The sequence below is a fragment of the Notamacropus eugenii genome, chromosome 3 (assembly GCF_028372415.1).
Source record: "Notamacropus eugenii isolate mMacEug1 chromosome 3, mMacEug1.pri_v2, whole genome shotgun sequence".
Taxonomy (NCBI): Eukaryota; Metazoa; Chordata; class Mammalia; order Diprotodontia; family Macropodidae; genus Notamacropus; species Notamacropus eugenii.
In genome coordinates, this window is record NC_092874.1 from 288,596,644 (window position 1) to 288,668,732 (window position 72,089).

At 42.1% G+C, this 72,089-nt stretch overlaps 1 protein-coding gene across 1 annotated transcript; it reads right to left on the reverse strand.

Annotated features, from left to right (window-relative positions):
- Nucleotides 1–11,413: 11,413 nt before the first annotated feature.
- Nucleotides 11,414–30,917, reverse strand: CKAP4 (cytoskeleton associated protein 4). The gene is made up of 2 exons (XM_072655813.1): nt 29,151–30,917; nt 11,414–13,925 (listed from the first exon to the last, which is right to left on the reverse strand). The coding sequence occupies exons 1-2, from the start codon at nt 30,531–30,533 to the stop codon at nt 12,612–12,614; spliced, it is 2,697 nt and encodes an 898-aa protein (XP_072511914.1). The 5' UTR covers nt 30,534–30,917; the 3' UTR covers nt 11,414–12,611.
- Between the last annotated feature and the right edge of the window lie 41,172 nt (nt 30,918–72,089).

A 72,089-nucleotide genomic window follows, 5' to 3' on the forward strand; every position in this document is an offset into this window, starting at 1 on the left:
AAGGAAACTGAGGCAACAGTTAAGTGACAGAGTTTAAGGTGAGATTTGAACTCAGGCTTTCCTGAATCCAAGTATCGGACTAAATTCATTGCATCTTACCAGATAAACTGTTTAACAGGTAAACTGTTTTTACCCTGGTAAACTCAGGATAAATTAAATATCAGGTACACCTTTGAAGGTGAAAAGAGGGCATGAAAGGTCACTTGAGAGGCTAGGGGTCACAGCCCAGTAGAGTGGGCAGCAGGGGAGGAACTCAGGAGCCAGGGCTATGGCAGAAACCACACCTGGCAGGGAATCTCTCAAGGTGCTCCATCAGAAAGCTGGACAGAGAAACCAGGGAATTTGAAAAGCTGAGATAGCAGAACCCAGGTACATGCAGACACAGGCAGAAGATGTCACCAAATTGGATAGGAAGTCAGGTCAAGACAGTGTGCATTTGTTAAGCATTGCTTATGTCCCAGGCACCATAATAAGCAATGAGAATACAAAAAAGCAAAAATCATCCCTACTCTCAAGGGACTTGCCCTCTAACAGTTATAGGATACAAAATATATTCAGGATAACTTAGAGATGACGTTAGTAGAGGGAAAGATGGCACCTATCTCAAAGGGTCAGTATGACAAAAATGTTTTATAAATCTTGGAGGACTATCTAAACATGAGTTTTTAGTGTTGTTATTACAGTTGTAAGATCTGCATTTGTGATTTCACTGGTTAGGGAATTCCCATCAAGGAAATTCTCTCTGCTAAGGTATTATTATATTATATTATATTATATTTATTGTATTATATATTATATTATATTTATTATATTATATTATATTTATTATATTATATTATATATTATGTTATATTATATATCATATATATCATATATCATAATATATATGATACAATGTGATATATGATACTATATTATATCATATATGATATATTTTTATATCATATCACATTATATCATGTTACATCATGTTACATTTGTCATATCATATATCATATCATATCAATCATGTTATATTGTTTAACATTATGTTATATCATGTCATATCATATATGTTATGTTATGTTATGCCATGTTATGCCATGTTATAGCCTTAGTGTTGACTGGGTCACTGAGAGATAAAGGGATCTGTCCAGGGTCACCAAGAGAATAAGCCAGCCCACTCTTCCCTAAGAGAGCCTGCCTCCTCATTCTCTTTTTCTCCTTCCCTTTCTTTGTCCTTTTCTGAGGAAGACTGAAGCCTCAGAGACCATCTAATCTAACTCCCTCACATTACAGTAGAGAACAGAGAGGCTCAGGGTCACACAATGAGTCCAGAGGCAGGGCTGTTTTACCTTTTTCCCCCACATTGACTTTCCACTGCTATTTTTTAAAGACTAGACCTCAACGGTGAAAACAAACAAAAAACAAGCAAAAAAGACTGGATCTTTAGAAGTACAAGGGCTCCTGGGGGGCCCATTCTGATCGAGCATCCTGGGAGCTTTGACTTGCTCCTTTTCAGATCCGAGTTAGTTTGTGCCTCCTTAGGAAATCTGGTCCTTCCCCTGAACCCCTACCTCCAATCCTAGAGACTTATATTAATGCCTAACCCACTGCATCTCAGAACTTCCAAGCTCAAAAGATGCACTAGCTTTAGTCTTCTTATAGTTAGGATAACGCCTGGTCTCATTTGTTGTTATTAATTAATATTAATTATAGTATATTGTTTATTCTATTAATATGTTGTCATTATAATACTTCTTATATTAATGGCATCATGACATAATAATATTGACATTATTAGTGAGTTGGGCCTGGAGTTAGGAAGATCTGAGTTCAGATTTGGTCTCTGATGCTCACTAGCTGAGTGACCCTGGACAAGTCACTTGACCTCGGTTTGCCTCAGTTTCTCCATCTATAAGATGAAGACAGTAATAGCATCTGCTTCCTAAGGTTGTTGTGAGGATCAAAGGAGATAATAATTGTAGAACTCAGCATAGAGTAAGCACTAGATAAGTATTGGCTGTCACCGTAATCACCATAATGATATTCATTATTATCATCCGCAGAATCATAATGAAAGACATTGGTGTCAAACTCAGATAGAACCAGATTCCAGTTGGTCACATATGGACTTTAAAAACTACACATTGACATCATCTATGCTGTATTTCTGGTTTTTTACTTTGTTAAACATTTCCCAATTACATTTTAATCTGGTTCCTCCAGGCAACTGCACTCAGGAATTAGAGGACCTGCCTAAGTTTAACACCTCTGGTGTAATAGATAGAAAACTGGCCTCCAGGTCAAGAAGATCTGTGTGACCCTGAACAAGTTATTTGACTTTTCAATGCCCAAGGCATTTCTCTAAGACTCTCAGTTGCAAAGGAGGTGCTGACCTGCATCAGGAGAGAGAGTTTCCTCACCTGGGAGTTACCTATATCATTGGAATCATAACTGTAGCCCCTGTCCCTTGTCCACATGGCCCAGGATAGAGTGGGTTAGCCTTGTGGTCAAGCAAGCTGTGTGACCCTGGTCAACTCGGAGGACTTGACAATCCATATCTGCAGAGAGCATCTGCCACACCAGGAGTTCCCTAACACCAATAAAGTACCACCACTTTCAGGATCATTAAAAATGGAAGTAATTCGGTCCAATGCATGAATGATGTTTGCACTGGAAACAGAACCAAAATGCCCGATAAACAACTAAGAACCAAGAGAAGTCAGGAAATCCCAAGGGTGCACCTAGCTGCCCTCCATGAATTCCATTCACCTGGCCCAGATGAACTCTACCCAGAAGACCTAAAAGAACTGGCTGGCAGGTGTGATTGCTGAGTCACCAGCACTGACATCTGAAAGAGTAGGAAGAAGGGGGTTGAGGGAAGAGGTACAGTAGGACTGGACAAGGGAAAATGGACTCCAGATTTTCTATGAAAAAAAGGGAAGAAAATAGTCTGGAAACTATAGGCCAGCTGTATTAACTATTAACTAATTAACTATATTAACAAGCATTCATTAAGCACCTCCTATGTGCAGTAACTATGTTAGACGCTCGAAATACAAAGATCAGAATGCAACAGTCCTTCCCTCCCCTTAAGAAGTTTATATCCTATCAGGGGAAACCACGTACAAGTAACTTTCAAATATATACAAGGAAAATTCCATTTCCGTAACTGATCATTAAAGTCTTGGTTAATGATACCTAGAAAGGAAATGGTGACAACCAAAAGCCCCAGTATCACTTTTCATTGAGTCATGCCTGACTAACTTTATTTCTTTTTGGACAGAGTTATTAAAATGACAGATAAAAGGAATTCTGTTTATTTGGTTTGCCTAAATTTTCAGGAAGCATTATTTACAATAATTATATTTATAATATAATGATATAATATTTATAATAATTAATTATAAATTATTAATAAGATGGAAAGATATGACTGGGTTGGCAATATAGTTAAATGGATCCATGACTATTTGAATGACTAGACTCAAAAGTAGTCCTCCCCATGCCATGCATTTTCACTAGCCATCATCCATATCAGGCATTCTCTCCCTCCTCACCTCAGCCTCCTGGCTTCCTTCAAGTACCAGTTAGAATTCCACCTTTGATGAGAAGCCTCTCTCCTCCCTATTAATGTTAGTGTCTTCCCTCTCCAGTGGTTGATTATTTCCAATTTATCATGTCAGTATCTCAGTTGTGCCTAACTGTTTTCACGTAGTCTCCTTTATTAGATTGTGAACTCCCAAAGGGTAGGCACAATCATTTACCTTTCTTTGTATCTCCATCACTTAGTACCAATGCCTAGTATATTATAGGTATTTATAAGGACTTGCCAACTTGACTAGTCATCAGTGGTTCAATGTCTGTAGCTTGAATTCTCTAGTGGAGTGCCAAAGGATCTCTGCTTACTCCCTATTTAATATATTATCAATAATTTGGGCAAAACATAGACAGCATGCTCATCAAATTGGCAGATGACACAAAGGTAGAAAGGATCACTAACAAACTGGAACAGTCAGGATTCATAAGGATCTTGATGAGGTAGGGCAGTGACTCTCACATTTTTTGGTCTTAAGAACCCTTTGCACTCTTAAAAAGTGTTGGGGATCCCATAATGTAAGATGGATGGATGGATAGATGATAGATAGATAGATGGATAGATAGATAGATAGATAGATAGATAGATAGATAGATAGATAGATAGATTAGATAGATAGACAGATGGATAGATGGATGGACAGATGGACAGATGGATGGATGGATGATTGTTGTCCTTCATTCTCGAAGAGGACTAAAATGATGTCACCATGATAAAGTCAAGTTTCAGTGTGTCCAACTGTGTCTCATCAGACCAATATGAGCTCAGAATGCTCTACCACAGATTAGGCACAGAGAGTGTGGGATGGATACTTCAAATTTGTGCATCCTATGTTTACTTTGAGCTGTTTCAATTCTGCTTCGCTCATAGAGCACAGCACCTTTTCTGATGTGGGCACGCCATGCTTAGTGGTCTTGTGCCAGCATCTCCCATGTCCCACAATCAGATCCAAAGTTCTTGAGAGAGATCTTGAGAGTGTCCTTGTATTGCTTCTTCTGACCACCATGTGATCGGCTGTCCCATGTGAGTTCTCCATAAAATAGTCTTTTTGGTTAGCATACATTTTGCATTCAAACAATGTGGCCAGCCCATTGGAGTTGTACTCTTTGAAGCACAGTTTGAATACTTGACAGTTCACCTCTAGCAAGGACTTCAGTGTCTGGTACCTTATCCTGCCAGGTGATCCTCAGAATCTTCCTAAGACAGTTCAAATGGAAGCAATTCAGTTTCCTGGCATGGAGTAGACTGTCCATGTTTCACAGGCATACAACAATGAAGTCAACACAACAGCCCTGTGGACCTTCAGTATGGTAGTCAGCCTAATACCTCTTCTCTCCCATACTATTCTTTAAAGCCTCCCAAACACTGAGCTAGCTCTGACAATGCATGCATCAACCTCATTGTCAATGTGTACATCCTTGGAAAGTACACTATCAAGGTAAGAGAAATAATCCACAGCATTCAAAACTTCTCTATTTGTTGTAACCAATGGTTCCACATATGGATGATGGAGCACCTGTGTTTTCTTGTGTTAATTATTAGGCCAAAATTAGCACAGGCAGCAGAGAACTGATCCATACTTTGTTGCATCTCAGCTTCAGAGGCTGCATTGAGCGCACAATCATCTGCAAACAGAAAATCATGTACCAACACTCCCTCCCCTTTGGTCTTGGCTTGGAGCCTTTTCAAATTGAAGAATTTACCAACAGTATGCCGTGTTCATCATCACTGAAAGCATTTGACAACATGGCTGAAAACATCATGCTAAAGAGCAGGAAAGGAGCAAGCACACAGCCCTGTTTCACTCTCTTAGTGACTGGGAAGGCACAAGAGCATTGTCCACTATTCAGAAACCAGGCAAACATGCCATCATGAAATTGATGTACAAGACTGATGAACTTCTCTGGATGGATGGATGGATGGATGGATGGATGGATGGATGGATGGATGGATAGATGGATGGATAGGTAGACAGATGGATGGACAGATGGATATAGATATAGAGAGAGACAAGAACACAGAGAGACAGACAGAGAGATTTACTATTAAAACATCTTAGTATTATTATGAAAGTAGTTTTGACCTTGAAGGCCCCTGAAAGCCTTTCAGGGTTCCCCAGGAGTCCCTGGACCACACTTTGAGAACCAGAGCATTGGCTGAATCTAATATAATGAAATTCAGTAGGGATAAATGATGTTTTACAATTAGATTCAAGAAACCATCTTTACAAATACAAGAAGAGGAAGACATAAGTAGACAACAGCTTATCAGAAAAAAAGACCTCATGATTTTAGTTTAGTGGACTGAAATCTAATTACGAATTATTATGAATATGTTTATTATGAATGATTAGGAATGAAGGATGACAATCAAAAATGCTAATGTAATTGTGGGCAGCGTTGAGAGGCATTGAAGCAAGAATAAGGTGATTGTGTCTCTACAGTCTACCACAGTCAGACCATTTGGGAAATATGTGTTCATTTCTGGATGTCGCCATTAGGGAAGGACATTGATAAACTGGCCAAGTATTCAGAAGTGGGTAGCTCTAATGGTGAAGGACCTTGAGTCCACTTCAGAAAAGGAATAGTCAAAGGAAATGGGGGTGTTTAGACTAGAGAAGAGAGGACATAACAGTTGTATTCGAGCATTTGAACGACTTGGGTGTGGTGTATCATTAGATTTCTTCTGGTTGGGCCCTGAAGGGTAGAACCAGAAACTATGGATGGGAAATCCAAAAAGACAAATTATTGTTTTATGTCAGGAAAATCTTTGTGGAAATGAGAGCTGTCCAAGAGTGGGTAGCCTTTCTTGAGAGACCCCCCTTCTTGGCAATCTTCAAAGAGAGGCTGAAGAACACTTTGGCATATGTGCTCCAGTGGGGATTCCTTCTTGACCATTGAGGTCCCATCATGATTTTGAGATGTCTATAGAATGTCCACAAGGAGACATCCAGCAGGCAACTGACTGGAATTAAGGTGGGAGACTGAGGCTGAATATTTAGATTTGAGGGAGTCATCTGCCTAGATATATTTGAAAGCCTAAGAAAGAGCAGTAAGTCTGGAGTCAGAGGCCCTGGGCTCAGGTCCAGAGCTCTGAGTTCCTCTGATACCTCATACATAAGGGACCATGACCAAATCAATAGTGTCTTCATCAGTAAAATTAATAGATTACATTGGATGACCTCTAATGTCACATCCAACTTTAAATCTGTGATCCTACGATTCCCAGTAATGAGATTTCCAGAAAGATACTGATCTCCCTGATTTCCTTTAAGTCCCAACTAAAAGCCCACCTTCTACAGAAAGCCTTCCCTAATTCCTCTTAATTCCAATACCTTCCCTCTCTTATTTCCTGTTTATACTGCATATAGCTTGTCTGTGTATGTTGGGTGGCATGTTGGATCCCCACTGCATAGTAAGCTCCTTGAGGGTAGGGTCTGTCTTTTGCCTTTTTTTTCCCCCAGTGCTTAGCACAGTGCCTGGTATATGGTAGGTGCTTAATAAATGTTGACTTAATGATCCAAGGATAGAATAGAAAGAAGACAGATCCCTAACAGAGATACTCACACTAAGCTAATGATATAGGAAATGAACAAGGATTCAGAAGTGGGGGGGTAGGGAAAGGGCTTCCTCAGATCTGTTCCACCATGTCCGACTTTCCATGACCCCATCTGGAGTTTTCTTGGCAAAGATTCTGGAATCGTTTGCCACTTACTTCTCCAGATCATTTTATGTATGAAGAAACTGAGACAAACAGGGTTAAGTGATTGGCTCAGGGTCACACAGCTAATAAGTGTCTGAAGCCAGATTTGAACTCAGAAAGATGAATCTTCCTGATTTCAGGCTCAGTGTTCTATCTACTGCACCCCCTAGCTGTCCAAAATTCATTTTAGGTTTGAAAAAAGCAAGGGGCCTCCAGATGTAAACAGTCTATGCTTCTAGAGAGGGAAGTCCCCTGAAATGACACTGAAAAGAATACAACTCAGTTATCAGAAATTAAGTGGAAGTTTTAAGTACTGTAGCTCTAGAGAGTGGCTGGGACAGAAACACTGAATCTGATGAATAGAAAGGAGAATTCAAAAAGCAAACTGTCAGCTTCTGGAGCTCTTTAACTGGCTTTGACTCTAAGTGCTATGGTTCACAGTTTCCCACCACCTAGAGGAGAGAAAAGAAAAGAGTGACCATGCTCTCCTTGGGCCTCAGTTCCCTCATCTGAAAAATGAATGGATTGGATTAGATGGTTGCTAAGGTCGTTTCCAGTTCTAAATCTAAGATCCCATCATCCTCAGTGATATCCAGAAGAACAGAATGAGAAAAGTTAAAGTTAGAGAAGAATGAGCAAATTTCTGAACTTGCTTCATCTATAAAACAAGAGCATTGGCTTCTACTGTGTTTGATTACAGAGGCCCTTATTCTTTTTTTGCATCCTGGCCCCTTTTGGCAGTCAGTGAAGGCTATGGACTCCTTCTCAGAATCATGTTTTAAAATAATTAGAGAAAAGGTCACACTTCAGTTAGAGGTTCATGAAAATAAAGATGTGAGCTTTTTTTTTTCATTGTTGTGTTTTGTTTTTCCCATCCAATGTACCAATAGATGTACCAATAGATTCCTTGGGGAATCATTAGGGACAAGCCATTGTTCTAGGATCCCCTTCCAGCTCTGAAACTCTCTAACTCTAGGGGGAATGTGGAATAACTCCTATCTTCTCACATACTTCTCAAGACCCCCGAAGGATCACACATTTAGGGATGGGAGTCCCCAAGAGCTCGTTACAGTCCAACTCCAATCCCTTTATTTTTACGGATGAGGAAACTCCTTAAGGACAAAGAAAGTTGTGAATTTTAGGGTTGAGAGATTATAGACTAGAAAGAAACTTAGAGATGATCTAGTCCAACCACCATTTTACAGATGGGGAACATGAATCCCAGAGAAATAAAGTGACATATACATAAGCAAAAGTCAATGAACTAGGACTTGAACCCAGGTCACTTGACTCTATACTCAAACTTTCTTAATAATACACTCCTTACAGGGCAGCTAGGTGGTGCAGTGAATAGAGCAAAGGCCCTGGAGTCAGGAAGACCTGAGTTTGAATCTGGCCTCAGACTCTTTTGTATGACCCTGGGCAAGTCACTTAACCCAAATTTCCTTAATAATAATATACTCCATACCTTAGTGTTATGAGAATCACATGATCTCACATGTAAAACATGTTTGCTATTATGGTAGAGAGTCTATGCTACTGCATGACAATTTGCGAGATTGGTATGCTCATTCAGCAAGTATTTCTCTTGTGCCTTCTGTGTTCCTAGCACTGTAGTCAGACACTGAGGGGGTCAGGGAAAAGGAGAAATTGTGGTCCCTGTCCCTGAGCTTCCTACAAGCATGATTAAGATAAGGCAAATGTTAACATACATGTAAATATATGCATATATGTGTAAAGAAATACATAGCATACATTGCGCATATTTATAAAATGTTGTGTATGTATATATAAACATAATATGCGTGTTATCTATAATGTATTTACACAGTATGTTTACATGCATATGTATGTATGTGTACATATATGTATGTGTGTATACATATATATACACATATAAGCTTAAAACTAAGACTTTTAGGATGCTACATATGTCCACACTGTCTCTCTCAAGTTGATCTGTGTGTTTGCCTGATCTTCCTCCCCACTCCACCCCATTCCGACCCCCTTAGTTGTGTCCAAGTCTTTGTGACCCCTTTTGGGGGTTTTCTTGGCAAAGATACTAGAGTGGTTTGCCATTTCCTTCTCCAACTCATTTTACAGATGAGGAAACTGAGGCAAACAGGGTTAGGTGACTTGCTGGGGGTCACAAGCTAAGAAGTGTCTGAAGTCACATTAGAATCCAGGTCCTCCTGACTCTAGGGCCAGTACTATATCCAGTGCACCACCTAGCTACCCTCTGGTCCTCCTAATAGCTCAAGCACAAGGACCATATTTTCCATTTTGCTCTACCCCAATGCCTACCACAAGTGACATGAACACAGTAGGCATATAACAGATGTGAATGCATTCAAGTCAATTCAAACAAATACTTCAAGAAGCAACCTGGTGTGGTGGATAGAGCCACCTTGGGTTCAAAGTCTCACTTCTGACACACTGGTTGAGGAACCCTGGTGAGCTAGGGCATGGGACAGTCAGGAAGATCTGAGTTCATATCTGGCCTTACACAGCTATGACCTTGGGCAAATCACTTAAGCTGCTTGCCTCAGTTTCCTTATTTGTAAAATGGGGATAAAGCACCTTCCTCCCAGGGTTGTTGTGAGGATCAAAGGAGATAACTGGAAAGCACTTGGCACACTATATAAATGTCAAATATTATTAACCATTCAGTGCCCAAGCAAATTCTAAGGCTTTAATGAAAGAAAGGTACATTGGTGAAGAATTTCCTCACATGCGATTCCCCTAAACCAGTGAAATCACAAGTCTCATCTAGAGCCCTACTGTATGAGGAACAGGCAAGGAAAATACAAAGAGTAGTACCAAAATGGTCCCTGTTCTTAGAGTTTACATTCTCTTCTAAGTTGCAGACTATAGAACAGTTTACCAGGAAGTCTGAGAAGGAAGGGAACCCTACCAGGAGAATCCAAGGAAACTGTAGAAACCTTGTAGGAAGCTAAGGATCCTCAGAGTTGGATATGAGGAAGGAATGCAGAAGGCAGGGGGCTTCAGATACCTGGCTAAGGAGTTTGTGTGTTTGAGGAAGTGTGTGAACAACATTGGGTTCAGAGTCTGGCTCAGCTCCCATCTCAGTCTCAGCTTTCCCATCTGTAAAATAGGTAGGTTGGACACGATGACCTCTAAGAATCCTCGCGGCTCTAAATCTATGATCCTCAGCGAGAGCACTGGAGATAGGGATCAGACCTGTGATTTAATTGATACAGGGAGATTCCCAGGAAAGGAAACTCCTTCTACCAGTACAGACTGGCAGCTACTCAAATTATGATCTTAGCTCAGGGATTCTTAAATGTTTTTGTGTATGTCATGGACCCTTTTGAGACTCTGGTGGAAGCTTTGGACCCTCTTTCAGAATGCTTTTAAAAGAATAAAATAGGATACATAGCATTACAAAAGAAACCAATTTTGGTGAATTATAATAATTTAAATGGAGCAGCTTAGGTAGTGCAGTGAATAGAGCCCTGGGTCTGGAATCAGAAAGATCCAAGTTCAAATCTGGCCTCAGATGCTTACAAACTGTGTGACCCTGGGCAAGTCACTTAAAACTGTTTGCTTCAGTTTCCTCATCTGTAAAATGAACTGGAGAAGGTAATGGCAAATCATGTCAGTATCATTGCCAAGAAAACCTCAAATGGAGTCACAAAAAAATCAGAAATGATCAAAACGACTCATCAACAATTATCAAAGTATTAAGGGGGAAAAAGATGCACAGAAACCAGTATAAAACCCAGTGTCCTGGATGTCTAGGACACTGAAAGGTTAAGCTGACTTAGCCAGGGTCAGGTAAGTGTCATAAATGAGACTTGGAAGGCAAGTCTACTACATTCCAGGCCCTGTTCTAATGGCTTTCCAAGTATGTCCTTTGATCCCAAATCCTCCCATGTTTAAGGCCAGATCTCTACTCAGTACACCATGCTTCCTCTCTGTGTAACAAAAGAACAAATAAATGGCAGGATCCCAGACAGTCCCCCGTGAAGTGGCTGAAGGCTCAGTGGACTAATGGGCCTCCAAGGACTGCCACCTCCACCTTGAGTCACTTATCTCTGAAAGGCGATTTTGGCCATACCATCAAAGCCTGCTCCTCAAGCAAATAAAAACTCCTATCACACCCATGAGTACAAAGCTCCAAAGTGTTTATTAAGAATTAAAAATACTGTAAAGAAGCCATACAGTTCATTTCACAGTCAACTAAACGAACGTCTGAAATTACTCCACATGGAGGAAAAACAAAATGGCTTTAAAGGACAGAACAGGACAGGACAGACCATCAGGAACAGGGCAGCTTGGGGACAGAGCAAACAATGACATGAAATGCAGTGCATACTTTTTCCCACTGACAGACAGGAATCTACTGTTAGTGGATCCCCATGAGTATCATTTTTTAAAAAAAAAACAAAAAAAAAATAGGTTATAGACATTTGGTCTGCATACCTGAGGGGACGCCCCATTCCGCTGTGCTGCTCCTGGGATATGATTCAAGAATATTATCAGACCCCTGTTCTGGGCTGCTAAGTCTAAGAGTTATCTGATGACCCAACTACAAGATTTGGCACAGATGGGCTCAAGATTACTCAGTGTGGATGCCCCATCTTGGCATTCGGAGCCTTCTGAGTCTTGCATAGTTACCTTGGATATCACTAGAGGATGTATAGAATGGGGATGGAAAGAATAGGGATGAAAGAGAAACTATAAGAAAGCACCTATGGGAGGGACTATGGTAAAGTAGTTAAAAAAAAACAAACTAGGAATTGGTATATTTTTCCCCTAAATTGTGCTGATGTTTCTGGTTTCCAGCCAGGTTAAGAGTGGAAGACTAAATGACTGACATCTCATGGAAAACTTGGGCCCTCCCCACTCCCATCAAAAAACAAAAAACAAAACAAAAAAACCAAATGTATTTTCCTTACGGATAATTTTAATTAGCTTTTTTTTTTTATTACTTGAGTAAAAAATGGCGGCCAAGGTGGCTCTTTGAGGCTAATAATGCTAATCGATTCCTGTTTATTGTCACCTGAAATCATTCTCGCCCTTCTGCGATGTTCAAAACATCTTTTTAGAAGGAACCTTAGATTCCTGGAGATGGGGGCCCTTCAGGAAAGTCAACACAAAATAATGAAGCAACCATAGCCCTGTTCTCACAGGTATAGCCTAACAATGGCAAATAAATTAACTGGGTAGGCAAGGGGGCATCAGAGGATGCCCAAGAGCTTCCATGAGTGTCTATTGCTCGTTATAAAGAGGGATGATTTTTTTTTGGCCATGAGAAACGGGGTGGGGGGGACTTTGAAATTCCACACCAGCATCGATAACTCGTTTAGACTCTTTCATAAATTTTCTCAACTTCCACAAACAGTCGATTCAGCTCTCTCCTCAGGGCATCTAAATCATTCTTATTGGTTTCAATTTTCACTGCGTAGGGGACCAGATTATTATCCACAGCAGTCCTAACCATTTTTAGGTCTGATTCCAGTTGGCTTAAGGAGGATTTTAAGTCGTCCACGGACGCCAGTTTTTCTAGATAGTTAGGAGGAAGAGAAGCGTCCCCCTGGGCATTTTCAAGCAGAGTGCGCACCTGTTTCTGCACCTTCTCCAGGGAGTCCACGGCACTGGGAAGCTCGCTCACACTTCTCTTCAGTTCCTCCACGTCATTGTAGAGGGAGAGCTGAGACTCCCCCAGGCTTCTCATGGTACTCTTGAGGCCCTCTTTATCCTCACCCAACAACCCATGGGAAGCCGTGATACTTTCGAGGTGCTCCTGGAGGGTGGCCAGCTGATGTTCATGCTCCTCATTCTTGGAAAGAATGGATTCCAGAGTTTTCATCTGCTGAGACGATGTCGTCTGGATGGCCTGGAGGTTGCCTTCCAGGTCCTCCAACCTGGAATCAAAATCATCGCTCCTCCTCTGAAGAGAGTCTAAGGCTTTTGTGTTCTTGAAAATGTCATTCTCATCTTGTTGGTTGGAGTTTGCTTTAACCTGGCGCACATCTTCTTCCAATCTCTTTATCTCATTGGGGAGATGGGACAATGAAGCCTCAGCCTGAAGAATCTTCTCCCTCAGGGATTGCAATGTGAGATGTTCATTGTCAGCAGCTTCCTTGAACTTTTCCTGCTCCTGTTTCAAGCTGACTAATTCTTTGACTTCGGTATAGACATCAGACTCCATGGTCTCCAGGGAACTTTTCAAGGACTCAATATCCTTTTCTCTGGATTTCACTGAGGTCTGAAGTCCATCCACTACATCCCTCAGTGCTTTCAAGTCATCTTTGTACCAATCTGTCTCCTCCAATGAAGAGATCTTGGCTTTTACCTCGTTGATTTCTTTCTGGCTCCTCTTCTGGACATCAGTGAATATGGCGATGTTCTCATTGATGGACTTGGTGAGCTCTGTGAGTCTCTCTTCCACAGTGTGCTCCAGGGAGTTGAAATCCTTTTCCCTAGCATCCTTGACCACATGGATGCCATCTGAAAGGTCCTTCAGGATCTCATTCTGCAATTTTTGCAGCACTTCGCTGATACGATTGATCTCATTCTCCCCCTGCTTGATTGCTTTCTCTGTCAGTTCTTGCTTATGTTGGGAGTTTTTCAAGATGGACTCAAAACTCACAAACGTAGACTGTAGAGACTGCACCTAAAAGAAGAAGCCAGATATTAATCCCCAGGAGAAGCAGATGGATTTGAATGAGGGGAATTTACATCCATAGCAACCTGGTAACCTATCACATCTACATTGGCTATTGCTAAATCAACTAGAATTTCTAAAGCTCTATAATGTACCAGGCTGATGATGCCAGAATCTAGGATGGGGTAGGTTGGTCTTGGGACCTATGAAAATAGGTTAAGACACAGAAGTATGGAATGAAATTTGTCATTAGTGACATAGCAAAGATATATACCGTGCCTCTCCCTATGTCCCCAACAACATGGCAGAGAGGTCTGGTTCTAGAATCAGTTCTAAGCCTCTAGTCCTAATTCAAGTCAATAAGCATAACTGACACCTGACAGAGAATGATTAAAGCAGGGATCCCTGCTTTTGTCTGTGTCATGGATTTCCTGGGCAACCAGTCCCATGAAGCCCATGGACCCCTTCTCAGCATCATGGTTTTGGATGTATAAAATCCATAGGATTACAAAGAAAACAAATCATATTATAATATGGGAATCAAAATATATTTTTCAAAAAGTTTAGAGACCCCAGGTTGAAGACCCTTGCACTAAAGGTTTTTTGATCAAGAAAATGATCAACTAGTTAGGTCTATAGCTACTAATATTATGGCAATCCTCTATGTAGATTTTTGTAAAGCATTTCACAGTCTCTCCTGCTGGTTCAGAATCTCCAAAGATCTGACCCAAGGAGTAGTCATTAACAGCCCAGTGTCAACTTGGAAGTAATTATCTGTTAACAGTGTCCTAGGGTCTGTGATAGTTAAGGTTTTTGCTCAGAGGTTTAGATAAAGGTTGGCATATTTATCAAATCTGGAGATGACACAAAACTGGGAAGGCTAGAGAGAGAACATAATGGATGATCAAGTCTGGATCCAAAAAGTTCTACAGTCCCAACACTTCTTAAACTGTGAATCACAACCCCACAACTTAAGAAGCACTGATGTGGTGGAGAGTGGAAAAAGTTTAAGAAGCCCTGGTCTAGACTAGTTCAAATGAATCTAGATAGGGAAATATCATGAGTATGGGGAACTCCAGGTGAGGAAAACTCCCTCCACCAATGCAGGTCAGTACCTTCTCAGCAACTTATGTCTGGAAGAGTTGCCTAGGGTAAATGAGAAGCATTTGCCCATGCAGCCAATATGTCAAACACAGGCTTGAAGCCAGGCCTTTCCAACTCTCTATCCACTACATAACACACCTCCCAACAACCTAATAAGGTGAAATTGTTTAGCTCTGTTAAGAGATAAATGTAAAGTCCTACACTTTGGTTCAAAGAATCATCTTCATACGTACAAGAGTGGCAGGACATGACCAGATAGATTTTAATATTATAAAAAAAGGTATGAGGATTTGAGTTGACTCCAAACTCAAGGAACATCAACAGAACTAAGCCAAAAAATAAAAAATCTAATGAGATCATCAATGAGATGCCCATTATCCAAGAGTAGGGAGATGGCAGGTCCACTGAACTCTGTCCCAAGATTGCAAGTACCAGATATTCAAAAAGTCTTTGTGCAGTTTTACGTTATTAGCTTAAATAATAGGCTTTAAACTAATAGTATAAAATTGCACTAAGCTATTAAGCTATTAGCTTGACACCCATTATTTAAGCTAATAATGTAAAACTGCATTAACACTTTGGGGGACATGAGGTATTGCATGCTACTATGGGCAGGGGTGAACTGAAGGTCAGCTTGAACCTGAGCCAATTTTAAATTTTTAGCATAAGAATTTTTTGTACATCCTTCATTTTGACCAATGACATCAGGAGGGTGATGTCTTGACTTGTATATGAATTAGATTTAAGTGAGGCAGAGCTGCACAGTCATTGACCTCACTCTCCTCCACAGTCATCAGAGTGCAGATCTCAGAAATCAGGAAATGCTCTAAATTAAGGCTTGATTCATTGTCTTATCGATTGTCTAGACTTAAGAAAGTCCAGGCATCAATTTAGAAATGGACATTCACTTTAGAAATCACCAATGATTACACTTAAAGTGACTGCATTTTCCTTAATAATGTGAATTAAACTGAAAAGTGTATTACATGTACTTTTTTTTTCTTAGAAAATCAGTTTTTAAACATTTACCAGCACATGCTTGGTTATGGGCCCCACATTTTAGAAAGGACTTTGATGAACTTGGCAATGTCCAAAGAAGGGCAACCAGAATTTCAAAGGGCCTCAGTAGCATGCTGTATAAGAATCAGTTGAAGGAAATAGGGGTATAAATTATCCTGTAGTAAAGAAAATTTGGGGTGTAGGGAGAGATGATGTCAAGTCTTCAAATATCTAAAGAGAATTTCCAGGACAAGGAATGATTAGCATGGTTCTACTTGATCCCATGGGACAACATATGGAATAGATGGGTAGAGGTTGCTGAGACATTTCCTGACAGCACTGTTGGGTTATAGAGGTCTGGAAGAAATGACTGGATGACTACTTAATGGGAGCGTCAAAAGGGATTTTGCATCCTGTTCAGGTTAGACTAGATCACCTCTGAGGGACCTTCCATCTCAGACTCTTTGAATTCCAGCTGTGTGATCTCAAGCAAGTCATGGTGCTTCAACGTCCTCATCAGTAAAATGGGAATACCCAAAGGACAAACCACAAATGATTGTTATGAGAATCAAATAAGATAATGGATAGAAAATGCTTTGAAAACTGTAAAATATGTTGTTGATTCATTTTCAGTCGTGTCTGACTCTGTGACTCCATTTGTGGTTTTCTCAGCAAAGATACTGGAGTGGTTTGCCATTTTCTTCTCCAGCTCACTTTACAGATGAGGAAACTGAGGCAAATAGGGTTAAGTGACACGCCCAGGGTCACATAAATAAGTATCTGAGGCTGGATTTGAACTCAGGGAAATGAGTCTTGCTGGCTCCAGGCATGGTGTCCTATCCATTGTACCACCTAACTGTCCCAAAATGCCATATAAGCAGCTATTTTTATTATCATATGAGGAAATGGAGACCCAACGGTCACAGCGGCAGGATGGGAACCCAGGTTCTTTGGACTTCTGGTCTCCCACTACCCTAATAATCTCCCCTTGAGATGCAGAACCCTACAGCATCCAAGACAACTATTAATGATACCCTACATCCTCTCTTCCCTTTTCCCATCTCTTCCATTCATGCCTCAGACTGCAATAAATCAGGCACTACCAAGCCCCATCAGAGCCAAAGATGTCTGACTTCAACTTCATGAGTGGTCCCTAAACTTGACTGATACACAGAGGGGAGAAAGAAAAAAAAGGATAAAAAAATCTTCTGGTTGAAGCTGATTAGGGGGTTAGGTCAGATGTTCTCTTAAGGTCCCTTTCCTAAATTTATGATCCCATGACCTGGGTTCAAATCTTGGGGCTGTTACTACCACTTGTAATGCCTGGTTAGTTCAGTTAATTGAAACATCATGACTCCAAAGGAGAAATATAAAAATATGACTCCTTCCCTTTTTTTTGCACAGGTGGGGAACTCTGGGTATGGAACACTCCATTTAATGTCAGACTTTTTCCATATGTTGGTTAGTTTGACTGAAATGCTTTTTTTTTAAATTTTGTTTCATAAGGAATAGCTGCTGAGAGCAGCAGGAGGGGGAGGAATGCTATATTGGGAAGTGAGCGTGATATAAGAACAAAAGTTAGCAATATTTTTTTTTAAGGAATACTATGGTGGAGTAGAAAGAATGGTAGTTTTGGAGTCAGGTAGCCTGAGTTCAAATCCTGAGGCTAAGCTGCCTATATAACCTGCACCAAGACAATTTCTTGGTGTGGGTCTTGATTTTTCTCATTAGTAAAATAAGGAGGTTGGATAAGATGAGCTCTCAGGTCTCAGAATGGATGGAGGGATCAGGGCCAGACTGCTCCTACTACAAGCTTTAAGTAAGCATGGGCCTTCCCAATCAGAGATTAAGGGAGATTAAGATGCCAAAAGTAAGTTACTACATTATGAAAGCATTAATAGATTGCCTAAATACTGAACCATACAGAGAAACACGGTGAGGAAATTGCAAAAGAACTGGATTTGTAATTCATGGGCTTGAGTTTGAATTCAGTCTTTGACACTTACTAGACGTGACCTTAGGCAAGTCACGTCATCATTCTGGGGCTCAGTTTTCTCAATCAATAAAACAAGGGGAGGGGGGAAGGAGGGGTTGAGTCCTTTCCAGTTCTAAGTCTATGATCCCATGACGTGGGCTTAAATACTGAGCCTACTACTTACTACCTGTGTGATAGTGAACAAGTTACCTCCCTTATCAGTTTCTCACTCTGTAAAAGAGAGAAGGCAGTATGATATATAGTGCATAGAGTTCTGGACTTGTAGTCAGAAAAATCTGAGTTTAAATTCAGTCTTTGGCATTTATCATGGGCCACTTAGCCTCTCTCAGTCTCAGTTTTTTCATCTGTAAAATAGGAATGATCATAATAGCACCTACCTCCCAGGATTATCAAGGAAACACTCTGGAAATTGTAAAGTGTGTGAGTAGGTGTGTGGGTGTTGGTGGGGGGACAACATGGGGATAATTCCTGTAGCTCTAACCTCACGGGGTTCATACTATCATAGCCTTAGAGCTAGGAGGGCCCCCTACATGTCATTTAGTATAACCCTCTCATTTAACAGATGAGGAAACTGAGGCCCATTGACTATCCTAGGGTCAGAGATCTAATGCTGCAAGAGGTGATAAGTCCAACCCCTTCATCTTACAGATGAGGAGCCTGAAGCCAAGACAGTTTAAGTAGGAGAGTGAGAGGCAGAAGGGAGATTCAACCCCAAGTCTACTGACTTCAAAATTCAGTGTCCTTCCCCTATACCCACACGACCTCACCAAAGGGTCTCATATAAGGACATGGCTCTTGAGCAGAGCTCTGAAAGAAGTCACCTTGTTGGTATCAATCAACATTTATTAAATTGCCTACTACACGCCAGGCACTGTGCTAAGCAATGGATCGTCAGAAGCATCCTCCTCTCCAAACTCAGAAGTTATGTGTCCCATCCACCGATTTAGGCTCTGAACTCCATAAAGTAGGGACTATCCCATATTATTATCCTAATTCACATTCCAATAACTTCTTTTTTCTAATTGTTGTTGATTGTTGAGTCATTTCAGTCCTGTCTGACTCTTTGTGACCCCCATTTGGGATTTTCTTGGGAAAGACACTGAAGGGGTTTGCCGTTTCTTTCTCCAGTTCATATTGGAGATGAGGAAACTGAGGTAAATAGGGTTAATGACTTGCCCAGAGTCACACATCTACTAAGTGTCTGAGACCAGATTTGAACTCAGGAAGATGGGTCTTCCTGACTCCAAGCCTGGCACTTTGTGCACTATGGCAGCCCCAGCTGTCTCATTAGCTAAGTATTATAATCCCCATTTTACAGATGAGGTTTAAAGATCACTAGATCAGGATCACCTGTACAACTAAAGCCAGAGCAAAAGTTGAGAACCAAGATTCTCTGGTTCTTACTAGCTTTGAGACCCTGGGCAAGTCACTTAACCCTGATTGCCAAAAGGGGGAAAAAAACAGAAAGAAAGAAAACCAAGGTTCTCCTGATTGCAAATCCAATGCTCTTTCCAAAAACCAAAAATTAAAAAACCCCACAGTGTCTAAACAAATTCTATTTGCCAGTACCCAACACTAGGTGAGTGTTTGCTGCTGTTAATGGATAGAACAGGAGCTTCTTACTGATTCCCTGATCCCCCTGATGACCTTTTATTGGACACACTAAAGCCAAGTGAGAAATCCTCATTTAGAATCTGAAGATACAATCAGAGCACATCTGAAGAACTGAGTTTTATCCTGAGCATCACTGTGATGTCTATACAGGCTCTTCACTCTCCCCTCTCCCTCAAAATGTCTGTGATTTCAAACACCCCCAACTTTCTGGATATATGAGAGACTCAGCTCCAGTCGTAGCCAGACCTGAAGCTGCTCTGAACTCCATCAGGGCTTCCCTTTATTTCAAGGCTGGAATGTCCGCTACAGAGGGGGGGGGACTGGGGCTATTTTTAGCCTCAGGCGGCTGGGAGTTAGAGCAGAACAGGAAACATCCCTCACAGCCAAATGCTACATGTCAAACAGCTGTGTAACTGGCTGGATTCCCTGAAGCTAGCCTAGTCCTAATCCGGGTCCCAAAGGCACCAGGAGGCTACCAAGGTAGTGTTCCTTTTCCCATCCCATCCATTCATTCAACCAGCATTTATTACCTAGTCACTGGAGGGGAAATAAGAGACAGAAAGGGAAACGGTGAGACCTAGGGTCTAGCCTTGGCCCTGAAATAGGGTCTAATCCCCTAATGCAGGAGTTCTCAGCCTCAGGTCTGTAAACTTTAGAGCATATCATTTTGCAAATGAAGACACTAAGGCGGACAGGGTGAAGTGACTTGCCCAGGGTCACACAGCTAATGTCTAAGGCCAGATTTGAACTCAGAAAGGTGAGTCTTCCTGACTCATAACTATATTTCAATATAACTGGATTACTTAGTAATCCTACGCATTTTACTTATAGTAATTAAAGACATTACTCTCTAAGAAGGGGTCTATGGGTTTCACAGATTGCCAAAGGAGTCCATGGCACAAATGGGATTAAGAATCCATGAATGAGGGGGATGACCTTGGATGACTCCACAAATCTTGGCCTCCAAAGATGTCTGCTAATAAGGAGGTTTATTTGCCCAAAACTCACAGAATTTCAGAATTAGAAAGGACCAAAGAGCCATCAAGGGACCATCCAATCTTGAGTAAAAGCATGCTAGTGGAGGAAAACCTACTATCTCCTAAGGAAGACCATTCTTATCCCATGGAATCCATTTTGGAATAACCCCTAAGGCTGAACAAGAGTGAAGGGGAGAGGAATCTGGGAGTGACTCTGAGCCCTGGTCCTTTTATCTCACTCTGTTTCTTCATTTTTAAAATGTGATTAGACAATGACATTAAGGTCCCTTTCATTTTCTAAACCTGCTATCTCAAGTACTTTCTTTCTAGTCTGAAGTCTGTGATCCCATGCCCAAAAGTCAAATTCTTCTGCCATTTACAAGTTATGTGACCCCTATAAAGTCTTTGGGCCTCAGTTTCCTCATCTGTATAAGTCGGCAGTTAGACTTGGTACCTAGGATCCTTTCCAACTCTAAATCTATGATGCTCATAACTACCCTAAACTCTTGAGAGGAAAGGAAGTAGCAGTAATCCCACCCAGGGGTGTCTGGAAGAGAGTAGAGCACTTGGTTTCAGTCAGAGGGCCTAGGTTTGAACCCTAAATCTTCCACCATATATCACCTCAGGTGAATCACTTCCCTTTTGTGTCTCAGCTTTGTTATCTAAAAAATGAAGGCCTTATACCCTTTGACCCAGCAATATCACTACTAGGACTGTATCCCCAAAAGATCATAAAAATGGGAAAGGGTCCCACATGTACAAAAATATTTATAGCAGCACTCTTTGTAGTTGCCAAAAACTGGAAGTCAAGGGGATGTCCATCAATTGGGGAATGGCTGAATAAATTATGGTATATGAATGTAATGGAGTACTATTGTGCCATAAGAAATGATGAACAAGAAGACTTCAGAGAGGCCTGGAAGGACTTATATGACCTGATGCTGAGTGAAAGGAGCAGAACCAGGAGAACTTTGTGCACAGCAACGACCACAGTGTGCGAGAGTTTTTTCTGGTAGACTTGGAATTTCGTAATAACGCAAGAACTTCTTAAAAAAAAAAAAAATCCCAATGGTGGTTCTCAAGGCAAAATGCCTTCCACACTCAGAGAAAGAAATATTTAAGTCATTCGCAAAATGTAGCAGATCATGTTTGTGTATGTGTATGTTTTTGTGTATCATGTTCTGATTTGTTATACGATTTCTTTCATTTATTTTAGTCTGACTACATAGCATGACTATAGTGAAAATATACTCAATAGGAAAGTATATGTAGAACCTATACAGAATTGTATGCAGTCGTGGGGAGGGAGGGGGGTAGTGGGGGATAGGTGTGGGGGGGATAAAATCTCAATTGTATGGCAGTGATTGTTAAACATTAAAAAATAATTAAGAAAAAAAAATGAAGGCCTTGAGCTAAAACTATTACAGTATTATCATTATTCTTATCTTTATTCTTTTGTGGCTGGGTACCTCCTTCTCTGGGATATCATGGGCTAAATCACTTGAATACAAGGCCACATTTATTAAGTAACTAGATCTTCTTTGCTTGCCAGACTTCGAATTCCACTACCTGGCCATCTCTTCACCACGCCGCTGTGCAGTCTTTGGCTGGCCATCAAACTCATCTTTCCCCCTCTCTCAATCTTGGACCCTGTTCCTGGGGCCCAGCTCTGAGAGGGGAGCTTCTGCCTCATATTGCCTGGAAGCAGTCCTCCACACCCTTTCCTATCTCCCTACCTAGTGTACAGCTCTCCCTGCACCACTTTCCTTCATGTAGGAGTCTTCCCTCATTAGAAAGTAAGCTCCCTGCAGGCAATTATTTGCTTGCTTGCATTTGTATGCTTAGGGCTTAGCAAGCTGTCTGGCACATGTAAATTTAATACTTTCTCTATTCATCCATCTATCTACTATCTATCTGTCTATCTACCTTTCTGTTCATTTATCTATCCATCTACCCATCTATCCACTTCTCTATCCATCTGAATAGGCCTCTTTAAGAAATGACTCAAGGGATGGCCACTTTAATAAATTTTTTTTTAATTAAAAAAAAAATCAAACTGGGAGGGGAAGATGCTCAGGGTTGCTGGCCAAGAGAAACAGGTACAATTTACTGTTCGCACTCAAAGTGAGAACCTGAAAAGACCTTAGCCTAAAATGCCAGGGTCTCCCATTGCATCCTGGGCCATCTCCAGTCATTCTGATGAATATCTGGCCCCTGGACTCAAATGGCTCTGAAGGAGAAGTGAGGCTGGTGACTTGCACAGCCCTCCCTCACTCAAAACAAAGTCAAGTGCAAGTCATGTTATCCTTCCCTGATGCCATGGTCCTCTTTGAGAAGGACAAACACAACAACCTATCCATCCATCTACCTTTCTATTCATTTATCTATCCATCTACTCACCCATCCATCTGTCTACCTCTCTATTCATCCATCCATCCATCCATCCATCCATCCATCTATCCATCTACCTCTCTATCCATCTACTTATTCATTTATCCATCCATCCATACAGACATACATACATCCATACATGCATGCATTCATCCACCTCTATCCATCTATTTAATCTATTTATCTTTCTCTCTATCCATCTATCTCTCCATCCACCTATCTACCTATCACATACAGAATACTATAAAAGGTGCCAAGTGAGATACGAAGTTCAAAGATAAAGCAGGGGTCCTGTACTCATGCAGTTCACAGTCTAGCCAAGAGATAGGGTACAAATAACTGATAGGTAACAGCTTAATGTGAGGACTTGAGGCTAGAGGGGGAGTTCAGGGAGAAGAGATCACTGAATAGGGAAAGATGTGAGTTAGGGGTGAAGGATGATCAGGGAAGGCTTCATAAGAGGAGATGGCAAATGAGCTGGGCTTTAAGAGATGAGCAGGATTTCAATGAATGAGGAGTAGGCCATGTGATATAGTGGAAAGAACCTGGCTCTGGTGTCAGAGATCCTGGGTTCAAATTCTCCTCTGATGCTTAATATTTCTGGGATCCAACATGACTAATATGGGACTATGTTTTACATGATTGAACATATATAACCTGCATCAAATTGTTTACTGTCTCAGGAAGGGAAGAGGGAGAGAACAAAATTTGGAACCCAAAATTTGTAAAAATTAATTTTAAAAATTGTCTTTACAGGTAATTAGGGGGAAAAATATTTTAAAAATAATAGAAATTTAAAAAACAACTGTGTGATCTTGGGGAAGAAGTTTATCCTGCCTGGGCCTCAGTTTCCTCACCTGTCAAATGAAAGAGTTGCCTTTTAGCTCTAGGTGTGCGATCCTATGATCATACAATGGTGTGCACTTACCAGTCAGCTACAGAATCTCAAAGCCAGAAGGAAACTCAGGTGTCACTCAACCCAGTCCTTCCCTGGCCACTAATCCCTTCCCCAATGTCCCTGACAAGAGGCCATCCAACTGAGCCTGCCAGTCTCACTAGTTGAGAGGGACACAGAGATGAGGCCCAGGCTAACAACAGCTGATGTTTAGAGACCTCTTAAGTTACACTACTTCACATATGTTATTGCCTTTGAGCTGCTCAGTCACCCCAGGATGTCTTAGACATTATAGGTATCAAAGGTAGCTAGATGATACAGGCTAGGCAAAACACTGGACATAGAGTCAAAAGAACCTGAGTTCAAATCCTATCTAAGACACTTACAGTGTGACCCTGGGCAAGTCACTCCCAATCTCCAAGGAGTTATAATCTTGTTCTTGTTGAGTCATTTTTCAGTCATGTCTGATATCTGGAGGTTTTCTTGGCAAAGATACTGGAGCGGCTTGTCATTTCCCTCTCCAGCTCATTTTAGAGATGAGGAAACTGAGGTAAATAGGGTTAAGTGACTTGCCCAGGGTCACACAGTTAGTAAGTATCTGAGACCAGATTTGAATTCAGGAAGATGAGTCTACCTGATTCCAGGCCCCAGTGCTCTATCCACTATGGTGCCACCTAGCTGCCACAAGTTACAGTATTGCCAATCTGCATTAGAGCAGGGAGTTGCACATTGGGAATTCCCTATGCCAAAATGTGCCTGGCAACTGTCTTAGATGCCAATTAGTCATACATCCCTCCCCTTGCAATGTTACGTACCACCTTTCTCAGTATAGATCTCATCTCCCTAGGGAGACTACAAATTCCTGAGGGGCCTTATTTTTTCTTCCTTTTCCCACCCTCTTCCCTTTCACAATGCACAGTCCAAAGACCCATGGACTTTAAAGCCAATAAAAATAATGCTTGCACTTGGCGGTTTCCATAGTGCTATACATAGGTTACATGTCATTTAATCCTCACAACAAACTTATGAGGTAAATGCTATCATTAGTCACATCTTCACAGATGAGAAAACTGAGGCTGGAGAAGATTAAGTTACTTGCCCATGGTCATACACCTAGTAAATGCCTGAGGCAGGATTCAAACCCAGCTCTTTCTGATTGTAAGTCTGACACTCTAGCCACCACACCATGTACCTATCTACCTACAAGAGGACAGTAAGGGAAAGAATCAAGGAAAGAACAAGAGCTAGTGATAGATTCCAAGGATATCCACTGACATGCCTCTCCCCTGCCACCCCTTCAATTCAGATAGCCACCTCGGGGCTAGAGAGGTGACCAGATTCTCTAGGGATGTACAGCTAGCATCTACCAGAGGCTGGTCTTGAACCCGGGTCTCCCCAGCTGACTCTGAGACTGACTCTCTAGTCATTGCTCCAGGTTGCTTTCTGGCCAGGGAATACCCTCCTATCATCTCTCTGGATTCACCAACCCCCCCAAGATGACATGCATATCAGTATGCTATTCAAGCTGGTAGAGCTTAATGGGTTAAACACACCTCTCTTCAGTGTGTCAAAAAGAGCCTTGGGTCTCGTTCAAATCCCATCTCTACCTCCCAAGCTGGGGTTTATCCCCCAGCTCCAGCACATATTGCCTTCATGACAATGGAAGAGTAACCTAACCTTGCCAGGTCTCAGCTTCTTCACCTGTAAAGTGAAGAGATTGGCCTATATCAGAGGTATCAAATGCATGGTACCTGCAGGATACACAGGATCTACCATGCTCAAATGCAGCCCAAACCAGAATAAAATGCAATTGGGAAATATCTAACAAAATAAATAAAAATACAAAAGAATTTAAAAATACTAAAACTAAGTCCATACACATCCTACAGGGATCCTTCTATTCTAAGATTCCTTCTATTCTATACAAACCATCTATACAAAACATCTAGAAACAGCTATGGAGTATAAAATAAAATAAGCATTATCAATTATATTGCTACTTATATTGTTGTTGTTTGGTTGGTTTTCAGTCATGTCTAATTCTCCTTGATCCCATTTGGGGTTTTCTTGGCCAAGATAATGGACTGGTTTGTCATCTCCTTCTCCAGCTCATTTTACAGATGAGGAAATGGAGGCAAACAGGATGAAATGACTTGCCCAGGGTCACCCAGCTAGTAAGTGTCTGAGGCTAGATTTGCTCTCCTCACTCCAGGCCTAGCACTCTATCCACTGTGCCTCCTAACTGCCCCTTAATTATATTATAATAACATGTTATTTTATTATGATTATATTATTAATAACAAACATTTATGGTTTACTATGTAAATGAACTATTATTATACATGTGAAAAAGGAGAAGGCTGGACTGGAAGAACTCGAAAGTTTTTCTTAGCTCTAAATTTTCAGAACCTATGTAAGGGAAAAGGTCCCTCTGACCATAAAGTCAAAGGCTCTAGATGCAAATATAATTCTGACATTTACAATCTGTGCAACCTTGGACTCTTGGGTCTCTGTTTCCCCATCTGTAAAATGAAAGGGTTGGACTTAGATGCTCTCTAAGGTTCTTTGAGCTCTAGAGCTATGACATTCCAAGTCACACCTGCTCCTTGAGCCTTAGTTTCCTCATTTGTAAAATGAGGGAGTTGGTAGAAATGGTCTCTAAGGTTCCTTTCAGTTTTTGATCAGTGAGCTTCCTTTCCAATCCTGGATCCCCAAGTAAGTTTAGGATGCCAGGAGATGACAAGAACACTCTTATTTCTCTGTCTGGGACAGCTTGGGACAAGAACACTCTTACTTCTCTGTCTGGGGCAGCTCAGATAGGGCCTAGGCTATAGCCCAGCCCTCCTGGGCTGTTCTGCAGACTCAGCTGTTCCAAGTCATTGAAGAATCAGTGCAAAGACTGGGAGTTTCCTTCCAGGTCAAGGCTAATGTTTTGTGACAGGTTCCCTTTGTTAATCAACCCTCCAGCTCACAGAATACTACTGCAGGCCCGTTCAATCCTTGGGGGAAGGAGAGAAATACTTTTGGAGATGTATTTTTCCCCCTGCTGTCTAAAAAAGACGAAGGGGGACTCTGTTTGGAGGGGGAAGATGGGGTGCCCCCATCCCTGCCCAGCCACCTAGCCTGGGGCTGCCCAAAAAGGTTCTGGAGAGATCCCACTTGGTTGGATCTCCATCCAACCTAAGTGCCCCCTTCCCCAAAAGAACAGGATGATCTGATCACCATGAGGGACAATGCCAGACAGAGGATTCCAACTTCTGGCTCACTCTCCAAAGCAAAACCTGGAAACAAGCAGGCATGGCTGATCAGAAGGAAGTCAGGAGCAGAGTTCAAATCTCTCCCATTTATTAGCAATGTGACCATGGACAACTCCCTTTCTCTCTGTGTGGCCCAGGAGATAAACATACTGGGCATCGAGCCAGATAAAACTAACCTGAGTTCAAATCAGGTTTCAGACACTTTCTAGCTGTGTGACTCTGAGTTAAGTCATTTAACCTCTGTGGCTACCTCATTTTCCTCATCTGTAAAATGGGGATATAATAATAGCACCCAATTTCACAGTTGCGGAGATCAAATGAGGTCATATTTGTAAATCATTTCTGCAAACTTTAAAACACTATGTAAAATGTTAGATTTTGTAATTATAATCTACCCTCCAGACAGCTGCCAAAATGAAATTCATAAAGCAGAGTTCTAAACCAAATCATTCCAGCTCACAGAGGGAGAGGGAAGGCTGGGGTTTTATTCTAGGATGAAATACAAACTTTTCTATTAGGTATTCAAAACCCTTTACAATCTGTCTCCAACCTACCTTTTCAGGTTTTATTACACATTTCTCTCTCCTTTTTGGACTGTATAAATCAGCCAAACTAAAACATTTGCTCTTCCTCAAATACTACATCCTATCCAATCACCATGCCTTTGCACATGCTGTTTCCTATAACCAGAAATGCCCTCCCTCCTTACTTCCTTTAGACTCCAGCCTTTCAAAGCTCATCTCCTATGCTGCCTGAGGCCTTTCTCCATTCCCCTCCATTACCTGTTATTTACTTATTTACATTGTATCTTACTTTGGTTACTAACTGATATGTACAAGTGGTTCAGCCGGTCCTCCACTACCTTTCATTTTCTTTGTATATAATTTGTATCCATTTTATGTCCATGCAATTTCCCCAGATACAATGTAAATTCCATGAAGGCGGGAGTCTTTTCTCTTTGTATACCTGGCACATAGAAGGATCTAATTAAATGTTTGTCGATTAACTTCTGTGACCTTTAGTTTTCTAATCTGTAAAATAAGGACAATAATAGATAAAGTACTCAGTTGTAACATATACATGAGTTTTAACACATCAACGTGTTTAGAATCATAGGATAAAAACAACAGTTATCATTTACAAAGGGCTTGAAGATGGTGTAGTGGATAAAGTACTAGGCTTAGAGTCTGGAAGACTCATCTTCCCCAGTTTGACTAGCTGTGTGACCCTGGACAAGTCATTTCACCCTGTTTGCCTCAGTTTCCTCATCTGTAAAATGAATTGGAGAAGGAAATGGCAAACCACTCAAGTATCTCTGCCAAGAAAACCCCAAATGGAGTCATGAAGAGTCAGAAATGGCTGGAAAAAAAATGGCTCACATCAATTAAAGTTTACAAAGCATCTTAGAAATATTATATCTTTTGAGCTTCACAACAACTCTAAGATGTAGGTGCTACTATTATCCCCATCTTACAGTTGAGGAAAGTGAGGCAGACAGAGGTTAAGTGATTTGCCCAGGGTCACAAAGTTCCTGAGAATATGAGGCCAGATTTGAACTCTGGTCTTCCTGACTCTATCAGAGCAGGAAGAGACCTCAGAGGCCTTCTAATCCCCCCTATCCCCCCAATCTTACAAATAAAGAAACTGAAACATAGAGAGATTAAATGGCTTGTTCCAGGTCCAAAAAGTTTCTTAGTATGATAGATCTGGAGGGGAAAGGGGCCTCAGAGACATTCTAGTACAACCTCCTCATTTTACAGAAAGGGAAACTGAGGTATAGAGGTTTGGAAAGGATTCATGAGGTCATAGAGCTGGAGGGTGCCCTAGAAGATCAGGAAAGTGAGATGACTCCTCCAAGGTCATACTGAGCCCACTTGCAAACCGTGACTTGCTAAGTAAGCTCTACTGCTGACTTGGGATTTAGAGGAAAGAGGACATGGATGATGCTTTGGGGCTGTGGTGCTCGCTGCCCTATTTGGAAGGAGAAATAAGGGCCGTTACCTTATGCATGACGCCTTGTAAGCCCTGGCCCAGCTCCTCTCTCTGCCTGGTGAAGCCCTCATTCCGGAGCCGGATCTGATGGACTTCCTCCAGAACGTTATGGACGCACCAGCCAGAGAAGCCGGCCCCAGCGATGAGAGTGAGGTAGAAGAGAAAGTTGAGAACCTTCGCCAGCTTGCCAAAGAAGGAGGAAGAGGAGGAGGCTGCGGAGGCCGCTGAGGATTTCCCACCGCCTCCCCCTCCCCGAGCGTTGCCTTTGGGGTGGGACAGTGGGTTCTGCTGCTGCTTCTGCTGCTTCTGCTGCTGCTGCTTGGGTTGTTGGTTCTGCTGTTGTTGTTTGGGCTGCTGGTTCTGTTGCGGATTCTGCTGCTGCTGCTGCTGCTGCTTCGGCTGCTGATTCTGCTGCTGCTGCTGCTTCGGCTGCTGATTCTGCTGCTGCTGCTGCTGCTTCGGCTGCTGATTCTGCTGCTGCTGTTGCTGCTGTTTGGGCTGTTGGTTCTGCTGCTGCTGTTTGGGCTGTTGGTTCTGCTGCTGCTGTTTGGGCTGTTGGTTCTGCTGCTGCTGTTTGGGCTGTTGGTTCTGCTGCTGCTGTTTGGGCTGTTGGTTCTGCTGCTGCTGTTTGGGCTGTTGGTTCTGCTGCTGCTGTTTGGGCTGTTGGTTCTGCTGCTGCTGTTTGGGCTGTTGGTTCTGCTGCTGCTTGGGTTGTTGGTTCTGCTGCTGTTTGGGCTGTTGGTTCTGCTGCTGCTGTTTGGGTTGTTGGTTCTGCTGCTGTTTGGGCTGTTGGTTCTGCTGCTGCTGTTTGGGTTGTTGGTTCGGCTGTTGTTTGGGTTGTTGGTTTTGCTGTTGTTTGGGTTGTTGGTTTTGCTGTTGTTTGGGTTGTTGGTTTTGCTGTTGTTTAGGTTGTTGGTTCTGCTGCTGCTGCTGTTTGGGCTGTTGGTTCTGCTGATGCTGCTGCTTGGGCTGTTGGTTCTGCTGCTGCTGCTGCTTGGGCTGTTGGTTCTGCTGCTGCTGCTGCTTGGGCTGTTGGTTCTGCTGCTGCTTGGGTTGTTGGTTCTGCTGTTGTTTGGGTTGTTGGTTCTGCTGCTGCTGTTTGGGTTGTTGGTTCTGCTGCTGCTGTTTGGGTTGTTGGTTCTGCTGCTGCTGTTTGGGTTGTTGGTTCTGCTGTTGCTTGGGCTGTTGGTTCGGCTGCTGCTTGGGTTGCTGGTTGTGCTGTTGGGCTGACTGCTTGGCTGGCTGGGGGGACTGCCTGGGCTGCTGCTCGGACTGCGGCTGCTGCTGCCTCTTTGCCACGTCATCGGGGCCGCCCGCCGGGTGGGCGCCCTTCTCGGAGGGGGCGGACGAGCCGGGGCCGCCCTTGGAGCCTCGCTGCTTGGGCGAGGACATGGCCGGGCCGGGGCTGGGAGTGGGTGGGTGGGTGAATGAGTGGGGGGAGCCGCCGCCGCCCGGATCCTGAGCGCGCCTGCCTGTCCGTCTGCCTGCCCGCCTGCCCGCCCGCCCGCCGGTCCGCCGGTCCACGGGTCCGCCGGTCCGCCTGCCTGCCTGGCCGCCTGTGCGCCCGCCTGGCCGCCTCCTCCCTCCTTCCTCCCGGGGCGCTGGGGGCACCGGGGCGCACGGAGACCTCCTGGCCGCGCTGGAGGAGGACGCCGCCGCCGAGAGGGAGAGAGGAGAGAGAGAGAGGGAGAGTGCGCCGAGAGAGGGAGAGAGGGAGAGAGAGGAGAGAGAGAGAGAGAGAGAGGAGGAAGGAGGATGGGCAGGCAAGAAGGAGGGGGCGAGAGGAGCCGCCGGCCCCGCCCCTGCTGAGTGGGGAGAGACTGCCACGCACGCTAACCGAGCCGGCAACCCCTCCCCTGCCCCGCGGCCCGCCCGCCCGTGCGCCCGCCTGCGCTCCTCCCTACCCTGCGCGCCGGCCCCGCCCCGGGCCGCCACGACCCCAAAACGGGGAGGGGGCAAAGGAGGAGGAGAGCCGCGGCGCTCAGGGGAAGGGCTTCCTGCCCAACGCGGGGGAAAGCGGGAAAGAAAAGTCTGGTTCCCTTCCCATCCGGGCGTGTTCCTGGCCTGGGGAGACTTACTCCGGCATGCCTGCACCCCCAGCCTTGGGCAGGAGAGAAAATGAGAGGCCTGGCGCCGCCGCTCACTTGGCACCCCACTTTCGGAGACCCCGGGGCTGAGATCGGAGATCCGGGGCTGACAGGGACCTCCAGAGCCAGCCGTGCCTACCCGTGCTCCCCCTCGCCCCCCGGCATTTTGCCGAAGAGCAGACTGGGGGACCTGAGAGTAGTGATTGGGGCATCATGGATCTCAGATTGGGGACTGCAAGGGACCTCCGGGGCCATTTAGCCAGACCCCCTTGTGGGATCTATCCCACTCTGTCCCGCAATGGATAAAGTGCCTGCCCTGTGTTCAGGAAGCCTCATCTCCCAAGGGTTCAAATCCAGCCTCATTTACTAACTGGGTGACCCTGGGCAGGTCGGTTAACCTTGCTTGCCTCTGCTTCCTCATCTGTACATTGTGCTGGAGAAAGAAATGGCAAACTACTCCAATATCTTTGCCAAGAAAACCCAAAATGGGATCATGGAAAGTCGGGCAGGACTGAACAATGACAGAGAACCTGGGAGGGAAATGGATTTGGGATCATAGAACTGTAAATTTAAGATTTAAGAAAAATTTTTTTATCCAATCCCCTCCTTTTACAGAGAAGGTAACTGAAACCCACTGAGGGGAATCATTTCACAAGTTCAAAAATTCATGGCTGAAAGGGAGCAAAGGGGCATATAGTTCAACCCCCACATTTTCCACAGGAGGAAATTGAGGCCCAGAGAAGGGGGTGATCATTCAGAACTGCAAGGGACCTCTGGGGCCATATAGTAAAACCCCTGAATTTTACAGATTAGGAAACTGAGGTCCCACAAAAGTGATGTAGCCACTGGCACTTATCTAGGAGACTTTAGAGGCAGGATTTAAATCTAGAATTTAGGGCTCTCAGACCAGCAATCCTTTAACTGTGTGGTCTTCAATTAGTAAGGGACCTTTGAGGCCATCAAATCCCTTCCCTTCCCCCATTGCAGAAGAGGAAAAGAGCAATAGAGATGGTTTGTATTCCCAGTTCTGCCCTCCTGTGTGACCTTGGACAGCAGCTGGTCTTTCACTTCTCTGGCCTAAGGGAGGCCCTTCACTCTTCAGGCCTGTTTCTTCATTTGTAAAATGAGAGGCTTATACTAGGGGATGGCTAAGACCCTTTCCTGGCTCTAAATCTGTGATCTAATAATGCAGGATAGAGGACAAGTGACTTAGACACAGTCACACAGGCAATAATTAGCAGGGCCAGAATTTGAACCCTGGGTCGTCTGATTTCAACCCCATCGTGTTGCTCCTTGGGTTACTCACTGGTATTTAATCTTTTGGTGTAAGTAGTTGGTTCAGTAGGGTTGACTACTAAGAGGGAGATATCTGGCCGCTGTCTCCTCCCAGCAGGCGTAATTAGAACAGTCATTTGGGAACAAAAGAAGCTCTTAACCCCAGCTGGGAGACCCAGGTTGCTAGCCTGATTAGGCAGGTATTCCTGGAGTCATAAGACCACAGACTTAGAACTACAAGGAACCTTCAAGGTCATCTAGTCCAGCTGAGGAAGCTGAGGTCCAGAATGGGAAATAACTTGGCCAAGGTCAGACAGGTAGGTAGGGAGTGAGTGAAATGGGATTTGAATCTGGATCCTCTGATTCAAAATCCAGGACACTTTCCCTTGTATCCCAATGATTCTCTTTTCTTATGTGACAGAGATAGGGCCCTTTCAGGCATTTTGAGGTGGGCACAGGAGGTTGTAAAGGCCCCACTAATAAGACAATTTATTTTTCAGTAGTTGCCAGACTGGCACATAATAGCTACAGCTCCCAGGATAAGAGATCATAAGTCACTGTCAATCAACAAGGATTGATTGATAGTGCAGAGTTGTAGTTCTGGAATGGAAGACTTGCATTTGAATCCTGCCTCAAACACCAGCCATCTCCCTCTGGGCAAACGCTAGCATTTCTGTATTGGCTTTCAAGTTTGCAAAGCAAACCTCATTATCTCATTTGATCTTTACAACAACCCTGTGAAATCACTTAACCTCTGCAGGCCTCAATTTCCTCTTCTGTAAAATGAGTGGATGGGACTAGATGACCTCTAAGTTCTAGATCCCAGTTCTAGATCTATAATGCTAAGAGAATTTAGAGTCAAGAATACCTAGGGGTACAAATCCTGCCTTAGACCCTTAGCAGCCAGTATGACCACAAGCAAGTCACAACCTTCCTCTGCCTCAGCCTTTTGTTAGTTGGGTGACCTTGGGCAAAGTGGTTTCACTTCTGAGAGCCTCGGTTTTATCATCTGTAAAATGGAGCTAATGATGCCTGCCATGCCTACCTCACACAATTATTAAGATTTAAGTGAACTAATGTATGTGAAAGTAATATAGAACATATTAAGCAATACAAATGTATAATATTTGTGTATGGAGGCAGCCTGATGAGAGAGAAAGATGATTGGATGCAGGGGAAAGTCTGGTCTTTGCCTTCTACTGCCTGTGTGGGCCCTGACTGAGTTGTTTTCTTTCACTGAGATTCAGTTTCCTCATCTGTAAGTGGCAATATTTGTGTAATGCCCTTTCTCCACCCCAGCTCGAGCTAGCTGTAGGTTTGGGGGAAGAGGAAGAAGTTGCCAAATTTCACTGGAAGTATCAGAGAAATTGTGATATAGGTCTTGGCCCCTGGAAACCTGAACTGAGAGGTTCAAATCAGAAACATAAAGAAGGAAAAAGTCATGAAGGTAGAGAGAATATCTCTCCACATCTGGCCTGCCTTCTCCCACAGCCTCTACAGGTGATGAAATACATGCATAGAAGTACAGTAGTCAAGGTCACTGACAACAACAGTACTCTCTCTCTGTCTCTCTCTGTCTCTCTCTCTGTCTTTCTCTGTCTTCCCTCTTCTCCCATACCATCTCTCTTTCTTCTCTTCTCTCTCTCTTATTTTCTCTCTCTTTCCTTCCTGTCTCTTTCCCCCATCTCTCTATCACCCTATCTGTCTGTCTATCTGCATGTGTCTCTCTCTCTTCTCCATTTAAGAAGGGTGCCCAAGCCAGTTACATCTCATTCCTCTGCATACTGCATTTTGGTCTTTCTGTACTATGTGCTACCCTCCTGTCCCTTGACTTTCCTTTATGTATTATCTTCTACCCATTAGAATATAAGCTCCTTGAAGATAGGAACTGTCTTTCTGCTTATATTTGTATTCTAAGCCCTTAGCACAGTGCCTAGCACTTTGTAAATACTTGTTGACTGACTGACTGGCTGGCTATATTACATATTATGAGTCTAACATCCATTGGGAATTGTGTTGGATATTCTATATATGCCTTGCCTATTCAAAAAGGGAGGCTCAGCAGACTGAATTGAAGCCTTTCATAGCACCATGGGTTCAATTTAGCTTATATATACTGCCTGGGGCCTACTTGGGATTAAGGGTAGAAGCAGTTGTGAAGTAGATGCCTTATTGTGTACTATTTCGTTGAGTTCTTTTTTATTCTTTGTCAAGAATAAAACACTATATATAGTCTCCAGGCATACTAGTTGAATCTATGATGAGCTGATTTCAGTATGTTAAAGGCACTGTGACAAGGTTTGGTGATATGTAGCAAGTTCAGGGAAGAAACAGGGTTTTGCAAAAAGGATAAGGGCTCAGAACTGATTCAGACTGGATAAATTCCTACTAACCACTCCCCCTAAACCAGGGGTTTTTAACCTTTTTTTGTGTCATATGCCCCTTTGGCAGACTAATGAAACCTATGGTCCATTCCTGAGAATCATATTTTTGAAAGTCTGAAATACATAGGATTACCAAAAAACTATATTAAATTATAGTTATCAAAAATATATTGAAAAAAAAATTTATGGACTCCAGGTTGACCCCAGACTTAGAATGAGAAGTAGGCAAAGAGAGGCAGAGGTGGAAGACTGATATTTGCCCAAGCTGAGAGCCAATGGGAACATAGAACTTCCCAGAGCTTCTGCACAATAGAGGTGAAACATGGGATTTGAAAATCTGAGCTTTCCTGTTGAACTGAATCAGGCTAGTGATTCACAGCACTGCCAAGTGGTTAAATTTGCACTACTTACTTCACAGAGTTGTTCTGAGGAATTAGCCTTGCAACATTTAAAGAACTATAAAAATGTGAATTTTTATTACTTTTCAATATTCCACACTGCGGATAGAAAATAAAACTCAGAGATTAAATTAATTGCCTGGAGTTTCATAGATCTCAAACGTATTTTTGCTGAGGGATCCAGAATTTAGTCTTAAAACACATTAATGAAGGGAAACGAATCTAACCTGAGGGTGAGGTTAACCTTAGCCACTCTTTCCCACCTCAGTCTGCTCATCTCTAAAATGAGAAGAATAATACTTCCATTACCAATGTCACAGGGCTATTTGCAGGGAGGTAAAGGAAAACTTCCTGACCACAAATCATTGCTCCAAGATATGATAGGCTGTCTAAGCGGGTGGTGAGTTCTCCATCAATGAAAATCTCAAACAAGGTCACTTACAGAGAATATATAAAGAAAAGTCCTATTCAAGTATGGGCTAGACTAGATGACTTCTAATGTCCCTTCCAATTCTGTGCTTTGATAGTTATGGAAGAGTTTTTAAAAGCTGATACAAGATGGAAGGTATTATTATCAAGGCAGACAAGGTCATTTAAAATAAGAATTCTTAGCTCTCTTGGGCTATCTTGGCAATATTACTATTATTGTGTTCTTTCTCACTGCTTTTTATTTTATCAAGTTAATCACTTGTTCAAATATAGTTTAGGAATACATTGTCAGTCATTCCAAAAAAAACATTTATTAAGAAATGCTACATTCAATGCATTGGTGCAGGAAAGTTGAGTTTCCAAGATAAGTAAAAGGAAGACCTATAGTCTCTAGGAGTTTATAATATAATTCGGGTGATAAGACACATACACAGATTAGATAGAATATAAATTAGAATGAAATCTCCTGTTCTACCCAGCATCTTTCACTCTATCCCCTAGAATGATATACATGGACCGCAACTGACATGATAGAAACTGAAAGGAATATTTGGGCATCCTAAGTGAAACTGTAGACTGAACTCAGGGAGTGGCATTTCAACTAACATCAAAAGCATTGAAAAAGAGATTTTATTTAAACCTGAGAGTTTCTGCTGGCTGGCTCTGGCTCTGGGTTTTAAAATAGGGAAAAGCTGAGATAACTCCTGAGGCTGTGTGCTAAAAGAGCTGAACCCCCTCCCATATCTAGTAGTTCTCATTCAGTAGAAGATCAGCAAATGGTGACAGATGACCTGCAACTGCAGATGGCCATTCAGTGGAAACATTAGCCAAAAGCCCTGTTTAGTAGCCATAGGTCAATAGCATCACATGTCTAGAAGATGACGCAAGAAACCTTGAATGGTATAAGGAGGAAAGCGCATTGTTAGTGGTAAAAAAGGAATCCATATGAGGTACAGCCCTCAGAATGCAAGTACTTAGCTCTGTGGTCACATGTGTTCTTTCAGGAAACATGAGTTCCCTGACCATATGTGGACATGTATGATTTTTCACCAGCAATGTAGGAATATTTGGAAGGGAATACCCATCTGTGGGGAGCATAGGGAGGATGAGGATTTTCCTTAAGTTTGTTGTCTAAATGTCTTTTGTTTCAATTAATGTGCCTTCATGTTTGTCCAGTGGAAGAAACTTTGGTGGGGGCTTGAGAACTATGGTTTGAGTAAGCACTGATCTAAAATGAATCTAGGTTAGTTTTTAAGTTGGGGGTGGGGACAGCATGTGTGAGGAGCTGCACTGTGACATGATAAGTACATAGGAAATCCAATGAACAGAAAGATGACTCCAGCTTCTGACTTGTGATGATAATGACAGCATATCTTCCCTTCACCTTCCACCATGGGCTGATTTCTTCCTGTTCTTGCCTCAGCCTCTGATAAGGACTCTTACTTTGAATAAGTGTAATTAGAGATTTTTTCATTAAGGCATTGAAAGGGAAAGTATGTGGGACAAGTAGTACTGTAGAAAGGGCCTTAGGTTTAGTCACAGAATCTAATTTCAAATACCATCTCTGCAATTTGTTGCTGGACAAGTTAGTTAACCTCTCTGAGCCTCACGTTTTCCCATTTGGAAGAATTTATTAAATACCAGTGCCAGGTACTGTGCTAAGTGCTTTACAAATATCTCATTTGATCTTCACAACAACACTAAGTACTATTATTATCCACATTTCACAGTTGAGGAAATTGAAGAAGACTAAAGTTAAGTGACTTACCCAGGGTCACACATCTATTAAGTGTCTGAGACTGGATTTGAACTCAGGTCTTTCTGATTCCATGTCCAGTTCTGTATCCACTTTACCATACAGCTTCCTCCCAGTTCTGGGTCTTCAACCTGACTGCCTGACCTTGGACAAGTCAAAATGTTCTTAAGTCTCATTTTTAGCTAATATTCTGTACACCTTATAGGGTTGTTTGGAGAACTAAATGAGATTTTAAAAATATGTGAAAGTGCCTCATCTATAAAAGAAGATGTCTGGACAACATCTATAAAGTCTCCACCAGCCCAAAACGCTAAAGAGATAAGGTCTGGCTCAAAGTGGCCCAGCTAGACAAAGACAGACTCAATCCCAGGTCTCCAGATTTCATGTCCAGGGCTCTCTTTGACACTTACTAGCTGTGTGACCCTAGACAAGTCACTTAGTCTCTGTTTCTGTTTTCTCATCTGTAAAGTAGGGATCACAATGGCACCTACCTCCCAGGATTGTTGTGAGGATCAAATGAAATCAAATTTGTAAAAAGCTTAGCACAATGCATGGCACATAGTAGGTACAATGTAAGTGCCAGTGATGACGGTGATGATGCCACTGCTAAGACGTGACGATGTCTTACTTCTCATCGTCTGAGACCAACTCAATCATTTTAATAATAATACTTTGTAGTCATTTAATAGTTTACAGTTAACAAAACACTTTCATGTATATTATTACCTCATTTAGTCTCATAATAACTCTGTGAGGTAGGTAGAACACAGTATTATTATCCCCATTTTATAGATGAAGAAAATGAGACTCATTGAGGTAGCAACTTGCCCAAGGCCAGGTAGTCAAGTGGAAGAGCTAGAACTATGAATCTCAGATCAGTCGCTCACTAGCTATGACCTTGAGCATTTCATACCTTCTGTGGACCTTGGTTCACTCCTCTATAAAATAGAGGGATGGAACTAGATGGCTTCCTGTGCTAGATGCTGGAGATAGACAAAAGCAAGCAGTGCTTGAGCTCAGGTTGCTTGCATGCTATCTCTAAGGTCCCTCCAGTTCCACATGGATGATACTAGGATTCTAGAACCCAGGTCTTCTGAATCTGGGCCAGTAGGTACCACTGCCTTTCCTGAGCCATAGTAGGCCCACCTAGTGCTGAAGCAAGTCGTTGATCATGCCTGTCTAGACTCATAAATGCAGTCACATCCCCTCCCTGCTACCTCCAAGGACTGGGAACCATCATGTTTCCTAGTAGCTTTGGCCCCAAAGAACATGCCTTTTATAGTTGCACACCAATGCTATCTGAAGGCAATCCATTATAAAATGAGCTGGATGACATGAAGATGGATAGAAATCAAGCCACAAGAATGCCTCCTCCTTAGCTATCAGGGGACAGAAATTATCTAGGTCAATAGCAGCCTGGTTGGGAAGGGCCAGTGACCTAGAAGAGGAAGAAGAACAAGTGAGTTGGAGTCTCCAAATTCTCCTGGGGGGAAGAGGAGGGGGAGGGGCATACTTCAAAATATCAGGACCTGGCTTCCAGCCCAGCCCCTACAGCTGTTGGCCAGAAGAGTGACTGGCAGAGTAGAAGCCCATCATGCTCACCACTACCACCACCAACCAATGGACTGTCACCAACAGGCAAGTAAGCCCAAGAACCCTGAGAACATACAGGGCCCCACCTCCCACTGACTCAGCTTCTAGCCTGGGCCCCCAGCCAGCATCCAGGGGAGCAAGCCATGTAGAGATACAATCAATTCTATGAACATAAGTTCATAGAATTCTTTCCAAGGTTCTCTGAATTTTTCCCTTTCCTTAGTTCCTACAGCTAAGGATGAAAATTTTGCCCCCATCTCCACCCCCAACTGAAGACTCAGAAAAGAAAGTTATTTGCATCAAAGTCCTTGGCCCTGGCAAATGGTTCAACAATTGATTACATTTTGCCTTGATATATTAAAAAACAAAAAGCTTCCTTACACTTATTTACTATTCCAGAAGGTAATGGTCTGCCTCTGGAGATAGTAAGTTCCCCATCAATGGATGTCTTCAGCAAAGCTAGACAGGATTTTGTCTTGATAAAAACAACCCTAAAAAAGATACATTACCATCTGTTTTGCCTCTACACCCTAAGGATCTTTTCATCCAACATGCAGTTCAAGCCTTCTGTATGTCATGTTCCCCTCTATTAGAATGTGGTCTCCCTCAGAGCAGGGTGTCTGGCTTCTCTATTTGTTCCCCCAAGTGCTTTGCACAAAATAGCATTTAATAGATATTTTCCATTCATTTATCCTGTTATCAATCCCCAGCCATTTCCCACCCCCCTCCAGGGATGAGCAGTAGAGGTGGGGGCAGAGGACAAAGTTTTCACCCTGAGTTGTAGGAAATAAGGCAAAGGAAGAATTCAGAAAAGTTTGGGAAGAAATCTATGAACTAGTGTAAAGGAAGAATGCAAAGCACAATATACATGATGAGCCCAATAAAGCCCAGGAAACCACAGGAACTCTGACTGATGCAGTGACCAAGCATGACTTCAGAGCACTTAGATCCCAGTATGCTTTGCCTCCTTTTGGAAGAGAGGTGGTGGATGATAGAGGCAGAATGTGGTGTACGTTTTCAGAAATGGCCAAGTATTGATTGGGTTTTTTTTGCCTTATTCGTTATAAGGGAAGATTCTATTGGAAGATGGGAGAGGGAGGCAGTGGCTGTGGTTAGGTGATAGGATATATATTTTAAAAACTTAAGACTATCAATAAAATATTTTGTAAAGTGTTCATACTGAAAAATGCAGAGCTAATATGTTTGGAATTCTCATTCAGATATGGGCTAGAGCCTGCAGGGTAGTCTTGGTGGTGGTTAGTTGTAGACTCTTCCTGATCCCATTTGGGGTTTTCTTGGCAAAGATACCAAAGTGGTTTGCCATTTCCTTTTCCAGGTCATTTTACAAATGAGGAAACAAGCAGAAGTTAAGTGATGTGCCCAAGGTCACAAAGCCGGTAAGTGCCTGCATCTGGATTTGAATCCAGATCTTCCTGACTCCAGGCCCAGCGCTCTATCTACTTTGCCACCTACCTTCCTCTAGTCTTGGTGTAGTTAGGGTCCTTTATAGGCTGGAATGACTGGTTAAAACATGATGCTAATGAGGCTACACAAGGTCATGGGTTCTGTCCCCAGATGGACCAGTTAGGTTAGCTCTGTTCTGGGGTCATAGAATGCTAGTGCTCCCTCTTACCCCTCTATACCTTTGTCCCTCACAAAGATTCCCCACAGAATTTTGGAGTGGTCAGTGTAAGTATTCCTCAGTAATAGAAAAACCCAGCTCTGAGTTGGCGATGGTGATTCTTTTTGTATTTGAAGGCATCAAGAGAGCAAGACTTGGCATCAAAAGATCTGTGTTCAAGTCCCACCTCTCACACTGACCAGAAATGTGACCCTGGGCGAATACTTACTGAACTTCATAGCCTTCATGTGTACAGTAGAGATAATAATCAACTACACAGCTGGCAAGATTATTGGGAGGAATGTCAGAGATGGAAGGAGTCTCAGAGGCCATCTGACCCATTTACAGATGAGGAAACCAAAGTAGAGGGAGATTGGATGGTGAAGTAAGAAAAGCCCTGGATCTGGACTTCCTCTGGCATCAGAGGACCTGGAATAAAATGAAAGAAAGGAAAGAACAAGAAAAAGAGAAAGGAAGGAAGAGGAAGAAAGAAAAAGAAAGAAAGGGAGAGAGGGGAAGAAAGAGAGAGTTTTATTGAATTCATGTACCAATCACCATTCTGAGCAAATCTCTGCTGTCAACAAAGAAGAGACAATACATACTGTCTTCTCTAGTGTTTCTAGATGTGGCAACTAAGCAGATAGATGTCTAGATTCATTGTAACACTGAGTTTACCTAAATGGCATTAGCAGGACAAGATCAAAGAAGGAAAAAAAAAGGAGGCAGCTGACCTGGGACTCTGACCCCTGCTGCCTCTTTCTTATCTCTGCAAGTATTTAGTGTGTGCCTTTAGGCACACACACCTTCTCTCTGGGTCTCTATTGATTACTTATCAAAGGAAGGGACTGGATGACCTCTAAAGACCCTTAGAGCCCTGGCATTCCTCAATAACTGTGATTGTCATCCTGCTTTTCTAGTCTCTGCCTCAGTTCATTCTCCTATTGCAAAGAGGACTAGACTTGGAATCAGAAAATCAGATTCATAGATTGAGAGCCAGGAGAGACCTACCTTAGGGATTCTCTAGTCCAATCTACTCATTTTACGGATGAAGAAACTGAAATCTAAAGATATGATGTGACTGTCCAAAGTCACACAGGTGGCAGAATCTAAATTCGAACTCAGGTCCTCCTATCCCAGAGGAAGACTTTTCATGGCATCATACTTTCTTTTTCTTAACCTCAATTTCTCCCTTTGTAAACATTAGAGGATTGTTCTCAGATGACCTCTCCACATCTAAGCTTTTACAAATCTGTGGATATTGTTTGGAGTTTCCCCATAAACACTAGAGCCACTGGAATAAGATTTGACCCACTAAGTTCCCTATATTCAGCAGAATAATAATTAGCAGTAGTAATGATAAAAATAGTACAAGGATCTGTGATTGCAAACCATCTACCAGGTAGTGGATAGGCATATCAAGTTTCTGTCAATGGAAAAATGTATTATCCACAGAGACAGAGGAAAAGATCTCATACATACAAATATTCATAGCAGCATTTTTTTTGTAGTAACAAAGATCTGGAAGGAAGATTGGAGGGACACCAGCTGGGGAACAGTTAAATCAATTGAGTTCCAGGAGTTAGGATGTGTGAGAGGGAATCCCCTTAGGAGAGCTGATTGTTAAATTTTCAGTATGAGCATTTCACACTTCAGAAATCAGCCAACATTACACATGACCACTTGATTTACTGTTTTGGTGGTTGTCTAGATTTAAGAAAGCAATCAATAAACATTTCTTAAGTGCAGATTCTATCAGGCACTGGGCTAAGCCCTGAGGCTACACAGAGGCAAAAGACAGTCTCTGCCCCGAAAGAGCTTACAATCTTATGGGGAAGACAACATGCAAACAAAAATATATAAAACAAGCTACATACAGGATAAATAGGAAATAATTAAGAGAGGGAAAGCATTGGAATTAAGAGAGGTTGGAGAAGTCTTCCTGTGGAAGGTGAGGTTTTAGTTGGGATTTAAAGGAAACCAGGGAGGTCAGCTGTAGGATTGGAGGAGTGAGAGCATTCCAGGCATGGGGGACAGCCAGAGAGAATGCCTGGAGCTGAAAGATGAAGTATCTTGTGCCACAAAACCACAACCAGGAGGTCAGTGTCACTGGATCAAAAAGTAAGTGTTGAGGAATCAGGTGCAAGAAGATGATTTTCTACTTGATCCTGGAGGGATAGGGAGTGACTGGAGTTTACTGAGTGAAAGAGAGTGATATGATCAGACCTTTGATTGGGAAAATCACTATGATGACTGAATGGAAGATGAGTTAGAGTATAGAGAGACTTGAGGCAGGCAGATTAAACTTCAAAATGTGTCCCATGAACATTGTTTAGTTGGTCAGCCAATTGTTAACCATTTACCAGAACACCCTTCCCCATAAGCATAATGAAATCTTATTAATATCATGTATAATTCTTATTGGTGGTAAAAAATAATGATAGACAACATTTTTATAGGGTGTCGCAATAATCTTTGCTCAGTTTTAAGCTTTAAGTACTTTAAAATTTGAAAAGCCTTTTAAATGTGTTATTTTTTTTTTGAGCCTTGCAACAACCCTGTGAGATTGGTGCCATTATTATAACCATTATACAGATGGAGAAACCGAGGCAGAAAGCGATTAAATGACTTGCATGCGGTCACATAGTTAGTAAGTACTGGGGCAGGATTTGAACTCAGGTCTTACTGACACCAAGTCTAGCACATTGGCCACTACCCTAGGCTGAATACCAGAAGTAATAGAGCATTTCCCAAGCAAGGTAACTGATTTAGAGAGATTAAGGGAGTTGTCCATGGTAATACAAGGGATAAAGTCACATAAGTGGTTAACTCCTCCAAGATGAATTTATCTGTGGTTAGGATTATATGTAAAAGGCATGTCTTTGAGCAGCTTGCAGGTGTCTGATAATTCTATAAATAACTTTGGTAAAATGAAAAGAACTTTTATACTTGGGAGCTTCTTTCTGCCTATCTCTGTGACAGTCTGGTGCTATTCCCCTTCCCCTCAAAGCTGGTTTCTTACATACTGCTTTCTTTCAGTCTCTGGACCCCCAATTTTGAGGTTAGCTAGGTGGCGCAGTGGATAAAGCACCAGTGCAGGAGTCAGGAGGACCTGAGTTCAAATCTCACCTCACACACTTGACACTCACTAGCTGTGTGACCTTGGGCAAGTCACTTAACCCCAATTGTCTTGTTCTGGGTCATCTCCAGTCATCCTGATGAATATCTGGGCACTGGATTCAGATGGCTCTGGAGGAGAAGTGAGGCTGGTGACCTGCACAGCCCTCCCTCACTCAAAAAGAAAAAAAAGAAACAAAGTCAAGTGCAAGTCATGTCATTATTTCTCTAATGGCATGGTCTTCATCAGCAATGAAGGACAAACACATACTATACCCCCAATTTTATAGAGACTGTTTGGAGGTAATCACTAGCCTATGTTCTTTCCACAATCAAATTCAATTCAATTCAACAAACATTAATTAAGCACCTATCAATCAGTCCTTCAACAAGCATTTAGTAAGTACCTACTATGTGTCAGGCACTGTGCTAAATGCTGAGGATACAAAGAAAGGCAAAAAACCACAGTCGAATGGAAGAGAAAACGTACAGACAACTACGTATGAGCAAGCTATAGACAGGAGAAACTGGAGATGATCAACCAAGGAAAGGTACTAACATTAAAGGTAAGTGAGAAAAGCAGGAAATAAACAAGTATTCCTCTTAAATTCCTACTATGTGTCAGGCATTGGGGTACAAGCACAAAGCCTGAAACAATCTTTACTTACTACAATCTATTTTTGAAGGAAGTTATGAAGGATTCTAAGAGATGGAGGAAAGGAGGAAGAGATTCCAGGCAAGAGGATACAGCTTGTACAAAGGTGCTGACATGGAAGATAGAAAGTCACATAAGGGAAACAGCTAGTAGGTCATTTGGCTGGAATGTAGAGGGCCTGACAAGGAATAATAATGAACTAGAAGTGGAAAAGTACATGAAAGACAGATTTCTGAAGGCTTTAAATGCCAGACTGAGGATTTTGTATTTTTCCCCCCAAAAGATAATTGGAAATTATTGAAGTTTTTTTTTCCCTTTTTTTGTATTGAAAAGGTATTTTAGAAATCAGATTATTTATTCTGCCTCTCCTCATTCTGTTTGTTAAAAATGTCCTGGAATATTGACTAGCTACTGTTCTAATCAATCATTCCAGCCTGGACAGGACCCTGGCAGGCTCCAGTCTAAATCTGAATGAGAATCCCCAACACAGTAGGTCTGCATTTCTTGAGTATGAACACTTAAAAAAATATTTAATTAATATTCCCTGTTTTTTTAAATCTCTGTATCACTTAACCACAGTCATTACCTCCCCATCCCATCCTCCAATGGAATCTTCCCTTATATAAGTATATTAATAAGTAAAAGCAAAGAAACCAGTTCAACACTTAGCCGTTTCTGAAAATGTACACTACATCCTGCTCCTGATGTCCACCACCTTTCTGCTAAAAGGAGGCCAAGAATACTTGGATCTAAGTGCTCTCAGTCATCTTGGTCACTGCTCATCATGTATATTGTACTCTGGGTTTTTCTTTCTTTACACCAGTTCATAGAACTCTTTCCATTTCTCTGAATTCTTCCTTTGCCTCAGTTTCTACAACTCAGGATGAAAACTTTGCAAGTAACAACCACCCATTAACAGTTCCTAGATGGGCATGAGAAATGGCTAAGGACGGACAACTGAATGAATGAATCAAGAAATAATGGAAGGAATAAAAAAATTATTAAGCATTTACTATGTACAAAGGACTAGGAAATAAAATAATAAAGCCAGACTGTCCCTGCACTGAAGGAGCTCACATTTTAATAGGGGGACAACTTATAGAGGTTTCAGCTACCTATCAGATGGAAAGATCACGTGGTCCTTAGGATGCAGTGGCAAAGCAGAAGCTAATGCTCCTTCTTTACTGGCATTTCCATTGATAAAACCGTAGCCCTTTCTGATGCTGAACCATTTGACAGTGCTAAAGCTTTAGGGGTGAGAAGTGCTTTTTCTGGGTCTTCAGCAGCTGTGTGGTTGCTGAGGTGGTAGGGGCTGTGCCACCTGCAGAGGAAACTGCCCCTTGTATGAAGGTTCCAGGGGTGGGCTGAAAGCAAGGTCACTGCTGCTTTTGGGCTCTAGGTCCTGAGCTTCTCCACTAGGGTCTGAGGGGGCACTGTGGAGGAGGCATTGGCAGGGGTTTGACTTACGTAGCATGGGCCACCTTATCTACCTCTACCTCGGGTTCTTTGCTGCACTAAGAAAGACTCTTTACTGTGAAAATTTGTTTATGACTAGTCTTTTTTTTAAGGTTATTGCTATATGATTATTATTCTAGTTGGCCCCCTGGGTATCTCTGCTAAGCTTCCTGGAAGCTGGGATTATCTTCATGAATAAACCCAAAGGTGGGTCATAGGTGCATGGGACCAAGCCAACATATGTCTACTAGATCAGTAGCTGGGATCTAAGGGAAGTTCTGTGCTTTTCTTTCTGTCCCAGGGACTGCCCCAGAAATTAAGGTGTCTCGGGAAATTTTTGAAACCAAAAAATTGGGTTTAAATTGGGAGAGATTCTCAGACGTAGTGGTGAGGAGGGAGGGAGAGTGAAAGGGAGTGTAGTACAGAAGGGTAAAATGAAAACTTGAAGGTCTTTCTGCTTTTCTTCTAAAGTAGAATTTACATGTTTGTTCATTGTGGAGGAGGGGAGGGCTACTTGTGCTGTCTTCTAATCATACTGGCCTACTTGCTATACCTTGCATACTTTTCTCAATTGCCCATCTCCGTGTCTTTGCATTGGCTGTGCCACATGACTGGAATGCTCTTCCTCCTAACCTTCACCTCTTAGAAGGGTCTTCCCCTCCCACTTTGATTTTTTTTTTATTAAAGGGGCCATCCCTTGAGTAACTTAAAGAAGCCTATTTATTGAATGGGTGTATCTCACTCCAAGGGAGAATGTGATAAGACCTTAGCCTGAAAGGGCCAGGGTCTCACATTGCATCCTGGGTCATCTCCCCTCTTCCTGATGAATATCAGGTCATTGTACCCAGGTGGCTCAAGAGAAGAAAGTGAGGCTGGTGACTTTGCACAGCCTTCCCTCACTCAAATCAAAGTCAACTGCAAGTCATGTCATCATCTTGATGTCATAGTCCTCTTGGAGAAGGTAGGACAGACACAACAACAACAACCTCGTAGAATATCTGGCTTCCTTCCTTCATGGTACAGCTTAAATTGAACCATCTAGAAAAGGGTATTTTTCCTCCACTCTCCTACTTATCCACCTAGCTTCTAGTGTTTTCCTTTCTGAGGTATTTCACACATTCTATGATATGTATGATATATATATGAATATGATACATTCATATCTATGAATTTGTCATTTCCCCCGTAAGATTATAAACTCCTTGAAGGCAGTATCAGTTTTTGCTATTTTTTTGGTATCTTCTATACCTAGCATGATGCCTGGCATATGTTAAGAGCTTAATAAATGCTTGATTTTTTTCTACTGTCTACACAGTTTTTTAAATCCTTCAACTCCTGAAATCCATCACGAAGACACCCCCTCCCCCCAGTGTGGAAACACCATAGGCCTCATTACTCAAAACTGCTCCACCCCTCAGAGTCGTGAAATCTGAAATTCCCTTCTCTGATCACAATCTCCTGTTTTTCCACTCCGTCCATTCGCTTGCTCCTCCCATATTTGTGCTCAGCTCTCAATGGTGTGGAAGAGTACAGTATTCAGAGAATCATAGAGGTAGAGCTGGGAAGGACCCTAGAACAGAGACCTTCAGAGACCAGAAGAACCTCAGAACTGAGACAGTCAGAGCTGCAGAGAACCTTGAAACAGGGAATGTCAGAGCCTAGAACAGAGAATGTCAGAAACCAGAAGGACCTTAGAGCCGAGACAGTCAAGCTGCAGAGAACCTTAGAACACAGAATGTCAAGGCTGGGAAGGATCGTAAAGGTTATTTGAGATATTTTGACTCCTCCCTATTCTGCCAGTCCCTCAGATCTGTTCTGCCCTCATTTCCTCCCCTACCAGCCTTAACCCCATGATCAGTCATTTACATAATGCCCACGGCCATGGGCTGCTAGAGGAACTCACCAAACTGTACCAACTCTGTCCATGACTGATCTGGGTTGTTAAATTTCAAATAGGTCCTCACTACTGCACCCTCACCTCAATTTACTGGAAATCCTTCCTTCAAGCTTAGCTCAAACACCCCCCTACAACATAGAGCTTTTCCTAATCCCACCCAGTCATTAGTGCCTCTCTCCCAAATTGCCTTAATCCAGCTCATATATATGTTGTATATATTTACATATGTATGTGTTACATCCCCCACATAAGCCACTAGAGAGGCATTGTGGTACAGTGGTTAATTTGCTGGAATTGAAGTTTAAAAATCTAAGTTTAAATTCCATCTCTAACACTTTTAAGCTCTGGGACTAGACACTTAGCCTTTCTATGACTCAGTTTCCCACCCTATAAAATGAGCCAAAGGACAGCAAACATGCCACTAGGGTCCTAGGAAAACTTCTTCTTGTTGCCCATCACCAACTTTCTTCCCTTTCCCCCCCATGCCACTGTTTAGCTCCATTGTGCCTAGGGGGAGTTTCTGCAGTTGAGATTCATTTGACTCATATCCCTTGTATGGGAAGTTATGAAATATAAAAATCTATATTTTCTTTCTTTTAGCCCTAGCTATGACCTGACCCCAACACTTGCAACAGAGTCTATTTTCTTTACCCCCTTCTCCCTCTTCTTCTGTCCTTGGACTCTCCATTCCCAAGGTGAAACATATGTAACTGACCACCAGTAAACCCAGTCATTAGGAGAGTGAGCAGGGTGCTTGGCTGATGCAACCCTCACATCAGCTTTCATGCACTGACGTTTTATTTCAAGGTCTGTTTGGACAATTTTGGATTGGCTTCATAGCCAGAACTGGGGTACATTTAAAAGAAATTAGTTGCCCCAAACTTGTCCCTTCTTTCAGTTTGATTCCTTCTTAACTGGGAGGTGTTCCAGGAAGAGAAGAGGGACAGTACCGTAGAAAGAGAAGCCTCAGGCTCTGTGCATCTGAAGCCAACATGTGGCTGATGAATAGGACCTTGATTCTTTGCCATATTATCTGTTCTTTTGCTTTAGGTGAAAGAGAATGGAGATGGGGGTCCAGGAACCCAAGCTGGGTTTGGAACCATTCCAGAATTGATGCCCTCCAAGCAAAGAGTGGCCATCAGGACCCCAGCCATCAGTAGCCAAGACAGACTCATTCAGTGGCCATGCCAGAATCACTTAGTGGCACCAATGCTATGTAGGAACTGAATCTCCCAACCTCCAGAAACCAAGGGAAGAAGAGTGTGCCCCACAGAGGCATTGGGAAAAGGGTTATACTTACATTCTGGCTTTGTCATTAAGGTAAATAGCACTGTGTAGAAGCTAATTAATATTAATTGGTTAAATGGAATTGGGGCACTAAAAGGCTGATGATTAATGGTGGGGAAACCACACTGGCATACTGTATAGCATTAGAGAAGGGATACTCAAATTCCTTAACAGTATCCCTAGGACCCTGAGGGTAGGCTGAAATGACTTACAGTACATACAAATAAGAAACTGTTATGATCAGTCATACTTTTGATATTATGCTGGCAACTCAGATCTAGAAATGTAAATAACTGTTAAAGAACAGATTAGCTTTGGATTGAGCCCATTTGGATATAGGCTCTCCCAGTGGGAAAAAGTGGAACAGAGGTAGCCTGGTTACTGCAGCCACATGCACAGGTCCTCTCTGCCCTGCCTCCCTCAGTCTCCAGCCTGTCCTCATTTTTGTCTCCTCTCCTTTTTCCATTTTCACCCTGCCAAATGTCCCTACTCAGCTCTCAGTACATCTCCCACCCCATTCCCAACACCTCTCATCTCCAGGGCAAGAGGAAGACAGTGCTATTTCTTTAAATAATAATAATAATAACTAGCTTTGCCTGTATCTCTTTTGATCCTCATGACACCCTGGTGAGCTAGACAAGTCCATAAGCACCTATTGTGTACCAAGCACTCAGAATACAAAGAAATGTACAAACAGTCCCTGCCTTCAAGGCGTTCACAATTTAATGTACAAATTAGACATATACATGTCTAATATATAGTTATATATGCATATATATGTCAGGATAAATTGGAGATAATTTAAGATAGGAAGATAAGTTGTAGTAACAGTATCTCCATTTTATAGAGAAGGAATCTGAGAATGAGAAAGTTTGAGTGACCTGCCCTCAGGCATACAATCCTTAAAGTATCTGAGGAAGGACTTGAAATGAGGTGATCCCAACTCAAATCTTGTGACCAACGCCTTCTTAGTTCATAGATCATAACAAGATAAAGATTTCTGTCTAGACTCTGAAGGATTCATCCTGGGTATCTCCACAGCAGAAAGAGAAAAAGAAGCTGTACTATGATGATTTTCATTTATATCATTATATCTCTTATCTCAGGATTGGCACATTTTTGTTGATATTTTGGTCATTTTCAGTGTCACCTGACTCTTTGGGACCCCATTTGGGGTTTTCTTAGCAAAGATACTAGAGTGGTTTGCCATTTCCTTCTCTAGCTCATTTTACAGATGAGGAAACTGAGGTAAATAGGGTTAAGCAACTTGCCCAGGGACACATAGCTAGAAAGCATTTAAGGATGGATTTGAACTCATGAAGATGAGTCTTCCTGATTTCGAGGCTGGCACTCTATCCACTTTATCACCTAGCTGCCCTACCTGCAACATAGCATTTAATAAATAATTGTTGCTTGCTTGGTTGACAAATACTTAATGAGAATTGAAATATAAGCTTTAGTTTGAGAAAATTTTCTCAGAGTCCAGGTGTGTACAAAATAACAGACCAATCTGTGATCAAGTCATAGAATATTGCCTACAAATAATTTGTTTCATATCTTAAACCAGGGATGGAGAACCTGCAGCCTTAAGGCCACATGTGGCCTTCTAGGTCCTTGGGTATATGAAGCCTTTTGACTGAGTTCAAACTTTACAGAACAAATCCTTTTATTAAGCAGATTTGTTCTATGAAGTTTGGATTCAGTCAAAGGGTCACACTTGAGGACCTAGGGCCACACTTGAGGACCTAGGGCCACACGAAGCCTTGAGGCCATAAGTTCCCCACCTCTGTCTTAAATCATAGTCTAAATCCAGAGGAATGACTAAAGTGGAGGACAGGGGAAGAAAGAGTGGCAGATGTCTGATCTAATTAGAACCACTTCTTAAACTATCTCTAATGTCAGCTCCTGACTTGTGAAGAGTATCTCCAACCCTCATGCTCTACATATGCTAACCCTTAGCCAATCCTCCCAGTGTTGGCATACACTACCATTCTGTTCATGGAGATTATGGACCTCCTTTCACAAACTATGAGGGGGAAGGTCATTATCAAGCAGGGTGATTGGGGAAAGCTTCCTAGATGACCTGGCACTTGAATTCGACTTTTACAAATGGACAGGAATTCAATAGTCATTGAACAGGAAGGGAGAGTGGTACAAGAACTTGAAAGAGTGTGAGCAAAACCTCAGAGGAAGAAGGGTTTATGGATCATTTGATACATAGAAAGTAAACTACTTTGGCTTGAAGTGCTAGATGCTTAGAGGGGAGTGATATGAGATGTTGTAGTTCCAGATTATAGGGAGCCTTGTTGCTTGTTCTTCATTCTCAAAGAGGACCATGACATCAGGAAGGTGATGCGATGACTTGCAAGTGAGTTGGATTTAAGTGAGGCGGGGCTGTGCAATGTCACCAGCCACACTTTCTCCTCTGGAGCCATCTGGGTCCAGTGATCAGATATAGACCAGGGTGCCTGGAAATGGCCCCCAGGAACCTTGAATACCAAAAACAGAGGAGTTTAACATTTCCTCTGTTGGCAATGGGGAGCTACTGAAGTTTTTTTCAACAGAAGAGAGCCATGACTAGAGATCTGTGATCTAGAAGAGATTTTCAGGGAGTGGTGAAGGATGAAAGTGGATATGAAGGATGGATTGGAATGGGGAGAATGGAAGCAGAGATACCAGTTAGGATGCTACTACAGTAATCTCACCAGCTGGTTCTACAGCTCCAGAAATGGAGTATTGGCAGTGATAATGCAGAAGAAGGTATAGACCAGCAGAGTTGGAACGAGCAAGATTTCCTAACGAATTGGATATAATTGGGGGAAGATCCTTGTCAAAGATAGCCCCAGGGCAGCAAGCAAGGGGAACCAGGTAAGGATTGGTGCCATGGTGAGAAAGAGTGAAGTCAGAAATCTTAGAGTCTTAGCACAGTAGGTCAGGCAGGACTCAAACTGGGCTGGTAGCTTGTGTCTCAACCTGAAACAAAAAGAGACATTTTCAGTTCATCGAATAGCAAAAAGAACTTTCCTTAGCCATAGCAGGGGAAGGACATTCATTGCAGGGAAAGGATACAGTATTGATTCAGCTGAGGGCAGCTTTTCCAAAGTGGTCATGCTACTGTTTTGCTAGTAAGAGCCAGAGAGGGAGGAGCCTGGTGATTAGTGATGCCTTGGCTTTTGTACCCAGGACACCAAGAAGCCATTTCAGCAGCAGAGCCTTCAGGCCTCTGAGCCAATTCACTATATAGGACACTTTCAATGCCTCTAAAGGGGAAGAATTAACTCATCTCACATGGAGATGGATCCTGGCAAACATCCCTCTTGCCCTACCTAGTTGGAGACATCATAGCAATAATAAGAATTACCTAGAATTTATATAGTATTTTAAGGATTGCAAAATGCTTTACAAATATCATCTCATTTTATCCTCACAACCTGGGGAGGTAGCCACTCTAATTATTGATGATGGTGGTAATAACAATATATATTAAATAATAATAAAAATAAAACAATAGCTTGTACTTAGGTAGCATTTTAAGGTTTGCAAAGTGCTTTACAAATATTATCTCATGTGATCCTCACAACAACTGTGGGAGGTAGGTGCTATTATTGTCCCCGTTTTACAGATAAGGAAACTGAAGTAAACAGAAGGGATGGGCTCTGGGTTAACTAGCTAATGAATGCCTCTAGTCTGATTTTGAATTCAGGTCCAATGTTCCATCCATTGCGCCACCTAATTGCCTCATAGGTTCAGAAAGGAGAACAAAGGGCCTTTGTGAGCCATACTAATTTTTTTTTCAAATGAGGAAATTGAGATCCAAGGAGATTAAATGATTTGCCAAAGGCCACATGGGCAGTAAACATTAAAGTCAGGGTTTGAACTCAAGTCCTCCTGACCCAGATGCTCTTGCCACTGTACCATGTAGATTTCATTTTAGGTTTCAGCAGAATATTGACTTTGAAGCATCTTGTGGTCAACAAAGACATTAAGTCTGAGAAATACATGTGGGATATGATTTAAGGGTGTCAAGACTCGAGATGTGAAGATAAGACAGGGAGCAACCAACAGGCTTAAGCACAGATTAACAGGCTCACACACACACACACACACACACATATACACACACACACATCCCTTTCAGGTACTGCCAGTCAGGTGGTACATTAGGAGAAGCATGCCACACACTCATATAGTAGCAGCTAGAAGACAATGAGTGTGGAGGAGTAGAAAGAACTCAGGATTTTGTAGTCAGAGGTCCTGGGTTCAAATCTCACCTCTTTCTAGTTTAGCTGTGTGATCTTAGATAAGTTTCTTAACATCCCTGGACCTCAGTTTCCTTATCTGTAAAATGACAGGAGGGGATTAGATCATCTCAAAGGTCTTGTCCAGTCTATGAGCCTAAGTGTTGTCAGTGACAATTGCCATCACCACACCATCAGGTTATTATACCAACCAGTGGTGCCACTCTGTTAATGGAAAGGGCAATGATGCCTGCCTACCCGTATGGCTACAAATACTGTAAAAGCTTTCAGAATGTCCCTATTCCCTACTCATTCTCAGCTCTACTTTTCCTGAGGCCTCGCCTGTGGGTCAGCACCTTGGACAGTGCTGGACTCAGAGTAGGTGCTTAATAAATGGTACAGTGGAAAGCTCTGGAGTCTGGGGATCTGGGTTCAGATCCTGCCTCAGACATTTACTATCTGCATGACTTTAGGCAAGTCATTTTTTGCTTCTCTGAGCCCTGAACAAGAGAACTTTCCTTCTCTTTAAAAGGAGGGTCTTGGAATAGATGGCCTTTGTGGTTTCTTCCAGATCTCAATCGATGACCCTGTAAGAGGCAGCATTTTACAGTGGGAGGGAAGGGGAAAGAGAATAAGCATTTATGTAACACCTACTGTGTCAAGCAAGCACTGTGCTATGAGATTGTTTTTCTTTTTGTTTTTAAATACAACCTTATTTGATCTCCACAACAACCGTGCAAGTTAGGTGCTACTATTATCCCCATTTTACAGATGAGGAAACTGAGGCAGGCAGAGGATAAATGAGCTATCCAGCATCACACAGTTAGAAAGTGACTGCAGCAAGGTTTGAATTTCCTTCTTCCTGACTCCAGGCCCAGTGTTTTATTCAGTGTGCCATCTGTCTGCCCCTGACACTGGCTTTGGAGTCAGAGATCTTGGGATCATATCTGTCACTTATCATTCTTAGGTCCCCAAGGTAAGTCACTTAGTCTCTCTGGGCCTCATTTCCCTCATCTGTAAAATGAAGGGGGGTAGACCAGAAGACATCTGAGATCTCTTCTCTCTCTAAATCTGGGAGCCTGCTTGTGTTTTTCCTTTGCAGAAACACACCCTGGATTGTTTCAACAGAATGGAGTTGTGGCAAAAATAGTGGAAGAAAATGAATTCCTTCTTGCAGCTGTTAATTGATCAGATTCTAATTAAGTGCATTCTATAGAGAAGACGCTGTGTTAGGTGCTGAGTATATCGAGAAAAGAGGAAGCAGGAGCTTATATTCTGTAGGGGAAAAGGCACATACAGAATGAACACAGACATAAAATATGGTTGTATACTTAAGGATGAGTGATAACTAGCAATTCTGGGACCTGAGGCAAACAGCAATACCAAAACCTGCTTTAAAAAAGGAACATTAGAGGTGCCTTCAAATGAGCTTTTAAAGACAAATTCAGTTAGTGGAGGAGGGGATGAGAAGAGACCTGAGATTTTAGGACAGGAGATGGACCATGTGAAGGGAGAGTCCTGGGGACATTTCCCCAAAGGGAGGAGACAAAAAAATCAAGATATCTGCCCCTCTATCCAGAAGATGCTGCTATTAGAAGGACTAAAACCCTGGGGAGAAGAACAAGGTTTGGCTGGACTAAAAAAGAGGTTGCTTGGAGGTGGAAACCCTTGAGATTTTGTAGGAGGAGAGAATGAAGTCAGCCATCTGAAAGCCTCCTTTAATTAATTATTTATTACTGTCTAAGCTAGGTTATTTCTAGCTGTGGAAGGAGTATTTTTTCTTTCAGTGTCCTCTTAATTGTGGCCACCCTGGAACAAAACCCTTACCACTCCACCCCAGTTACAACCATGACTATAAGGTAAGGAGGAAGGAGAGATCTAACAAAGAATTATAGGTAAGTTTGAGGTAGGAGGCATGAAGAACAGTTGTGGAGATAAAGGGAGACTTTCTGTAGGAGGTGGTACACGATATAGGGTGGTTCCTTGAAAGAAGATAAGGATTCTGAAAGGCAGAATTGAGAAGGAAGTTCATTCCAGACATGAGGCATGATCTATGGGAATGCACAGAGGTTGGGGATGGAATGTCAGTTGGGTAACAGCCACTAATCTAGTTTGACTGGATGGAAAAGAACATGAAGGGAAGCAAAGTGAAATAAGACTAGAGATCTCTATTAAAACCAAATTGTAGAGATCATTAAATTCCCAGTTGAAGAAGTTGATTGGGAGCTACCAATGATCCTTGAGCAGAGGAATGACATAGATCTGTGTCTTAGGAAGATTTTTTTTAATATTTGTATCAGTGTCTCCCAAAGCTCTGTCTTGGTCCCTGTTCTCTTCTCTTTCTCCTGTCTTTCCACTGGTGAAAATTACCATGATTTTAATTCTAATTTCTCTGCTGATGACTCCCAAGTCTATACATCTAGACCTAATCTCTTTCTTGGACTTCAGCCTGCTGCAGCGTTCCAGAGATCAATGCTTGGCTTTGTGTTGCTGAACACTTTTACCAGTGACATGGAGAAAGGAATAGATAGGGTGCTCATCCCATTTGAAAATGATACAAAGCTGTGAGAGATAGCTTAACATATGGGATGACAGATTCAGGACCCAAAGGGATCTTGACAGGTTTTAGCATTGTGCTAAATCTAAGAAGAAAAGAGAAAAAGGATTTACTAAGTGCCTACTATATGACAGGCACCATGCTAAGTGCTCTGATAAATATTAACTCATTTGATATTCATAATAATCCTGTGAGGGAGGGATAGAATTTGGAAATCAAAACTTCTTAAAAAAGTTTAAAAATTTTAGACATGTAATTGGGGAAAAATAAAATATTACATATTAAAATTTTTGTTTTAAAATCCTGAGAATTAGGTATTATTATTATTGTCATTATTTTCATTATCTCCCTTGCACAACTGAGGAAATTGAGGCAGGCAGAGGTTCAAGTGGCTTGCCTAAGGTCACATAGCTGGTAAGTATCTAGGCTCAGATTTGAACTCAGGTCTTCCTGATTCTATATAGAGTCTTATTGCTTTATCTGTTGTGCTTGTTAGAGTAAATCCAGTAGGGATAAATGGATGAGCTTACACTTGGGCTCAAAAAAAATCAACCTTACAAGATGTAGAAGATACGTTTAGATGGTAGCTTGTAGTTTGAAAAAGATCTGAGGGTTTTAGTGGACTACAAGTCCAATATGAGTGAAGAATATGCCATGGCAACCAAAAAAAATCCACTGAAATTTAATTGAGAGGCAAATTTTCACAGAATAAGGAAATGCTAGTCCTTCAGTACTCTTCCCTTGTAAGATATATTCAAAGATTTGAGTTCAATTTAAGAAGGATGTTGATAAGGTGTAGAGAGTCCAAAAAATGTCAACCAGGAAAATTGAAGTTCCTTCAGTCTATGTCAAGGGAAGATCTTTTGAAGGAACCAGGCATGTTTATCCTGGTGAAGATAAGACTACAGGAGATAGAATAGCTGTTTTCAAATATTTAAAGACTGTCAGGTAAAGAAAGGATTAGAAGTATTTTGTGTGGCCCCGGGAAGGAGAACAAAGAACAATGGGAGGAAGTTACAAAGAATCCAGTTTAAGCTTTAGGTCAGGATCAAAATTGTCCATAAGTGCAATGGGTTATTTCCAAAGATAGAGATTTCCTCTTCATTAGAGGTCAACCAGAGACTGGATGACCACTTCGATATATTATAGTGAAGATACTTTAGGGGGTTACTGTGTACCACCCCCTCTAGGCTATTCCCCAAAATGGGCATTTATATTCACAGGCCAAGTTCCCAAAAAGTTTCCGATTACTACTATCCTCAGAATTCAAGAGCTAACTGGAAAAGTCTAATAGAAATCCTCACTGGTGTGCTTCCATTATCAATCAACCAGTTGGTACTAATTAATTTTTCCAAACAGGTATATAGCAGGAGGATATAGCAGGAGTAATTGTTATAAAACAGTCTTCCATAATCCTAGGGTGTACATTTCCTTCGTTAGAGTGGACACAAACTACCAAGGTAGTGAGGCATACACATGAAAAAATGGGGTGCAGGGATACCCTAAAATCTTTGACTCTGATTTCTTTTCTCCCTTTGAAGTGACTTTATAAGTGCCCCCTTAGGTGTAGCTCTCTTTTGGGCTTTAAGGATTTTTTCTCTCCATCACAAGTGATCATGGCTCCTGAAGTTTCTGCTATTCTCAGATAGCAACTTTTTTCACATCAGTCTGTAAGCATTTCCTCTATCACCAGCTGTTACCACTTCAATGCTCACTGATACTGACTCTTGTAGACTGCAATTGTCTCCAGTTACTGGTAGGACCTCTGATGGCTCCCCTGAGTTTATACAAATTATGCCTGGACAATTCCATCATCTAAGTTCACCTAAGATCAGGAAGAAATAAATGCAAAAGAAACGGACACCATGTGCTCATGGACACATGATGACTGGGAGGAGGATAGAGCAGCCACTTTTCTCCCCTACCCAATAGTTCACAGCAGGTCAGCCTCATTCACTGCCAGGAAGGAAAAAGACTGAGTGATCATCTCATGATATCTTTTGTATGCAAACTCTGTTCTGACTCAATAGCAACTGAGTCATATTTAAAAGACTTTTCATTATCACATGGTACCAGCTTCTCAGTCACACACCACTGGAAACAGGCTTCCAAATTTCCATATGATGGATCAGAACCAGCTGAAGAGGTATCTGAGCATATTCAGTATAACCCACCAAGAAGGGCAAATCTGAACATGCTCTAAGGGGTGGGTCCTAATTGGCCATTCCCACACTATAATGGTTTGAACTACATAGCAGCTGCAGTCTCTTCCAATTGTTAATTATTCCAATTCTTTAATGTCTTCCTGGAAGACCAGTAGATATCTCAAGCTCAATAGAACCAAAATGAAACCCATATTCCACCTAAATTGCATCCCTTTGGACAAACAAGTATCATAAGGTCTTACATAGGTTCATATGAGTGTATATGTCTATACATGAGTATGATTTTAGATACCTAAGTATATGTATGTAAATGTAAGTATGTATATGTATGTGTATATATGTGTGTATGTTTGTGTGTATCCATGCTTAACTATAGCCTTCTTGGGAGGAGGGGGAGGAAAGAGGGGAAAAGAACAAAGTAAAAAGTGCAAAGAACAACAGACAACTTACAAGGAAGCAAAGAAAAGATGGACAGTTCTCAACACAACATATAGTATTTATTATACAGGCTTTCTTGAAATGGGAGTTGATTGCTGTATATTTTGAATCCTCTCTTATGTTCTGCTGTGCACATGGCATGCTTTTTTTCTTTCCTTATTTTGTATTTAAGTTTATAATGTTTCTTTTGCTTTTCTTACTGTGTATTTAAGTTTAAAATAAATGAATGAGAAAAAGAATAAAAAACAAGCAAAACCCAAAACGTACCCCATCGACAAATATCCCTCTTTCTGCTGATGAGACCATCCTTATTTCAATCTCTTGGGTCCCCAGCTCTAGAATCATCCTTGCCTCTTCCTTCTTCCTCAACCAACACATGCAATCAGTTGGAATGTCTTGTTGGACTTCCCTCCCCAACACTTCTCTCATTTGTTTCCTTCTTTTCATTTACACAGTCACCATTTTAGTTTAGGACCTTATTGCCTCTTACCTAGCCTATTGCAATAGCTTCTGAGTGATCTTGCTTCCAGTTCTTTCCTACAGATGTCAAATGGATAGTCTTAAAACATAGATCTGACCATTTCACTTCCCCCCCCCTCAAAAATCTTCAATAGCTCCCTATTGGTTCAATATCATATTCCTGGCTTTGAAAGCCTTCTACAATCAAACTTCTGCCTACTTTTCAATTTCTGTTTTCTAATCCTCTGTTTCATTCATTCTCTACTGCAGTCAAGCTTACTGCTAGCTGTTCCCCAACACCGTGTTCCATTTATCTTTGTACCAGCTGTTACCCCATTTTTGCCATATATATACTCTCTCCTCACTTCCACTTCCTGAAATCCCTCCCAATCCTCAGAGCATAACTCAGATAAGATCACATGGGACTATTTCTGAAGTATTCAATTATTGACTCTTTCTTCCCCCTGGAATTTCTTAATTTTGTACAATATTTTGTATCTACTTCTGTGCATGTGGGATCTCCTCTTCAGCCAGTAGAATGTAGGCACCTTGAGGGTAGGGACTAGTTTGCTTTTGTTGTTTTATCTCCAGAACCTAGCACAGTGCCTGGCACAGAGTAGGTGCTTAGTAAGTAAGTACTTGTTCAATTGAATTGAATGAACTGGAGGCTGTAGATGAAAAGACCAATTATAAAGTTATTTTACTAGCCCAGGAGAGTCATAAAGAGGGCCTGAATTTGGGTGGTTGTTGTGGGAGTGGAGTGGAGATGGATGCAAGAGACATGAAGATGCAACCAACCAAACTTGAAAACTGATTGAATAAGAGAACAAGGGAAATGAAAGAGTTTCTTCAACTTCAGTTTCATCAACTGAGGGTTGATACTGAAGTTCTGAACCCGGCTGGCTAGGAGGATGGTGGCAACCTTGATGGAGATAGGGAAATTGGGAGTAGGAATGAGTTTAGGGAGGAAGATGATGAGCTCAGTTTTAAACAGATTGCCTTTGAGGTATCAATGGGGAATCCAAGGGAGTTGGATAGAGATCTAAGGGTATCAATTGCATCCAGAAGATAATTGAATACACAGGAGTAAATGAAAACATGGTTGGAATTGTATGGGGGGGGGGGAAGGACATAAGGCAGAAGGGGAAGGAGATGGATAATGATTTGGCAAAGAAGATGGAGAACCAGTCAGACTGGTAAGGAAAAAGGAAACAAGAGAACATTAGCATGGTGGTCAAAGGAAGAGAGAAGTATCCAGAAGGAGCAGGTGGTAAATGTACCTGGAAGCTGCTGAATCAAAGAGGATAAGGTCTAAAAAAAGGTGATTGGGCTACATGTTGGAGACAGCAGTTTCAATCAAATGGTGAAGTCAGGAGTCAAATAGCAGAACTGAGGACTGAATGACTGGTTAGGAAGTGGATAGGGATAGGGACTAGACCCATGTCATTGACACTGATAACCCCTGAATGAGGAAACTCATTCTATCAATTCAGAACAGCACTCACTCTGCAAATTATAATCCTAGAGAGTTGTCTTGAGCATGGAAAAATTGCGACTTGCCTAGATTTTCACAGCTAGTGTGTTAGGGGCAGAATCGGAATCCTGGTTCTGAGGCCGTGTTTCTATCCACCACACAAGCTGCCTCTCATGGTGAAGAAGTAGAATCAATGAAGATAGATAATCTTTTCTAGGAGGTTGGTAGTGAAAGTGAAGGGAGATTTAGGATGATCATTTGAAGGGACCCCAGGGACAAGAGAAGGCTTTATATAGAGGAGATATCTAAGAAAGGAAGGCAGAGAAAAAGCTAGAGGAGAGGGAGAGATTGAAGATGTTGGGGACATGACTTTTCCTTTCCCTGTGATAGCCATGTGTGCCTTGCCCAAAGACAGAAGCTTTTCATTTGCTCAGAACAAGATGACCCCATCAGTGTCCTCAGAAGAGGAAAACCATTGTGAAATATTCATTAGTCAATCAGAAAGTATTTGATCAGTTTTTCTTCTGTTTCTCTAATTTGGGTTTTGATCTCTTCCAAGAAGGCTCTTTGTGCTTCAGACCAGTTCAGACCAGAAACTTCCCTTCTGAAGTTTCAGATGGGAGTACAGTCTCAATGCTGACCTCTTTGATATTTGTGTTTTGGTCCTTGTCCCCATAGAAAGATTTTTATGGTCTTTTCTTTTATGTTTTGCTTCTTATTCAGGATAATAACTCCTTTCCTGGCTTTTAAAGTAGATCTCTGCTTCTGGGGCACAGGCAGTTCCGTCCCACAGTTCTTATATCTAAAACTTGAGGCTTTGTGTGTTGTGGACTCTGGTTCTTTCAGCTAGAAGTTAAAATTCTGCAGCTTACCTGGTGCTGAGCTGGCTCATGTTGGAAAGCAGAGGCCAGGTGAGGTCTTTTTGGGTTTCCCCGCAGTTACCCTGGAGCTAGCTCATTCAGTGTGGGGGAGGTCTCCTCTGTTGAGCTAGAGCATAGGCAAGCTCAGCAATTGGTGATCCAGTCTGTGCTAGTGTCTACCTGATTCTCCTGGGGTGCTGAGACACACCTGGGGTCCTGGTGTTGGCAGTTGCTGGCTTCACCCCCCTGGGGTTCAAGATCTTCTCCTGTTTTGTTAAGGTGGGGCTGTCTGGGACAGCTCTGATCCTGCACTTGTCCACTTCAGCCACAGCAAAAGGAACCCTCATTAGCAATATTTCTAGCCTCATGGGCTAAGAGTCTGTTTACCCCTTCTGCTGCTCCCACTGTTCCAAGGTTTTTTCTAGGGAGATAATCTCTAGATCGACAAGGGGAGGGAGATAGCAATCCACCATCTTGGCTCCCAGAAGCAAGCATTTGATAAACACCTTCTGTGTGCCAGGTACTGAGACAGATGCTGAGGATGGGAAAACAAAGAATAAAACAATCCTATCACTTTCAAAGCTGTGCTGATTGTGTTTCCTTCTATTCTCTGAATTTTTTTTAAAAGATGCTTCAATGATAGCTTTTCTTTCTTTTTCTCTTTTCTTCCTCCTTTATTCCCTTCTTTTTATTTTCTTTCATTTTTCTCTCTCCCTCTCTTCTCACTCCTTCTCTCTGTCTCTATATGTCTCTGTCTCTCTGTGTCTCCATGTTTCTGTCTGTCTGTCTGCCTCTCACTCATTCTCTCTGTCTCTATCTGTCTATCTCTCTCTGTCAGTGTTTCTGTATTTCTATCTGTCTCTCTTTCTCTCTCCCTTACCCTCTCCCATCTATTTCCCCTCACTCTCTCACCTTGCCTCCTGGGAAAAAAGAAAAGAAAAGAAAAACAACACCCTTGAAACAACTATGCATAGTCAAGCCAAGCAAATTCCCACATTTGATTCATTGAAACATGTCTTTAACAAATATCTTTCTTCTCCAATCTTCTGTGGTTTAGCTTCTTCATTACAATTCTTCTCCTCATGTATGTCAGCCACCTTCTATATGTCTAAGTAATAGAGGGGACAATGGCTGGATCTGGACTCAGGAAGATAAGTTCTCATTCTAACTAGCCGCATGACCTCAGGACAAGTCACTTAACCTTTCACAGTTTCAGTTGTTGTTTTTTTTTATATCTATACAATGGGGATAATAAAACCAACTGTTCCACACAGCTGTTGTGAGATCAACTGAGAACACAAGTAAAATGTTTTGTGACCTTAATATACTAGAAAAATGTTGGTTGCTACACAAGCTATAGCATTTTCCTCCTTCTCCCTTTCCTTCTTAACTAAAAGTGCTCTTAATCAGATCAGCTACCCTCTGGACAACTGTATCCCCGGACAAAATCAGCCATTACTGTATTTCATGATGTATTTAGGGTTTGATGCATGGAAAAGAGAATCCCTCCTCATGGAAAACTGCAAGGGGGGAAAGCCCACTGCCTAAGGTGCTCCAGGGATGTGCAAGACCATCCCCCACCCCTGCCAGCACCCCTCCACCAATACTGGCATTGCCCAGAGAGGCAATTTCTGTTCTCCGATACCATCTTCTAAGCCCATCTGGCTCCTTCCCATGTCCTGCTTTCTCCTGCATGGTTCTTACTCTTACTTGGCAGGTAGAGACTTGCCCAGGTCAATCAATCAATTAATCAGCCTACGTGATATGTTTGGTATACAGAGACAAAAATGAAACAGTCCATACATACATACATACATATACATACATATAGGGGAAATACGTAGACACATATAAGTATAAAATATACTGGTTTGTTTTGGAGGGTTTTTTTTTTATGGGAATGGGATTTGGATCTGAGATTTCATTGGTAAAGGAATTTCCAGTTGACGAAAATTTCTCAACCAATGCAGTTTGGAACCTTCTTTACCACTTAGAGTGGCCAGGGATTACCTAGGACACTGAAGTCCAAGATCAATATATATCAGAAAGTCAAGTCTGCTGGATGGTGAAGCCATTCCTAGTCACTGAGCCACACTGCTTCACATATAAAACCTATACAAAGAAAGTACAAGACAATTTAGGGGGACACCACTATTGGATGGGGGATCAGGAAAAGCCTCATGTAGGGGATGGCACTTGTAATCTAAGAGTCAGAAGAGATGAGGGAGGGCATTCCAGGCATGAGGAACAGTCAAGGTAAAGGCAAGGAGATGGGAAATGGGATCAAATATGTAAGGAACAGTAAGAAAGAAATTTTATGACAGGAAGGTATGGTCTCTACAGTTATGAGAGGATCCTTTAAGGTCTGTTTTAGCAGGAGGTTTTCATTCATCAGCAATGAATGGTGGTGCTCATGTTTGCTAGGGAGTATAATACAGTGGAAAGACCACTGTATTTGGAGTCAGCCCTAGGTTTGAATCTGAACTTACAATCTCTGTGACTATGGGCAATCATTTAACGTCTCTGGGCCTCGGTTTATATTAAATGTAAAAATGAAGGAGTTGGACTACAGTACAGTGGAAAAAGCAAGGGAACTGGAGTCAGGAAGACCTGGGTTCAAATCTTCCCTCAGATACTTATGACCTTTGTGACACTGGGCAAATCACTCCATTTTTCTGTGCTTCTGTTTGCTCATCTGTAAAATGAGAGGATTGGACTTGTTGGCCTCTTTACCCCTCCCCCCAGTCTTCCCTCCCTCCCCACCACCCATGGACAGCTCCAAATCTATGATCTTATGATCCTATAATTGATATGTCTCAAGCTCTCCATCACACTCTGAACATCTGTCACACACAAAAAACATCCATCAGGTCACAGACGGGTTTCAAGTTCTGTCCATAGAAGACCAGTGTTCAAATTCTGACTTTGCTACCTATGGATTAAGGATTCCCTGTGTCAAAGTCAAAGTCAGAAGGGGAAAAGGTCTAGCCCACACATGCTTTTAAAAAAAGTGAGAAAGAAAGAGAACAAAGAATGAATGGGGGAAGGAACCCCTATCAAGCTGCACCGTCCATTCTCTCCCTTTCCCTCTGTCCCTCTCCCTCTCACTGTCTCCCTCCCCCTCTCCCTCCCTCCCTCCGTCTCTCTCTCTCTCTCTCTCTCTCTCTCTCTCTCTCTCTCTCTCTCTCTCTCTCTCTCTCTCTCTCTCTCTCTCTCTCTCTCTCTCTCTCTCTCTCCTCCCCCTAATAAGACTTCATAGAAAATTCTGCCACAAACAATTCCACTCTGGGTATTTAAAAGCCCTTCTCAAGGTCACAACAAGTTTTCCTATTCCTTCACTATTCCAGTCATTTCTATGCAACTTCCCATTTCCATTTCTCATAGAGATCAGAGCCAGGGAAAGGGAAGATCTGCCTGAAGAGACCCTGGGGTTCGTTCACTTCATCTGCCACCTCTCTAATGCACTTTTCATGTAATCCCATGTGCTGTTTCAGTTATCTCAGTTTGGGTCACATTAATCTATGAGCCCCAAGAGGGCACAGTTTGTCTTGTCAAAATTTGGTATCACCCCCAGCACCAAGCACGCTACCCGAAACACAGCGAGGATTTAATAAAAGTTTGTGGAATAAATGAATACCTACTTATTTATAGAGTAGCCTTTTCAACTATTTACTCTGCTCATGGGGAGATGAGGGGGAGAGGGAGGCAAAGCTAGAGGTATCCAAGAGTAGAAGGAATGGTAAAGCAGAAGGCAACACCTTGGGGAGAAGGATGTGACATGGTCTTTGCCTTCCATGAACTTATGCTCAAAAACATCTTGGGTAGAAGAAATCTTGTATACCAAATATATATATATGTGCCCATGCACACACTTGCATATGTACACATGTGTTATATGTATGTATGCATACGTGTGCACACATGTATTATGAGATGTTTGTGTGTGCGTGCATGTGTTGGGTTTGATGCACAGTCATATCAGTAGTGCCCAACTCTTCATGATCCCATTTGGAGCTTTCTTGGTAAAGATACTGGAGTGGTTTTCCATTTCCTTCTCCAGCCCATTTTACAGATGAGGAAATGGAAACAAACAAGATTTTAGTGACTTGCCCAGGGTCACACAGCTAGCAACTGTCTGTTTCCAGATCTGAACTCAGGAAGATAAATTTTCCTAACTCTAGACCCAGCATTCTATCCAGCATTCTGTGCCTCCTAGCTGCCCCTATATATAATACATACAGACGTTCAATTATGTATAATATGCATATATTATCTACTATATAATATGTATATATGTAGGTATAATATATACATATAGTATATAATATACAACATGTATGATACACAAGGTGTATTATATGATGTACATGTATATTACATTGCATGCATGTGTATAAAACTAATTAACTTTCATCTGTATATACACATGTGCAGACATGGTACACATGTACATACATGTGTTACATTGTGTAGTGCATCATATATACATTCATATAGGTATTGTAATATAACATGTGGGTGCATATATTATATACACATAGCATATGTGCATTGTATATATTCATAGATGGGTGCATACACCCACACACACGTACAGACACACACAGGGATGGAGTGTGTGGGGGTTAGGGAGACTGGCCGGTGAGCCCTGTCCTTATGAATATGTACAAAGGTCTCAGCTATTGCAATTCAATCCCCATGTGGGCTTCAGACAGTGTACAGGTATTTTTTCTAGTCTGTTTACCGTATGAAGAAGAACAACTTTTCAATCGGCCACCAATGGAGAACTGAGGATGTATACAAAGGGCATCGTGCGATGATCCCATCTTTGGGATTCCCGGTTGTGTCCAAGTGAGTAAGAGGGCTGTAATCCTCCTAGTGGGAAGGGAGGTTTCAGGCTTTGATCTCCCACCCCAGACTGCTGACTGACACCCAGCCAGGCATGTGGGGAGGCTATTTTCTGCCTGTTTCATATCCATTCTGTATCAGACCTTGTTAGCTTCAAAAGATAAGAAGAATAAGCTGCCAGAAGCCTGGGAGCTGAAATTTGTGTCAGATTTTGCAGATGGAATAGCCAGGTGAGGAGCTGAGTCCTTTATAGACTTCCTTGACTCAACATAGAAGCGCATGGAAAACACCCACTGCGGAGCTCATAGGGTCTTTAGAACATAGAACATGAGAGCTATGAGAGAGAGAACCTAGGAACTAGTCCCCTTATTTTATAGATGACAAAACAATGTTCCAATAGGAGAAGAGATTTTGGAGCCCAAGTCTTTTTACCCTCCAGTAAGAGCTCTTTCCAATATATGTGTTTGTGTACACCAAAATACATACAGCCTGGATTGGGACCTTTCTGTTTTGCATTACTTGGCCATTCATATGTCCGAGCTCTTGTCCACCAAGCATGTCCTTCCCACTGACCCCTTGACTCCCCTACCATTTCAGCATTATGCCCAAATGTGGAACAGGCTGGCTAACACCTGCGTTCCTACCTTACCCAATCCTACATTACCGCTCCAGAATCTGCTACTGTTCAGCTTAGAAACTGTTGTTTGAGCAACAGGGGACTTGACCCAGAAGAGTCACTTGCTGTTAAAATGCTTTCTAGAAAGGCGCTTTTTAGGCTATGCTTTATGGAATTGTAGATGTAGCACTGGAAGGACCTTAGAGATCACTGAGTCCAATGCCCTCATTTCGCAGATTTCAAAACCCCTGAGGCCCAAGAACAGTACTTTTTTCAAGGACACATAAGTTCTAAGTCTCAGACATAGAATCTTAAACCTGAGTTCTCTTACTCCAGAGTCAATTTATTTTCTTTAATTTAAAAAAATGGTTTTATCAATATCTTTTGGGTTTACATCACCTAGATTTTTCACTGGACCCCTCCCCTTCCTTGCTCCCCTCTGGGATGCCATAAGAATTTGCCAGTGTTTTCAGCCATACCTTGCAGTTTCCCCATTTTTTGCTTAGAAAATAAACAAAAATAGAATTATTCCTTATGTCATTTTAAAAAAATTTGCTGATCAAGTTAATTAATTAAATATTCATTTCAGTGCATAAAGTAAAATAAGCTTGTAGTTGTTGTCTCTGAGCCTCTATCAGTATTCTTTTTTTGGTCCATTCTCACTCAATTATATTGAAATGTGCTATGAAGATCATTGAGCAGGGAACTGTTTTAGGGTGTATGGTTTCTTGTGTTTTATTGCTAGAGGCTATTGCTCATAGAAAGGTGGAGGACCACCCTACTCTAATTATACAGTCAATTAGCAAAAGTAGAAATTAAAACGGAATAAATCCTTAATCAATTCAGTTCAGTGAAATGCTTTTATTATAGGATGAAAGCAGATGATGCTACACCGGAAATGTTTTGTGATTGGTTGAAGATGCTCAGACAAACTTTTGAACCTATGGATAATAAAGCAAGCCAGTTTGGAATGGTGCAATCAAGTGGTAAAGTAGTTAAGATTCAGGAGTTTCTTGGCTCTAGAGCAGGGATGGGGAACCTTCGGCCTTGAGGCCACATGTGGCCTTCTAGGTCCTTAGGTGCAGCCTCTTGATTGAGTCCAAGTTTTATAGAACAAATCCTTTTATTAAGGGGATTTGTTCTATGAAGTTTGGATTCAGTCAAAGGGCCTCACTTGAGAACCTAGAGGGTCATGCGTGGCCTTGAGGCTGCAGGTTTCCCACCCCTGCTCTAGAGTGTCTTGAAGAGGCAATCCTTTGCCCCTGAACTGGAGGAGGAAGGGAGAGGTAGAGGAATGGATATCACATTTATCCCACCCCTGATGACTATGTCTTCAGAGGTTAGACCAGTGACAAACAACTCATCCAACTGGGAGCTGAAACATATTGAGAACAAGCAGTTTCAGGACTCTACAAGACTGCCAGGTCCTGGAGCTAGCCCTAAGAAAAAACTTCATGAGCACTCCAGAAGGGAAGTAAAGGATCTCCAGCAATCAGGAACTGTGAGCCATATACGCTCTTAAATTTAGTCTGCTCTTCCTAGAGACCATGTGTGTGCAAAGGAAGAGTGTGCCTCCAATTTGGGGAAGAAGAGTTGTTTCTGAAACATCTGTCCTTGCTATACCTCCTTTGCAAATTCCCTTTGCTAAAATCTAATTGATGTGAACTGGTTGACTGATATTGGAGAACACACCAAACAGGGGCTTGTGAGTGACAGAACTAGAAACAGCAACCTCTAAGGGTTATCCTTAGAACCCTGGGAAAATGAGTCAGCCATCCCCTGGAGACCCAATCTGCCTTTGCTGGGGAGAAGTGGAGAATTAGCCCCAGAGCGGTTATACCCAGCCCACTCTCTGGTATATCAGTTCCTTTTTTAAAAAGTACTTCAGTGCTGAACTACGGCTTGAAACTGGCATTTGGGATGTATGTAGTAAAAAGAAGCTGATGGGACTTGGGTCAAGGCGCCTGGAGTTCAGTCCAACTCTGCCTCTTCTTTACCTTTTTGATCTTGAGCAAACGTCTTCAAGATGGTGGAGAGAAGCCAGAAAGTTGCCTGAACTCTCCCTGGTTTCCCTTGGAAACAATATTAAATCCAACCTCTTTCAAAAATTGAACAAGTTCTTTGCCTTGATGTGGTGAAGTGGAAATATGCTGATTTGACATCTGAGGATCCAGGTTCAAATACTTTCTCGCTACTTGCTACCTGTGTAACACTAGCCACGTTATATCACCTCTCTCGACCTCAGTTTCCTCATCGGTCAAACAAGAGGGTTGGACCAGGTGACTTTTAAGGTCTCTTTAAGTTCTAAATCTATGATCTTCTCTGAATTTGAATCTCTTCATCTGTAAAATGAGATAAAGGGGCTAGATCACAAGCCAAGCAAAACTCTGTGCCCCAAATCAGATTAAAATGTAACTGGGAAATACTTAACAAAAAAGCACAATGCAACATGATGTACTTGTTGTTCAGTCATGTCTGACTCTTCGTGACCCCATTTGGAGTTCTCTTGACAAAAATACTAGACTGATTTGCCATTGCCTTCTTCAGCTCATTTTACAGATGAGGAAACTGAGGCAAACAGGATGAAGTGACTTGCTGAGGGTCTCCAGTTAGGAGCGTCTGAAGGCAGATTTGAACCCAAGAAGATCACTTTATCTACTCTGCCACCTATGTCTTTATGATACAACATAAATAATGGTAATTTGTGTTTTTCTTAGTCAGTATGCTGTTGGCAGTGATCTGTTTCTATTTGAACTTGACTTTAAGGTTTTTCTTCCAATGCTAAATTCTCTGGAACAGATACGCCAAACACAAGGCCTGTGGGCCAAGTGGGGCCGACGATACTCCAGAACATAACTGGGAAATATTTAAATCAAATAAGTAAAGATATAACGTAAATAATATTTCATTCTAAAATTAAGTCAATGTGTAGCCTGCAGGGATCCTTATGCAGTTTCACGGCTTTTCTCTCTGAGTTTGATATCACTGCTCTAAGACAATCATTGTGCACAGGATTTCCTAATGGCATAATCTGTTACTCTCATCCATAGGAATAAAAACCCAAACAGTTATGTAGGAAATAAGCCATTTTCTAGGTTGATTTGGAAGATAGGACCCAATCATTTTACTTTTAAGAGATTGGATTATAATGTCTTCCTTCTAAATAGAATGAAATCATACTAATTTAAAACTATATTTGTGATTTTTTTTTTGGCTCAGAGATGAAAATATTTTTCTAATACCTCTTGCCACTTTCCCAGCTAAGAGCAATGAATGTATTTATTTGTTTTATTATTACTCATGCCTATGAATGGCATGTCACTTCTCCTACCCAGAAATAGGAGGTGTTTACTCCCTTGTGGATCTGGGTGACTTTTCATAACCTAGGCTCATTGGAGAGCCAGACCTAGAGTCAGGAAGTCTCATTTTCCTGGGTTCAAACCTGGCTTCACACACTTACTAGCTGTGTGACCCTGGGCAAGTCACTTAATCCTGCCTTGCCTCAGTTTCCTCATGTGTAAAAATGAGTTGGAGAAGGAAATAGTGAATCACTCCAGTATCTTTGCCATCAAACCACAAATAGGGTGGAATACAACAACACCAATCCTGGTCTGACCTTCCTCGTCTTCTTACACTTGACTTCTACTCACAATGGCCTCTTTGTGGGTTGAGTGTACAGGCTGAATATCAACCTTAAATTTTCAGGGGTCTTCCTCTAGGAATGCAGCTTAGCAACTCATCTATCACTTAAAATTTTAGAAAGTTTCCTACGTTCTGGAGAGCTAAATGGTTTATCCAATATTACCCAGCTGGTAAATATTCAGAAAATGGACTCCAAACCAGGATTTCATGACATCAAGGCCAACCAACTCTCTACTCCAAATCACCTTTCAATCTGCCTATTTCTACCACCTCTCTGCACTCCCCATTCCCTAATAAAAAATACCTCCCAATAATTATAGCTAACAATAATGTTTAGTCCAATTCAAAAAGCATCTTTTGTAGGCAAAAGAGCCTACAAAGTGCTAAGTACAATATATATGGATAGATTTTCACAATCCTTTTTAAAAAAAAAAAAAAGCTTAGAAGGAATTGGTCTCCCCGGTTCCTCTTCCCAGTTTAAAAAGCATCGAGGCTTTACCAAGTTTACTAAGATTGAGCTCAGTTAACCAGCCTGCCGCAGATTAGTTTTCTTCAAGGTTTTGCTTTTGGATTATGGGTGGTATGTCTTCCAGCCTGGGGGAGGGGCAGCAGATGCTGATTGGGGGCAGCTGAGCCGTTGGCTGTGAATTTTCAGTGGTTGATTTGTAAATCGCAGGGTCAGTCTGCCCTCTGGTTTATGCAGCTGGTTGAGATGGTCTCTTTGTTGGATTAAGGGGGGGGGGGGGGGTTCACTTGGGGGATTACTGAAATTGTTTACTCCAAATGCTTCAACTTGCCTGGTGACAGATGTTGCCTGGTTAATGGGGCTGGAGCAGATGAGGAGATTGTCTGAGAGTTACAAAAAAGAAAGGGAAAAAAAAAGCTGTGGGTTAACCTCATTCTGTTAGAGAATCAGCTGAGTGAAGCATGCTTACCCTGCAACTAGGAGAAGGGGGTTTAATTCCCTACCTCCTGTACTAACTACATATAAGTTGCTAGATGTAAATTATTCAGTCACATCCAACTCCACATGAACCTAGGGCATTATCCATTGGGTTTTCTTGACAAAGATACAGGAGTAGTTTGCCATTTCCAGTGTGTCTGCGTATGACAGATGAGGAAAATGAAGCAAATAGGGGTTAAATGACTTGCCCAAGATCACACAGCTAGTAAGTGTCTTAGGCTGGATTTGAACTCAGATCTTTTCAACTTCAAGTCCAGTGCTCTATCCACTGCACCACATGGCTGTCCCAGCTAAGTATAAGGTCCTGAGCAAATTCCTGAGTGAAAACCTTTGTAGGTCTCAGCTTTTGCTGCCCACTATGTGGAACTACCTTACTATAGAAATACCAGCTATTTTATTATTAGATAAGGATTTACCAGTTGAGGTTTTTGGAAGAAGGAACTATTTTTACTTCATATGTGGATAAAGTGTCAGACATGGTGTCAGGAAGACCTGAGTTGGAATTCATCCTCAGACACATTGGCTGTGTGACCCTGGACAAGTCACTTTACCTCTGTTTGCCTCAATTGCTTCATCTGTAAAATGAGGATGATAATAACACCTACCTTCCAGTCTGTCTCTACTTGAACACTTCTAGTGATGGGAAGTTCATTCCTTCACAAGGCTTCCCATTTTATTTTGATGGTTTGTCTAATTTTTGATAGTGTGTAAGTTCCTCAAGAGTAGCGCTCATTTC

Bases quoted from the DNA above. Each gene is read 5' to 3' on its own strand.
- CKAP4 (XM_072655813.1), bottom strand. From the start codon at position 30,533: ATGTCCTCGCCCAAGCAGCGAGGCTCCAAGGGCGGCCCCGGCTCGTCC. The intron at 13,926-29,150 runs GTAACGGCCCTT...TTCTTCTTTTAG, and splicing joins TACAAGGCGTCATGCATAAG to GTGCAGTCTCTACAGTCTAC.